Consider the following 72,089-nt stretch of genomic DNA (forward strand, 5'->3'; position numbering starts at 1 on the left):
TGAGGTAAATCGCGGGTCTCTATCACTAACTATGCTCACTGGAATCCCATGTAATCGCACTATCTCCTGGATGTATAAACGTGTCATGCGATCATAAGAATACTCCCGGTTATAAGGAATAAAGTGTGCTGATTTCGTCAAACGGCCAACAACGACCCAGATAGCATCACACTGACGTGACGTCATAGGTAAGTGGGTGACAAAATCCATAGTTACATGCTCCCACTTCCATTTGAGAATCTCAAGATTCTGCAGTAATCCACCTGGTCGTCGATGTTCAGCCTTGACCTGTTGACAAACCAAACATCTCGAAACAAATTGATACACACTCCTCTTCATCTCTTTCAACCAAAATCTAGTTCGCAAGTCCTTATACATTTTCATGCTACCAGGATGAACTGATAATCGACTCTTGTGAGCTTGAGAAAGAATATTATTCCTGAGCTCCGCATCATTAGGTACAACCACTCGATTAGATAAGCACAATAAACCATCTGCCTGAAAATGGAATCCAGATGTATTAACTCCATTGGCTAGACGTGCCAAACGCTGAGTCTTAACATCAGATATCTGAGCATCTCTGATCCGAGAATACAATGCTGGCTCAGATAGAATAGTATACAATCGAATCCCATTTCTCCCTTTCTTGTGCTTGAGCGTAAAACTCAATGAACAGCACTCTTGAATCATATGAGATACTTCACTAGTCTGAAGTGCAGAAAGTCTCACCTGCCGACTCAAGGCATCAGCAGTAAGATTAACAGAACCTGGATGATATTTGATTTCACAATCATAATCCTTCAGAAGATCCATCCAGCGTCTCTGTCACATATTCAACTCCGCCTGAGTGAATAAATATTTCAGACTCTTGTGATCCGTGAATATCTCAAATTTCTCACCAAAAAGATAATGTCTCCAAATCTTGAGCGCAAATACAATGGCGGCTAACTCGAGATCATGTACTGGATAATTACTCTCATGCGTCTTCAACTGTCGAGAAGCATAGGCAATAACATGTCCATGCTATGTCAAAACACATCCTAACCCCTGACCAGAGGCATCAGTATAGACAACATAACCTCTTGATCCAGAAGGTAGAGCTAGCACAGGTGCAGTAGTAAGACGTCTACGCAGCTCGTGAAATGACTCCTTACAATCCGAGGACCATATGAAGGCAACATCTTTCCGTGTAAGCTGTGTCAAAGGCCTTGCCAACTGTGCAAAATTCTCGATGAATCGACGGTAATATCCAGCTAGACCCAAGAAACTATGAATCTCAGCAACCGCTGTCGGACGAGACCAGTTCAGCACTGCCTCTATCTTACTAGAATCAACAGATATCCCTTCATTAGAAATCACATGACCAAGAAACACTACCCGATCAAGCCAGAATTCACACTTGCTCAATTTCGCATACAGCTGCTTATCTCGTAACGTCTGTAAAATAATCCTTAGATGCTGTGCATGCTCATCCTTGTCATGAGAATAAACAAGAATATCATCAATGAAGACGATGACAAATCTATCCAGATACTCTCGAAATATCTGATTCATCAGATTCATGAAGACTGCCGGTGCATTCGTCAAAGCGAATGGCATCACCAAAAATTCATAATGCCCATATCTGGTCCTGAAAGCAGTCGTAGATATATCTGAGTCTCATACCCGCATCTGATGGTAACCAGATCTCAGATCTATCTTGGAGTAAACAGAAGTACCCTGTAGTTGATCGAACAGATCATCAATCCGCGGCAAAGGATACTTATTCTTGATGGTGACACGATTCAACTACCTGTAATCAATACATAATCGCATCGATCCATCATTCTTCTTGACAAACAAAACAGGTGCTCCCCACGGAGAAACACTCGGACGGATATATCCCTTATCAAGCAGATCTTGTAACTGTTGTTTCAATTCCCTCATCTCTGATGGTGCCAGACGATAAGGTGCTCGGGATATAGGCGTAGTTCCTGGTACTAAATCAATACCAAATTCAACCTCTCGCACCGGAGGAAAACCAGGAATCTCATCAGGGAATACATCAGGAAACTCGCTGACAACCGGTAACTGATCAATACCCGTACTTCTCGTGGACATATCAACTGCATAGATGAGGTAGCCCTCCCCACCTCACTCCAAGACATGACATGCCTTCAGAGCCGAAACAAGTGGCATCGGAGGTCGCGCACCCTCACCATAAAAATATCAGCTATCACCCTCATCAGGATGAAACTGTACTAGACGCTGATAACAATCCACAGTAGCGTGATACAAAATCAGCATATCTATTCCCAAGATACAGTCAAATCTGTCATCGCTAATATCATCAAATTAGCTGCTAACATATTACCCTCAAACTCCAGAAGGCAACCCATCACTAGACGCTTAGTTACTATCTCTTGCTCCAACGGAGTAGATACAACTAAATCCATATCTAATGATATATAAGGTAATCTATGTCCCTTAACAAAGCGACTAGAAATAAAGGAATGCGATGCTCCAGTATCAATTAATACAAGTGCAGGAATACCACATAACAGAAAGGTACCTGCCAACATGCGATCGCTTCCCTCTGTAGCCTGCTCCTGAGACAGAGCAAACACCTGCCCTTGAGTCTGGGGATGATAACCAGAAGAACTCTGTGGTGCTGGCTGCTGACGTGGAACAATAGAAGCCTGAGATCCAACCTGTGATCCCGATCCACTAGCAGAACCCATGCGCTGAGGACAATCTCTCCGCAGATGTCCCTGCTGACCGCAAATATAACAAGCACCAGTAGCTCTCCGACATGAAGCTGCAGGATGCTTCCCTCCACAATGGCTACAAAACTCATCCTTCTTCTTCTTCTTCCCAAAACGGAACATACCTCGTGAACCACGAGATCCAGATGAAGTAGTAGGAGTAGAAGAAGACATAGGTCCAGATTGCACAACAGATTGAGCTCGAGGCTCAAAAGATCCACTAGGCTGTCCTAGCATCATCAACTGTGCCCGCCTGTTGCTAGTCTCCACAAGACGGCAACGGTTCACCAAAGTCTCAAAAGATACCGGGTCATCACAAATGACAACCTGAGAGTAGATATCTTGGTTCAAACCTTGTAAAAAGATATCATACTTCGATGCATCACTCTCATTGATATGAGGACTGAAAGGTAGCAGATCAAGAAATTGTTACTGATATTGATCAATAGTCATTGATCCTTGCCTCAAAGTAAGCAACTTCATAGATCGTGCTTGGCAAACAGCCGGAGAAAAATACAGTTTCTGGAACTCCCGACATGTAGTAGCCCGTAACCCAAAATCAGTAATTAAGGAATTAATCATAATTACTTGGATAGAGTTCGGAAGCTCCGAAGGTGAGTTCGGAAGTTCCGAACTGGATCGGAAGCTCCGATGCAGGATCGGAAGCTTCGATCATATTACGTCAGGCATGACGTGTGGCTAGATCAGAAGCTCCGATCAGGATCGGAAGCTCCGATCACCCCTATCCGAAGTCAACAAGTGATATTTTGACATGTGGCAGATCAGGATTTTCGGAAGCTCCGATGGCAGGATCGGACGTTCCGATCGAGGTTCGGACGTTCCGATCGAGGATCGGAAGTTTCGATCATTGTCTATAAATAGAGGGCCGAGGCTTCATTTCCAATTACCAATTCCGAGTATTTCCCTCTCCTTTCTAGTCTATTCGAGTTGTTCTAGCCTTCCTATGCTTGACCCGGCGGTCGGCGAGGCGTTCGGAAGTCGTAGCAGAGTTGTGCCCAAGTTCTGGAGGCATCGACATCAAAGGGCTAACGACGGACGAAGGTATAGCTTTTGCTTTCTAAAAATATTTAGGAGTATGCTTTAGCTTAGTTAAGGCTTTTAGAGCACTTTAATGATAGTAGTATCATTTGGCAGTGTAGAGCAAACTATAGGCATGGACCTAGAGTTGGTAGAGCTTGCACTGATTTGAGGTACGGAAGTACTGTTCGAGATATCCTGACTGAGTATGCATGTATTATGTGACTGCATGATTTATATGTCATTGATTTATGCTGCATTCATTTGCATACTGAGCTATCTCCTTCGAGATGTCTGTTAGTAGGGTTTTTCCCTATCCTGTTAGTGGTTGGACTTCCATCGATTTGGGTCCGGCATATTCACTGGTATTATGGTATGGGATGAAAGAGTGGGTGCCCGGTGAGCCAACTTGTGGCTAAGGGCTTTGATGACTCTTTGTATAAACAATCTTTTGTTTAATATAATTTACACTTTTATTAATGGCAATGACTTTATCTTTCTTCATATTGTTATATTGTGATATACTATTGTTGTTTTGATAAAGACCTTGAATATACTATAGTGTATGTAAGATGTGGTAGAACATGGAGATGTCTATCATGAAACACATCTTATAGTCACTGTATATTCTAAACTGTTCCTAGTCGATTGAGCCGTCCGATAATAAGGATAAGGATCGCTCGAGTTTGAGACTAGCATTTGCGATGCAGAGTACCACGTTTCATTGGTAAGGAACATAGAGATGTTCGAAGCATGCAAATGGATATTCATATGATGAATGATCGAACTACCCTATCCGGACTTTTCAAGTGGTTATCACTTATCGAGTGGATAAAGTCCGCGGTTTTGGTTGTACACCATTAGTCCTTACTACTTGAAACATCATTGAGACTCTATATGCTAGTACTGTACTTTGACTCGTTTACCGACTCTATTGGGGTCATCAGGTGTCGGGATTGGGTACAGTTACAACACATATAGGAGTCGATGCTTTGTTGTCAAGGATTCACCACATACTTGCGAGTGTGGATATCCTATGCGATCTGAGGAGATATTAGTGTGACGAATCTCTGGCCAGAGTACATGATGTGGTTTAAGAAATGGTTTCTTAGTAGCACATGCGATGTCACTATTTGATCTTCAAGATGTATTGCATAGTTATCGAATCTCGAACGACTCTCGATGTACCAATGGTTGTTGATTCGATCGGGATATATGGATGAAGGGACCGTACTGTACGCTAACCAAAATCTATTGGTTCTTGCAGGCACTATCAGTGATACCTAGGGAATCATGGGGCGATGTTTCTAGGCGCTCTTACCATGATTCGATGGGCAAGTCGAAAATTGTTGTTCCGAGTCACAAGGAGTTGTGAGCCCACGGCTAGCTGTATCCCTGAACCATTGAGGGTCACACAGAGTAATGGATATTTAATCACCGTTGAGATAGTTAAATTTAAAGAGTTAAATTTAATGAACAAAGAAGTTGGACTTCTTAATTTAAGAGTAGAGGAGTAAGATTTCCTAAAATGACATAGGGATGGGCATTTTTGGAAATCACTGAATTCGGATTCAGAAAAATTTATCTTGACTTTAAAAGGTGCAGAAATGGTTTCTGTGCACATTGGTGAAATCGGTTTATCAGTCGGAGTCATGATGAATTTTATATTAATTTTTGAACATGCGGGCTTTGCTTATCGGGCTTGAACTTATGACTAATGGGCCCTAAGCTGTTAGCGGCCTACATTATAAATAAGTTATTGCAGTACAGAAATTAGATACAACAGGTCACGAAATTTTCGAAAAACCCTAGTCTTTTTCTCAATAGTGGCCGCCCCCTTTCTCCCCTCTGCTCGGAAAATCCAGTCTGTGAATTTTGATTTACATTCTGGTTTAACGGATCAAATTCGTTAATCTCTTCGTAGAAACTTCTGATAGATTTTCTAGTGCAATCTATCAGAGGGATTAAATATCCGTTCGTGGACCTGATTGAAGAACAGTTCGTCCATCAGTTCCAGGGATATACAACAAGAGCAGAGCAATATGTTGGTGTCCATAATCTCGCTTCGAGATTGGAGGTAAAAATTTATAATCATTATTTAATTTTTACATACACACAATTTAATCGTAAGGTTGATACCCATTATGGAATCGTTCCATATAAAATTTTTAAACTTTCGCTGCACTGGGTATCAATCCTGATTGATCTGATCGCCGCGTTCTCCAACATGGGAGCCACCTCCTGAAGCGACGGCACAGCGTGCTACATACCAGGGCCCGGTCTGTCTCTGGTATCTGATCCTTGACCTCGAGTTTATACGGAGTTCACTTTGCATGCATGTATACTCATACTCTCGTACTGAGCGTTTTATGCTCACGTCTCGTACTCTGTGTTTCTGGACACCCTATTCCATGGGGCAGGTTTGCGATTGGATGAGGCGGGTGGATCCAAGAGGGGCTAGGCAGTGGTTGGCCAGCTGGAGCTTCGTCTAGGTTTTATTTATGTTGTTTTGGGTTGATACAACTATTCGATTTGGTTGTATATTATTTGGATAAATTACAGATCTCTTTCCTTGGGATTGTATTTATTTATGGTTTCCGCAAGTTTATTCTGATATCTGTCTTATTAAGTTAATTGCATCCATAAGTTCTGTTTAGTAGGTGATCCGGGTAAGGGTCACTACATTTATGGTATCAGAGCATGCATAGTATTCCTGGGATTTAGACTCTGCATAAGGTAACCGTGAGGTACTTTTGTAGATGGCAGATCGTGACGACCAGAGTTCTCATGGCAGTATTGGTGGGCATTGGGGTGATGCCGACCGGGAGCCTCGTCAGGAACGCTCCATCATCATCGAGATGAGGACCGTTTCAGTGTACGTCAATTCTTGCAGATGGGGCCTAAGCCCTTAGTTGGTGGTGAGTCTCCGGAGGATGCGGAGAATTGGTTAGACCGCATGGAGACGACTTTTCAGACTTTCCACTGCACCGAGGAGCAGAAGATGGAGACCCTTGGCTATCTTCTGGATGGGCGAGCCCGTAGGTGGTGGAGGTTTACTTCTGCACCTTTGGTTTCGGCTAGAGGAGTGGCCACCTGGGCCGAGTTCCGCACAGCTTTTCAGAAGCTGCATTTTCCTCCTGCACTCCGTCAGTCGAAGGAAGGTGAGCTTCTGAGTCTGCGACAGGGAGACATGTCTATTGATGAGTATCAGCAGAAGTTCTTTGATCTGCTATCCTATTGCCCCGAGATTGTCGACAGCTCTGGGATGAAGTATAATCTGTTCCTTCAGGGCCTTAACCCTGAGATCCATGACCGTGTGGCGGTTGGCGACGACATGTACTATGAGGGTTTGGTGAGCCGTTGTCACCAGGCGGAGGACAGTATTCGGCGGAACAGGTCTTTCCCTCAGTCGAGGCCTGCTAGTTCTTTGGGTCCTCGTGCCCAATCTTTTAAGAAGTCTGGATCTACTTCTTCTTCTTCTGGCTCTGCTGGTGTTGTCCGTTTCGGTAAGAAGGACAAGTGTGATCACTGTGGGAAGAACCATCCATCCGACAAGTGCCGTAGAGCTTCTGGAGCTTGTTTCCGTTGTGGAGAGACTGGTCATATCCGAAGGGATTGTCCACTGTCTGGGGGAGGCGGTTCTGGTTCTGGTTCAGGATCTGGTTCTCAGGCCACCGTTCAGCAGAGGTCACAGGGACAGCCTGCTGGGAGTTCTCATTTGAGGCCACGAGCTTCTGGCCAGGTGTTTGCCTTGAGGCATGATCAGGCAGTGGAGGAGAATGAGAAAGTCATTGCAGGTACATTTCTGCTTTATGGTATACCTGCTCTTGTACTTATTTACACTGGTGCATCTCATTCCTTCATTTCTGCACGTTTTGTTAAGAGACATAAGTTACCATGCATTGCACTAGACGTAGTGATGTCTGTTTCTACTCCGACGGGCCAATCTGCTTTGGCTAAGCGTCTAGTGATGGGTTGCCCTTTAGAGTTCGAAGGGAACATTCTGTTAGCGAATCTCATGGTCCTGGCGATGGAAGACTTTGATTGCATTCTGGGAATAGATATGTTGACTACCTATCGAGCTTCAGTGGACTGCTATCAGAGATTAGTACGCTTTCATCCGGAGGGGAGTGAGAGCTGATTTTTCTATGGTGAGGGAGCGCGACCCCCGGTGCCTTTAGTATCAGCTTTGAGAGCCTGTCGAGCTCTAGAGTCTGGCGGGAAAGGCTACCTTATCTATGCAGTTGATTTGTCCGCTGCGAGCATTGGGTTAGAAAGCATTCCTGTTGTGGATGAATTCCCAGATGTATTTCCTGACGAGATTCCGGGTTTTCCTCCTGCTAGGGAAGTCGAGTTTGGCATAGAATTGATGCCGGATACTTCACCTATTTCTCGAGCACCGTATCATCTGGCTCCGTCAGAGATGCGTGAATTGAAGAATCAGCTACAAGATCTTTTGGACAAGGGGTACATTCATCCTAGTGTATCTCCTTGGGGAGCTCCTGTTCTCTTTGTAAAGAAGAAGGATGGGTCGATGCGGTTGTGGATTGACTATCGGCAGCTGAATCGAGTCACTGTGAAGAACAAGTATCCGTTGCCTCGTATTGATGACTTGTTTGATCAGTTGCAGGGCACTTCAGTTTACTCCAAGATTGACTTGAGATCTGGGTATCATCAGTTGAGAGTCCGTGATCAGGACGTAGCCAAGACTGCATTCCGTACTCGCTATGGGCATTACGAATTCCTAGTGATGCCATTTGGTTTGACTAATGCGCCGGCTATATTCATGGATCTGATGAACCGTGTCTTCAGGGAATATTTGGACAAGTTTGTCGTGGTCTTCATTGACGACATCTTGGTGTATTCGCGTAATATGGAAGAGCATGTTTCTCACTTGCGGTTGGTACTACAGACTCTTCGGGATGAGCAGTTGTACGCCAAGCTGAGCAAGTGTGAGTTCTGGATGGATCGAGTGGTCTTTCTTGGCCATATCATATCCAGGGAAGGGATTTCTGTTGATCCAAGCAAGATTGAAGCGGTACTTAATTGGTCGTGTCCGACGACAGTTGCTGAGATTCGTAGTTTTCTGGGTCTAGCAGGGTATTATCGTCGCTTCATTCTAAACTTCTCTCAACTAGCTCGATCGTTGACGCAGCTTACTCGCAAGGGTGTGGATTTCGAGTGGTCCTCCGAGTGTGAGGAGAATTTCTGTGAGCTTCGACGGCGGTTGACTTCTGCGCCGGTGTTGGCATTACCGTCAGATCGGGAGGGTATGTGGTATACACTGATGCTTCTCTTCAGGGGTTAGGTTGTGTTCTGACTCAGAATGGGCATGTGATCACATACGCTTCTAGACAGCTGAAGCTTCATGAGGACAACTACCCAGTCCATGATTTGGAATTGGCAGCCATTGTGTTCGCTTTGAAGATCTGGCATCATTATCAGTATGGCGAGAAATTTGAGATCTTCACCGACCATAAGAGTCTCAAGTATTTGTTCACTCAGGCGGAGTTGAACATGAGACAGAGACGTTGGATGGACTTGCTTAAGGACTATGATTGCGAGATTAAGTACCATCCGGGAGCTGCTAATCTCACCGTTGATGCTTTGAGTCGCAAGGTGCGACTATCCGCACTTCAGACTTGTTCGATGTCTAGTGCGATCAGTGACTATTGTACTTCAGGTTATACCTTCAAGCATAATAAAGGAATGCATTGTATCCAGATGTTTGCGATATTATCTGAGCCAACTTTGTATTCGCGGATTCGAGATGCTCAGATGTCTGATTCGAAGACCCAGCGTTTAGCTCGTTTAGCTAACGAGGGTAGCTCGTCTGGATTTCATTATCAGTCAGATGGCTTTCTGTGTTTGTCTGGTAGGATTGTGATTCCGCAGGATGAAGAGTTGCGAGAGGAGATTTTGTCTCAGGCACATCGCACTAAGTTGTGTATTCATCCTGGGAGCAACAAGATGTACAAGGATCTACGTACTCGTTTCTGGTGGAAAGGAATGAAACGCAGTGTTTATCAGTTTGTTTTGAGATGTTTGGTGTGTCAACAGGTCAAGGCAGAGCAACGACGACCTGGAGGATTGCTTCACAGTCTGCCTATTCCTGAATGGAAATGGGAGTTTATCACAATGGACTTTGTGACCCATTTGCCGGTATCCCCGAGGAACTGTGATGTTATCTGGGTTGTGGTGGATCGACTCACCAAGTCAGCGCATTTCATTGCCTATAGCCGGGAGTACAATGTGGATCGTATGGCACGGTTGTACATTCAGGAGATCGTTCGACTTCATGGAGTTCCTGTGAGCATTGTCAGCGATCGGGACCCCAGGTTCACTTCTAGATTCTGGGGAAGTGTTCAGCGTGCGATGGGCACTACTCTCAGTTTGAGTACTGCCTATCATCCGGAGAAATATGGTCAGTCAGAGCGCACTATCCATACTTTGGAGGATATGCTTCGAGCGTGCGTTATGGATTTTGGTTCAGCCTGGCAGGATCATTTGCCATTGATCGAGTTCGCGTACAACAACAGCTATCATACTAGCATTTGGATGGCACCTTTTGAGGTGTTTTATGGACGATGTTGTCGTACTCCACTCTTCTGAGAAGAAGTGGGGGAGAGACAGGCTGAGGGTCCGGAGTTTATCCAGCAGGCGATAGACATTGTTGATCAGATCAGGAAACAGATTAAGACTGCACAGGATCGTCAGGCCATCTATGCTAATATCAAGCGTAGGCCTTTGCAGTTCGATGTCATGGAGAAAGTGTTTCTGAGAGTGTAAACTTTCCGCAAGATTCTCAGATTTGGCCTTAAGGGCAAGTTGTCTCCCAGGTTTATCGGTCCGTTTGAGATTTTGGAGAGCATTGGCGATTTGGCTTATCGACTAGCTTTGCCACCGTATCTATCCAGTATTCACGACGTGTTCCACGTATCTCTGTTGCGACGATATGTGGCGGATGAATCTCATATTCTGCAGTGGTCTGAGATTCAGGTGAACAAGGATTTGACCTATGTTGAGAAACCTATTCGTATCCTGGATTATAAGGATAAGGTTTTACGAAACAAAGTCATTCCTTTGGTTTTAGTTCAGTGGCAGCGCCGAGGCACTGAGGAAGCTACTTGGGAGCTTGAGGACAGGATGCGTGAAGACCATCCTGAGTTGTTTTGATTTCATTATTAAGTTGTATTCAGTTGCAAACTCTGTAAACGTTTGATTTGAATAAAGAATATTTCTGATTTTTGTATTACATTCAGTACTTAAGATCTGATTTCGAGGACGAAATATCTTAAGTGGGGGAGAATGTAGTAGCCCGTAACCCAAAATCAGTAATTAAGGAATTAATCATAATTACTTGGATAGAGTTCGGAAGCTCCGAAGGTGAGTTCGGAAGTTCCGAACTGGATCGGAAGCTCCGATGCAGGATTGGAAGCTCCGATCATATTACGTCAGGCATGACATGTGGCTAGATAGGAAGCTCCGATTAGGATCGGAAGCTCCGATCACCCCTATCCGAAGTCAACAAGTGATATTTTGACACGTGGCAGATCAGGATCTTTGGAAGCTCCGATGGCAGGATCAGACGTTCCGATCAAGGTTCGGACGTTCCGATCGTTGTCTATAAATAGAGGGCCGAGGCTTCATTTCCAATTGTCAATTCCGAGTATTTCCCTCTCCTTTCTAGTCTATTCGAGTTGTTCTAGCCTTCCTAGGCTTGACCCGGCGGTCGGCGAGGTGTTCGGAAGTCGTAGCAGAGTTGTGCCCAAGTTCTGGAGGCATCGACATCAAATGGCTAACGACGGACGAAGGTATAGCTTTTGCTTCCTAAAAATATTTAGGAGTATGCTTTAGCTTAGTTAAGGCTTTTAGAGCACTTTAATGATAGTAGTATCATTTGGCAGTGTAGAGCAGACTATAGGCGTGGACCTAGAGTTGGTAGAGCTTGCACTGATTTGAGGTACGGAAGTACTGTTCGAGATATCTTGACTGAGTATGCATGTATTATGTGACTGCATGATTTATATGTCATTGATTTATGCTGCATTCATTTTCATACTGAGCTATCTCCTTCGAGATGTCTGTTAGTAGGGTTTTTCCCTATCTGTTAGTGGTTGGACTTCCATCGATTTGGGTCCGGCATATCCACTGGTATTATGGTATGGGAGCCACCTCCTGAAGCGACGGCACAGCGTGCTACATACCAGGGCCCGGTCTGTTTCTGTTATCTGATCCTTGACCTCGAGTTTATAGGGAGTTCACTTTGCATGCATGTATACTCATACTCTCGTACTGAGCGTTTTATGCTCACGTCTCGTACTCTGTGTTTCTGGACACCCTATTCCATGGGGCAGGTTTGCGATTGGATGAGGCGGGTAAATCCAAGAGGGGCTAGGCAGTGGTTGGCCAGCTGGAGCTTCGTCTAGGTTTTATTTATGTTGTTTTGGGTTGATACAACTATTCGATTTGGTTTTTTTTTTTTTTTTTTTAAAAAAAAAAAGGTGGCATAGCCACTTATTATATAAACACAACAACACAAACACCAAATAGAGAGGGGGACTAGACCAAGACCTCTCCAAATGGTACAAAAGTACATCAGAACATAAGACATAAAAGACTTCAAGAGTTCCTAATACAAAATAAATCATCAGTGGGCAAGGAGAAACTTGCAGTAAACGCCCACCTAAAAAAAGCCAATATCAAAACAGCTACTCAAGGAGGACGCCCTGAGGAAGCACGCTGTCGACGCTGCTGAGTCAAAGATCCATACCGCTTCTGAGAGCGCGTGCGAACTGATAGGAAGGGGGAATGACTCGAAGAGGCAGCAGGAGCTGTCGAAATCTTCGCCTTTTTTCCACTATCCGTAGTAACATCCAACACTGGAGGACATACAGGATCTGTAGGAGCAAATCCCAAGCTCTGAATATCAGTAGGGACAACTGGCAGTGGTGTAACAAAAGGCACCACCTCTATCTGTCCAGACTCATCTTCAATGACCAACTGCGAGTCCGAAGCAGAACTAACACCAATAGCAGGGATGCCACCCGAAGCAACATCCTGACCAACATCCTCTTTGAAGTTCCGGAGGACTTAAAAGGAATTCCTCAAAGACTGAGGTAACACACGACGCGGGGGCTGACGATACCGCTGTCTACCTCTCTGAACAGTCCATCCATCTGTAGTAGCAGGCTGAATAACACTGGAAGGAGGACCCAAATCCTGCTGCACAGTGTGCTCCTGGTCTCCAGGAACTGTACCAGAATCCTGAGGAGCATGTGAAGACTTACCCCGACCACGGGTTCTTCTCCTGCGAACAGGGGGCCCATTCCAAGAACACAACTCAAGGGAATGACCCAGCAAGCGACAATGAGTACAAAAATGGGGAACCTGTTCATAAACAACCTCAACTGTCTGACAGTGATCACCCCATCCAACCCAAATATGCTCCGGACGAGCCAATAGAACATCCATCTCCACACACACGTACACGAGCAAAGGACCCCCTGGAACCATTAGCAGTAATCTCATCAATCTTAATAGGGTTACCTAGGATCTTTGCTATCGGGTACAAACTTTTTTTATCATAAAGGTGCAGGGGTAAATTCAAAAATTTTACCCAAACCGGAACCACTGAAGACTCCTCCTCAAACATAAACTCCGGAGTCCATTTAGAAAATCGGATCGTAACAGACCGAATGGAGACTTCAGGTTTCCCCCAAAACATCAGGTAATCTTCCTCCAAAGAAAAATTAATGAACATAAAACCGCGAGGAAGGAATTTCACCGTATGGAAACCCACCAAACCAATACGGGAAATCGCAGCAGTGATATCACAATTAGGGGTCACACCTCTGTTCCCCGAAATCCTCCCAACCAACGCAAATTTAAAGGGTTTAGAGAGGGAGGAAATAACCTGATCTGGGAAGAGAATCCCAGGAATCTCATCACGTACCGACGAGGCAAGAGACCCAAAGTCTGAATCTGCAACCCCCTCAAAGCTCAAATGTTGCGAATTAGCAGATGGAGGAGCCACCATATCCCTGAACGAGACCTTAGGAGGTGCTGGAAGAACCGAGACAGCAACAGGAACAGACGGAGCCACGGGACTCGAAGGGTTGACTGCCGAGTCAACAAAAACGGGCTGACTCAGTGACTCGGCCGAGTCATCCCGCGAGTCACCACCCGAGCCACTACAGACGACCGGCGATGGCATGGGGAGCAAGGAACCGGAAGCCACACACACAGAATCGGACTGGAGCGGCGTAACTCGGGCCAACTCAGTCGCCGGAAAGCCCAAACTCACCGGAAATTGGGCGTTTTTGAACGGGGAGTCCGATTGCAAAATTGAAGACATCACTGGGTTCGCCTGAATAATGGGAGTGAACTGACCAGAGGAATTTAAAAAATACCCACCGGAGCCGGAGCAAATCGCCTGAGAAGTGGACGGCAGCGGCGAGTTGAAGCACGGAAGTGTAGATCTAAAATTCCCGGCGATCGGACCGTTAAAAACTTGCAAGGGTGGAGGCATCTGAAGCGTTTGGATGTGGGGATTCCAGATCGGGGTCCCAAAAGACGATCGGATATCGGACGGCGACGGAATCGGAGAAAGAAGCTGCGGCGTCGCGATGAACAGTGCAGGCGCAGCTTCCGGCGACGAATTGGACGGGCAAATCACGTCCAAAATTGATGAAATATTAGGGGAAGACTCGCCTTGAAGAGACGCATCCAACGGTGTATCGCTTGACATCACAGGAGGCACGGTGGCGGGTGTAAGAGTGGGTGCCCAGTGAGCCAACTGTGTGGCTATGGGCTTTGATGACTCTAATATTATTTACACTTTTATTAATGGCAATGACTTTATATTACTTCATATTGTTATATTGTGATATACTATTGTTGTTTTGATAAAGACCTTGAATATACTATAGTGTATGTAAGATGTGGTAGAACATGGGGATGTCTATCATGAAATACATCTTATAGTCACTGTATATTCTAAAACCGTTCCTAGTCGATTGAGCCGTCCGATAATAAGGATAAGGATCGCTCGAGTTTGAGACTAGCATTTGCGATGCGGAGTACCACGTTTCATTGGTAGGGAACATGGAGATGTTCGAAGCATGCAAATGGATATTCATAGGATGAATAATCGAACTACCCTATCCGGACTTTCCAAGTGGTTATCACTTATCGAGTGGATAAAGTCCGCGGTTTTGGTTGTACACCATTAGTCCTTACGACTTGAAACATCATGGAGACTCTATATGCTAGTGCTGTGCTTTGACTCGTTTACCGACTCTATGGGGGTCATCAGGTGTCGAGATTGGGTACAGTTACGACACATATAGGAGTCAATGCATTGTTGTCAAGGATTCACCACATACTTGCGAGTGTGGATATCCTATGCGATCTGAGGAGATATTAGTGTGACAAATCTCTGGCCGAGTACTTGATGTGATTTAAGAAATGGTTTCTTAGTAGCACATGCGATGTCACTAATTTGATCTTCAAGATGTATTGCATAGTTATCGAATCTTGAGCGACTCTCGATATACCAATGGTTGTTGATTCGATCGGGATATTTGGATGAAGGGACCGTACTGTACGCTAACCAAAATCTACTGGTTCTTGTAGGCACTATCAGTGATACCTAGGGAATCATGGGGCGATGTTGCTAGGCGCTTTACCTTGATTCGTTGGGCAAGTCGGAAAGTGTTGTTCCGAGTCACAAGGAGTTGTGAGCCCACGGCTAGCTGTATCCCTGAACCATTGAGGGTCACACAGTGTAATGGAGTTTTAATCCCGTTGAGATAGTTAAATTAAAGAGTTAAATTTAATGAACTAAGGAGTTGGACTTCTTAAATAAGAGTAAGGGAGTAGGATTTCCTAAAATGACATAGGGATGGACATTTTTGGAAACCACTGAATTCGGATTCAGGAAAATTTATTTTGACTTTAAAATGTGCAGAAATGGTTTCTGTGCACATTGGTGAAATCGGTTCATCAATCGGAGTCACGATGAATTTTATATTAATTTCTGAACGTGCGGGCTTTGCTTGTCGGGCCCTAGCTTATGACTAATGGGCCCTAAGATGTTAGTGGCCTGCATTATAAATAAGTTATTGCAGTACAGAAATTACACACAACAGCTCATTATTTTTGAGAAGCAAAAATCGAAAACCCTAGCCTCTCAAAGTAATAATCGGCCGACCCCTCCCATACTCTGCCCGAGAAATTCCGGTCTGTGATTTTGAATTGCAGTCAGGAATAACGAATCAGATTCGTTTAATCTCTTCGCAGAAAAACTTCTGATAGATTTTCTAGTGCAATCTGTCAGAGGGATTTAAACCCCATTCGTGGACCTGATTGAAGGAGTTCATCAGTTCCTGGGAGATACAAGAAGCGCAGAGAAATCTGTGTGGTGTCCAATAATCTCGCTTCGAGATTGAAGGTAAAATTTAATTAATTGTTATTTGAATTTTACACACACAATAATTTAATCGTTGAATGGTTGATACCCACACCATGGAATTGTTTCATGATAAAATTTAAACTTCCGCTGCACCGGGTATCAATCGTGATTGATCTGAGAACGCCAGTTTTCCAACAGTGGTATCAGAGCCAGGTTGCTCAGATCAACGATTGAATTAATCAATTGTACAAAATTTTTGAGTCTCGGTTTTTGAAACAAAATAAATATTTTTAAATAAAATTTTTTTTTTCGGGGCAAAACCCGGGCAGCGATTGGATCGCTGCCCGGAGGGGGCGGCGATGGTCGCTGCCCCCGGGGGAGGCGCACGGCGCCGCCCAAAGGGGGCGCACGGCGCCGCCCAGGGCGGCGACCGTCGCCGCCCAAAGGGGGCGCACAGCGCCGCCCAGGGGCGGCACCAGGCGTCGCCAGGGCAGCAATTGTTGCTGCCCTAAGGGGGCAGCCGGGCTGCCCCCGGCCCGCGCCCCGGGTGCGGGCCGGCCCGGGAGTGTCCCGGGCGGCCCGCGGGAAAAATTAAATTTTTATTTAAAATTAATTTTAATGTGATAAAATTTTATTTTTGGTCCGGTCAAAAATTGTTTTTGATTGGTTCATGAGATTTCGGATCAAATTGTTCGAGTCCGTAAATTTTAAAATTGATTTTTGGATAAATTTGAATTTTTGGAAAATTTTAATGTTTTATCCGTAAATTGAATTTTGAAATCAATTATTTTGGTACAATTGATGATAAGATATGATCTTATGATATATTGAGTAAAATATGATTTTATTTGTAAAATTGGATTTTATAGATAAAATATGATTTTATTTGATATAGAGATAAAATATGATTTTATATGTGAAATGAGATTTTATATATAAAATATGATTTTATCTTGTTTAAATTTGAATTGCCACTGCATGTTATCCAATAAATTAATTTTGAATTAAATGTTATTGGATAAGGATGATCGATTGCCATGACCAATTTTGTAGGTGTATGTTAGGAATTTACATTTTGTTTTTATTGTTGTTGGTTTTATTAATGGGCCTGGTTTATGGCCCGATATGAATGTCATATGTAATAAAAGTGGGCTTGGTTTATAGCCCGTTCCCACCCCTAAAAATGTATCCCCTACTTGTCATTGTTATTTATTGTAAATACATTAGATTTAGTGGGAGATCAAGATTTGAAGACGGTGGGCCCAGCAGACAATAAAGACTGAAGAAATGTAAATTGGAAGCACATGTAATAGGATTGCATTGCATACTGCATATTACCTAGGATTGGACTAAGACCCGTGATTGGCAACCACGGGTCAATTAGAAATGGAATCGATCATCCTATATAATATTTGATATTATGATTGTATGCATGTTTAGACATAATTGCGTGAATCCGGCAAGCATGCAATAAATTAAATATGATGAGACAAATATTTTTATAATTAAAAATCCCTCATTTTAAATATGATTTAAAATTTATATCAAGATAAATAAAGGAAATTTAAATTTGTTTAAATGTTCCTACCTTCCATCAACGGTCAATGTATGTGATGCTACCCGCGGATACGGTCCGGCTCATATTATTGGGGGGGCCCGTCCGTCGGAAAGCTGTACATTGGATCGACAAATGTTGTAAGTTGGGTGGAACTCCCATGGGATCGGCTCATATTATTGGGGATCCACATGGCGACCGTCCATCACAACTTAATATTGATGGGTCATCTTGACATGTCACTTTAAACGGCGTCATATTATTGGGCCCTTATTGGACATGAGGTAAACACATGGGGTTGCTTAGGAAGCAATTGGGCTCTACCTTTTGAGAATTATGGTTGGCTGATATTATTCGGGACCATAAGTTTGTCAATTGGACTCCATGTTCTCACTAAGGAAAAAGTTTCCCGTTTTCACTAGAGGGTGGTGAAATCGTTAAAATAGTGGGAGTGAGATTCATAAAATTAAATTCGCCTATTTTATGTGTCTTAGTAAATTGTTAAACAATCATTGATATATGTCTGTTTTTCTTTTCAGTATTTCATACAATGAATTCGCGAAATCCATTATTCTCGATCCTCGAACAAAACAAGTTGACTGGCGCCAACTATACGGAATGGTTCCGAAGTTGAAGATTGTCTTAACTTCGGAGAAAATGCTCTACGTGTTAGAGAAAGCACCTCCGAAGGAAGCACCAGCTGACATAAGTCCGAAGGAATTGGCCAAACTTGATGCATGGTGTGACCATGACATCAAGACCAAATGCTATATGCAAGCCTCGATGTCTGATGAACTCCAGAGGCGATTTGAGGACACGGTGAATGCTGCTGACATTCACGCGCAACTCAAGGAACTTTTTGGGGCTCAGTCGAGGGCTGAAAGATTCGCTACTGTTAAGGAGTTGATGACGTGCCGCATGCGTGAAGGGACTTCGGTCCGTGATCATGGGGTACGAGTGATTTGGCTCATACAGAAGTTGGCGACCCTAGATTTGGTGTTGGAGCATGAACTCAATGTGGATTTATTGCTTCTGTCTCTTCCTTCTTCATTTGATGGATTTGTGATAAATTTTAATATGAACAAGATAGAGGCCACCCTAGAAGAGATGGTCAATATGCTCGTTACATATGAATCCACACTTAAGAAGGATAAGCCAGCTTTCTTGGTGGGCTCCTCATCTTCTGCTAAGAAGGGGCCAAGTATGAAGGGCAAGAAACGTTCTACCCCCACCCAAGAAAGTCGAGCCCGAGAAGAAGCAAAAGACAAAGGCTTCAAACAATGGAAAATCCAAGGATGTTTGCCATTACTGCAAAAAGCCGGGTCATTGGAAGCGCAACTGCAAGGAATATCTTGAGCAGTTGGGAACTGCAAAGGGTATGTTCTATATTGAAATAAACATGTCACTTAATACAACTTCTTGGGTATTGGATACCGGATGTGGATCTCACATTTGCAATGATTTGCAGGTGATGACAAGAAGTCGCAGGCTTAGAATGGGTGAGACCCAGCTGAGGCTCGGAATGGTTCCAGAGTTGAAGCTACGGCCATTGGAGATGTTTGTTTGACTTTGCAGAACGGTTTTAAATTATTGTTAAGAGATGTTTTTATTGTGCCAGATTTAATTAAAAACATTATTTCTATTTCTATGCTTGATAGAGATGGTTATTCTTGCAATTTTGTGAATGGGATTTGCAATATTTACAAGAATGAATGTTTAATTGGAAATGGACAACTTGAAAACGATCTATACAACTTAAAACTAAAAGACGTTCCAGTGAATTATGTTGATAAACCGGCGACAACAAACAAAAGGAAAATCGATAGTCAAAACCCGGCAAACCTTTGGCATGCTAGGCTAGGTCATATTTCCTCAAGGAGGATGAACAAGCTAGTGGGAGAGGGCATGTTTGATATGTCTGATATTAATTCTCTACCTACTTGTGAATCCTGCCTAAAAGGAAAAATGACTAAATCTCCTTTTAAGGGGAAACCTGAGCGTAGTCAGAATCTGTTGGATTTGATCCATACAGATGTTTGTGGTCCATTTAGAGTAGGGACTCAACATGGCCACACCTACTTCATTACCTTTACTGATGATTATTCAAGGTATGGGTATTTATATTTAATGAAATATAAGTCTGAAGCATTTGAAAAGTTCAAAGAATTCGGGCTGAAGTAGAAAACAAGCTAGGTAAAAGTATTAAAGCACTTCGATCGGATCGAGGTGGAGAATACTTGAGTACCGAGTTTTTGGACTATCTGAAAGAGAATGGGATTCTCTCTCAGTGGACTCCTCCTATGACACCACAGCTTAATGGTGTATCGGAGCGTCGTAATCGAACTTTGTTGGACATGGTTCGATCTATGATGAGCTTCACTGAGCTTCCACCTTCGTTTTGGGGCTATGCGCTTGAAACGGCGGTATTGTTGTTGAACAACGTCCACACTAAAGCAGTGGACAAAACACCATACGAGTTATGGAATGGCAAAGCTCCTAAGTATTCGTACTTGAGGATTTGGGGATGTCCTGCTTACGTGAAGCGGACAGTGGGAGATAAGTTGGATAGTCGATCTAGCTTATGTTATTTTGTAGGGTATCCGAAGAATTCAATCGGATATTATTTCTATTATCCTGCTGAAACAAAGGTGTTTGTTTCTAGGAATGCCACCTTCTTGGAGAAGGAGTTCTTATTGGATAAGAAAGGCGAGATGATGGAACTCGAAGAAGTTCGAGAAAAACCCGAAATACAAAATAACGATCCTACACCTAAGGAACCATTGCTGGAAACGCCTGCACCTAGAAGATCCGAAAGGACTTCTAGACCTCCAGTTCGATATGGTCTTCTTCTTGAAGGGGATCAAGATGAACCCGACATTGGATGTGATCCAAGAAACTTCAAGGAAGCAATTTCTGATGCGGATTCGAATTTATGGCTTGAAGCTATGCAGTCAGAATTGGATTCGATGCATACAAACCAAGTTTGGTCTTTAGTAGATCCTCCCGATGGAATTGTTCCAATAGGGTGTAAATGGATCTACAAGAGAAAGCTTGGGCCTGATGGTAAGGTATTGACCTACAAGGCGCGATTGGTGGCGAAAGGTTATACTCAAAGGCAAGGAGTTGACTATGATGAAACTTTTTCACCAGTTGCAATGTTCAAGTCCATAAGAATCCTGATTGCCATAGCTGCATGGTATGACTATGAGATATGGCAAATGGATGTGAAGACTGCTTTTCTTAATGGAGACATTAAGGAAGAAATCTATATGAAGCATCCTGAGGGGTACACATCCATGGGAAGCGAGCATAAGGTATGCAAGCTTCAGAGATCAATTTATGGTCTAAAACAAGCATCAAGAAGTTGGAACCAGAAATTTGATGAAACAATAAAAGATTTTGGTTTCATCAAGAACCCGGAGGAACCTTGCGTGTACAAGAAAGTAGTTAAGGATGCGGTGACATTCTTAGTACTTTATGTTGATGACATCCTACTCATTGGGAATGATGTAGGGATGTTGCAGTCAACAAAGATATGGTTATCAGGTAGATTTTCGATGAAGGATTTGGGAGAGGCATCCTACATTCTTGGGATACAGATCTATAGAGATAGGTCTAAGAGAATGATAGGACTCACTCAATCAACCTACATCGATACCATATTGAAACGGTTTTCAATGGATGGGTCCAAAAGAGGACATCTACCCATGTGTCATGGAGTTTCTCTATCCAAGTCTATGTGTCCCAAAACTGATGCGGAGATAGAGAATATGACACATGTACCATATGCGTCAGCTATAGGTAGTATCATGTATGGGATGATATCTACCAGACCGGATGTAGCATTTGCTCTGAGTATCACGAGCAGATATCAGTCTAATCCTGGTCAAATGCATTGGAAAGCCGTGAAGGACATTCTTAAGTACTTGCGAAGGACTAAGAATATGTTCATGGTGTATGGAGGACGAGATCTCAAATTGGAAGGCTATACCGACTCTAGCTTCCAAAGTGATGTGGATGACTCGAAGTCAACCTCTAGATTTGTGTTCATGCTCAATGGCGGTGCTGTCTCTTGGAAGAGTTCCAAGCAGGACACCACAGCGGATTCCACCACTGAGGCTGAATACATTGCAGCATCAGCTGCTGCTAAAGAGGCCGTTTGGATGAGGAAGTTCGTCCAAGAGTTGGGCGTTATTCCTGAATTTGTTGGTCCAGTCCCGGTGTACTGTGACAACACGGGTGCCGTTGCTCAAGCAAAGGAACCAAGGTCTCATCAAAGATCCAAACACGTACTGAGGAAATACCACATAATCCGGGAGATTGTGGAAAGAGGAGACATCATTGTCGAACGAGTGGCCTCTGCAGACAATATCGCTGATCCGCTTACTAAGCCCTTGCCAGGACCATTGTTTGACAAACATCGCGAAGCAATGGGTCTACGTAGTATGACTAGTTGGCTATAGGGCAAGTGGGAGATTGTAAGAGTGGGTGCCCAGTGAGCCAACTGTGTAGCTATGGGCTTTGATGACTCTTTGTATAAACAATCTTTTGTTTAATATTATTTACACTTTTATTAATGGCAATGACTTTATATTACTTCATATTGTTATATTGTGATATACTATTGTTGTTTTGATAAAGACCTTGAATATACTATAGTGTATGTAAGATGTGGTAGAACATGGGGATGTCTATCATGAAATACATCTTATAGTCACTGTATATTCTAAAACCGTTCCTAGTCGATTGAGCCGTCCGATAATAAGGATAAGGATCGCTCGAGTTTGAGACTAGCATTTGCGATGCGGAGTACCACGTTTCATTGGTAGGGAACATGGAGATGTTCGAAGCATGCAAATGGATATTCATAGGATGAATAATCGAACTACCCTATCCGGACTTTCCAAGTGGTTATCACTTATCGAGTGGATAAAGTCCGCGGTTTTGGTTGTACACCATTAGTCCTTACGACTTGAAACATCATGGAGACTCTATATGCTAGTGCTGTGCTTTGACTCGTTTACCGACTCTATGGGGGTCATCAGGTGTCGAGATTGGGTACAGTTACGACACATATAGGAGTCAATGCATTGTTGTCAAGGATTCACCACATACTTGCGAGTGTGGATATCCTATGCGATCTGAGGAGATATTAGTGTGACAAATCTCTGGCCAGAGTACTTGATGTGATTTAAGAAATGGTTTCTTAGTAGCACATGCGATGTCACTAATTTGATCTTCAAGATGTATTGCATAGTTATCGAATCTTGAGCGACTCTCGATATACCATGGTTGTTGATTCGATCGGGATATTTGGATGAAGGGACCGTACTGTACGCTAACCAAAATCTACTGGTTCTTGTAGGCACTATCAGTGATACCTAGGGAATCATGGGGCGATGTTGCTAGGCGCTTTACCTTGATTCGTTGGGCAAGTCGGAAAGTGTTGTTCCGAGTCACAAGGAGTTGTGAGCCCACGGCTAGCTGTATCCCTGAACCATTGAGGGTCACACAGTGTAATGGAGTTTTAATCCCCGTTGAGATAGTTAAATTTAAAGAGTTAAATTTAATGAACTAAGGAGTTGGACTTCTTAAATAAGAGTAAGGGAGTAGGATTTCCTAAAATGACATAGGGATGGACATTTTTGGAAACCACTGAATTCGGATTCAGGAAAATTTATTTTGACTTTAAAATGTGCAGAAATGGTTTCTGTGCACATTGGTGAAATCGGTTCATCAATCGGAGTCACGATGAATTTATATTAATTTCTGAACGTGCGGCTTTGCTTGTCGGGCCCTAGCTTATGACTAATGGGCCCTAAGGTGTTAGTGGCCTGCATTATAAATAAGTTATTGCAGTACAGAAATTACACACAACAGCTCATTATTTTTGAGAAGCAAAAATCGAAAACCCTAGCCTCTCAAAGTAATAATCGGCCGACCCCTCCCATACTCTGCCCGAGAAATTCCGGTCTGTGATTTTGAATTGCAGTCAGGAATAACGAATCAGATTCGTTTAATCTCTTCGCAGAAAAACTTCTGATAGATTTTCTAGTGCAATCTGTCAGAGGGATTTAAACCCCATTCGTGGACCTGATTGAAGGAGTTCATCAGTTCCTGGGAGATACAAGAAGCGCAGAGAAATCTGTGTGGTGTCCAATAATCTCGCTTCGAGATTGAAGGTAAAATTTAATTAATTGTTATTTGAATTTTACACACACAATAATTTAATCGTTGAATGGTTGATACCCACACCATGGAATTGTTCCATGATAAAATTTTAAACTTCCGCTGCACCGGGTATCAATCGTGATTGATCTGAGAACGCCAGTTTTCCAACAGTGGGCAGCGGCGTGATGGCCGGAAAAACCGAACATTCAGGCGGCGATTTGGAGGTGCAAATGACCTCCAATTGAGCTGATTTTTGGATATGTTGATCACCTCAACGAGGCGAAGAAGATGAACCAATGGGCTTGCCGGAATCCGGCGCCGGCCGGCCGGTCATTGGGCGGCGATTTTGGGGCGATTTTGGGGAGAATTTTTGCAATTTTTCTCTTTCTAAAAACACTTTTTTTCTATCATCACTATATTCGATTTGGTTGTATATTATTTGGATAAATTACAGATCTCTTTCCTTGGGATTGTATTTATTTATGGTTTTCGCAAGTTTATTCTGATATCTGTCTTATTAAGTTAATTGCATGCCTAAGTTCTGTTTAGTAGGTGATCCGGGTAAGGGTCACTACACGACAGAAATCCCCCCAAGTCACCTGTCCTCTCTACATGCCTGAGCAGCTTTGGCATCCCACCAAAAAAGTGTTCGATCCTCTAGAACAAATTCTAGAACTTCCAATTTCTGATCCTCAATACAATCGAAAGCACGAAAAGTACTCTCGAGTTTAGACATCCAACTCCTCGCCTGTTCAGGATTCTTGCCTCCAACCAAAGGATTTGGTCCTACTTGCATGAACTTATTGATAGAATAGCGATGTCTACCCTCATGATGACGATGATGATCATCATAATGATGATGGCGACGATGATGATGACCACCTCCCTGGCCAACACTACCGTGACTGTCGTCAGCCATATCCTGAAAAGAATTGCACATTAAAATCCCAAATGCGCAAGAATTACTCAAGACTAAACTAAATCCCAAGTACTAATCCCAAAATCTAACCTGGCTCTGATACCAAAAATGTAGTGACCCTGCATGGAATCACCTACTAACTGGCAACTAATAGAATGCATTAAACTTAATACAGAAAAATACTTAACAGAGTAAAAACTTGCGGAAACATAATCATAATTTACATATCAGCTTAGTAACATAATCCAGGCTTAAATCTGTAGTGATACAACCAAATCGAAATCTTAAACAGTAAACATTATACAGCTATATCAGATCCTGCTGTATAATAAAATCCTCAAGGCTCCTGCTCCCTAGTCCTGCCTTGAACTACCAGCTCCGTCCATCCTGCGACCTGCCCCATGGAATAGGGTGTCCAAGATAACAACTAGGACGTGAGCGCTAACGCCCAGTACATAGACATGAGTAAACATATGTATATAATGCATGCAACATGATGACTGGTACAGGGTCATCTGAAACGTCATGCTCAGAACCGGCGCCACATGAGTGCTGCCACCGCACGGATCAACCTCTGGGTGCAACCACACTCGTCTAGTACACCAGAGTAGACAGACATAAATGCCCCCGCCGTCGCGGTACTCTCATTGATAGACTATCAAGTATAGAGCTGAGCGGCTCTATAGTCAGGTATAACAAGGTATAGGCTCAACGTGTATATGCACATGACATATGAGTATAGAAAACGGTAAATCATACATGATGCCATATAATAATGCCAAATAAATGCAACATATAAACATGTATACCCGCTGGCAATCTCAGTCAATGTGTACGTACCTTTAGGCTAGTTCAAGTATGATAGGATCCTAGGTTCCAAGCCTATATTCAAAAGTTCACCGTATCACTACATAAATTCTATAAGCCTTAACTAAGCTAATAAGTACTCCCAAAACTTAAATAGATTCCCGGACCATACCTTCGTCCGTAGTTAGCCCTTTGAAGTCGCTAGTCCCGGATGATTATAACCACACCTTGGTTATTCCAGAACCTCTATTATAACCGATAGGGCCCTCAAGTGTATATCTCACACTATATAACTGTAGAAGGAAACTCGGGAATTCGTATTTCAAAATGAAATCGAACGAGCCCTATTTATAGGCAAAATTCCCGGCCAGGATCGGAACTTTCGATTTTGGGATCGGAGCTTCCGATCCAGCTCATTGCGTGCATGCAGGACACGCCAGGATCGGAACTTCCGATCGGGCGATCGAAGCTTCCGATCTGCTCTACGTTCAACACTTGTCAAAACTCGCGGCTGAGTCATCGAACATTGCTGGCAGCTGGAGATCGGAACTTCCGTTCCAGGATCGGAGCTTCTGATCTCTGTGCTTTCGATGAGCTTCCGAAGTGGCTAGGATCGGAACTTCCGATCTGGGTTCGGAGCTTCCGATCCGGCCCAAAGTCAAAAGCCCATATTCTCTTCCGAAGTCCAATAACACTCCGAAATTGATTAATTACCAACCCTTAATCATGTTTAACATATTATTATCTTAAAATGGAATCTGGTTTACTACATTTTTCCAGCAAGTATGACAAATCCTATCCTTCTTCTTCTTTCATCTGAAATTTTGAATGGTGAAAATTTTGCTAAATGGAAAACAACATGAATATCCTCTTAATCTGTAGTAACCCAGATACCATTTTAAGATAATAATATGTTAAACATGATTAAGGGTTGGTATTTAACCAATTTCGGAGTGTTATTGGACTTCAGAAGTAAAATTTGGGCTTTTTCATTTTGGGCCGGATAGTAAGTTCCGATCCCGGATAGTAAGCTCCGATCCCGGATAGTAAGCTCCGATCCCGGATAGTAAGCTCCGATCGGAACGGAAGCTCCGATCCTGGAACGGAAGTTCCGATCCCAGCTGTCAAAAATGATCGATGACTCAGTCGCGAGTTTTGACAAGTGTCGGTCATAGAGCAGATCGGAAGCTCTGATCGTAGATCGGAAGTTCCGATCCTGGCATGGCAGACATGCACGCAATGAGCTGGATCGGAAGCTCCGATCCCGAAATCGGAAGTTCCGATCCTAGCCGAGAAATTTGGCTATAAATAGGGCCGTTAAGAGTTCATTTCTGAATTACGAATTCCCGAGTTTCCTTCTTCAGTTATATAGTGTGAGTTATACACTTGAGGGCCCTATCGGTTATAATAGAGGTTCTGGAATAACCAAGGTGTGGTTATAGTCATCCAGGACTAGCGACTTCAAAGGGCTATCGACGGACGAAGGTATGGTCCGGGAATCTATTTAAGTTTTGGGAGTACTTATTAGCTTAGTTAAGGCTTATAGAATTTATGTAGTGATACGGTGAACTTTTGAATATAGGCTTGAAACCTAGGATCTACTTTACTTGAACTAGCCTAGAGGTACGTACACATTGACTGAGATTGCCAGCGAGTATACATGTTTATATGTTGCATTTATTTGGCATTATTATATGGCATGATATATGATTTACCGTTTTCTATACTCATATGTCATGTGCATATACACATTGAGCCTATTCCCTGTTATACCTGATTATAGAGCCGCTCAGCTCTATACTCGATAGTCTGTCACTGAGAGTACCGCGACGGCGGGGGCATTTATGTCTGTCTACTCTGGTGTACTAGACGAGTGTGGTTGCACCCAGAGGTTGATCCGTGCGGTGGCAGCACTCATATGGCGCCGGTTCTGAGCATGATTTTTCAGATGATCTTTTACCAGTCATCATGCAGCATGCATTATATACATATGTTTACTCATGTCTATGTACTGGGCGTAGCGCTCACGTCCTAGTTGTTATCTTGAACACCCTATTCCATGGGGCAGGTCGCAGGATGGACGGAGCTGGTAGTTCAGGGCAGGACTAGAGAGCAGGAGCCTTGAGGATTTTATTATACAGCAGGATTCGTTATAGCTGTATAATGTTTACTGTTTAAGATTTCGATTTGGTTGTATCACTACAGATTTAAGTCTGGATTATATTACTAAGCTGATATGTAAATTATGGATTATGTTTCCGCACGTTTTTACTCTGTTAAGTATTTTGCTGTATTAAGTTTAATGCATGCTATTAGTTGCTAGTTAGTAGGTGATTCCATGCAGGGTCACTACATAATCAATGAGAGTTACCACTTTGTCCTCAAGGAGGATTGTCCTCCAGCACCTCCAGCCAATGCTTCAAGGACTGTCTCACAAGCTTACAACAATTGGATTGTTGCAAACAATAAGGCACGTTGCTATCTGTTAGCAGCAATGAATGAAGTGCTTAGAGCTAAGCATGAAGCCTTAGAGACTGCTAAAGGGATTATGGAATCTCTACAGTAAATGTTTGGACGTCCATCTGAACAAGCACGCCATGAAGCTATGAAAGCAGTTATGAACTGCAAGATGAAGAATGGTTCTTCAGTCTATGATCATGTGTTGAAATTGATTAATCATTTCAATGATGCTGAAATCAATGGTGCGAACATTGATGAAAAGACTCAAGTTGGCATGATCTTGGAGACACTTTCTCCTGCTTTTCTCCAATTCAGGACGAACTATGTAATGAATCATAGGGTCTATAACATGACACAACTCCTGAATGAGCTACAAAGTTATGAATCTCTGATTGATGACAAAAATGGCAAGGAAAATGTTGTCGAAGCCAATGTGGATGTGGGAAAGGCTTCTTCTTCTAAGAATACAAAGAAGAAAAATGTGGGAAAGTTCAAGGGCAAGAAAAAGATCCAAAAGAAGAAAGGGAAGGGTGTTGAACCTAAACCAAAATGAAAATGTTTCCATTGCAATGTGGATGGCCATTGGAAAAGGAACTGTAAGAAGTACCTTGATGAGCTGAAACGAAATAAGAAACAAGGTAAATTAGATTTACTAGTCATGGAAACATGCTTTGTTGAGAATGATTTCTCAAGCTGGATAATTGTTTCGGGTGCATCTAACTATGTTTGTGTTTCTTTGCAGATGTTGGAGTCGTCCAAGGCTCTTGAGGAGGGAGCTTTCATGATGAGAGTTGGCAGTGGGGAAAGATTGTCAGCGACGGCAGTTGGGACAGTGCGACTGTCATTCAAGAATAATAAATTTTTGCTTTTGAACAATGTTTACTTTATTCCTGGTTTCCAACGCAATTTGATTTCAGTTTCCAAGTTGCATGAACAATTTATTTCTGTTTTTTTTTTAGATTGATTCTGTTTCAATTAATAAGAATGGTATGAATATTTGTTCTGGTTATGTTGAGAATGGTTTATTTTTCATTAAGCCAACTTCACATAATTTACTTCAAACTGAAATGTTCAAAGTCGCTGAACCAACCCCTAAAAGAAGAAAGATTTCTGATGAAAATAATGACACATTTTTGTGGCATTTAAGGCTTGGTCATATTAACGTAGAGAGGATAGAAAGACTAGTAAAGGATGGTCCTTTGAAGGAGCTAAAAGTTGGCTCTCTACCAGTCTGTGAATCCTGTCTTGAAGGAAAAATGACCAAAAGACAATTTTTGGCAAAAGGTGAAAGAGCTAAAGCACCTCTAGAAATTATACATTCTGATGTATGTGGACCTTTGAATGTCAAAGCAAGAGGAGGCTACGAATATTTCATCACTTTCATTGATGATTATTCTAGATATGGTATGCATTTTTAATGCAAAGAAAGTCCGAATCTTTTGAAAAGTTCAAACAATTCCGCGCTGAAGTAGAAAATCAACTAAGCAAATCAATCAAAATTCTTCGATCAGATCGAGGAGGAGAGTATATGGATTATGAATTCAAAGACCACTTGATTGAAAATGAAATATTATCACAGCTCACGGCAACTGGGACACCACAACAAAATGGTGTGGCCGAAAGAAGAAATCGAACATTGCTTGACATGATGAGATCAATGTTGAGTTATTCTTCTTTGCCTTACTCATTTTGGGGTTATGCACTGCAAACAGCTGTATACATTTTGAATATTGTTCCATCTAAGTCAATTCCTAAAACTCCTCTAGAGTTGTGGAATGGTCACAAACCTAGTTTTAGACACATCCGCATATGGGGGTGTCCGGCACATGTGCTTAAAGGAAAGACTGGAAAATTGGATCCTCGTTCAGAAGTGTGTATTTTTTGTGGGCTATCCCAAGGGAACAAGAGGAGGTCTATTTTATAGTGCTGTCGAAAATAAAGTATTTGTATCGACAAATGCTACATTTCTTGAGCATAACTATATAAAAGACTTCAAACCCAGAAGTAAAGTAGTTCTGGAAGAGTTGCTGGCTAATGAGATTAGCCCCATTCCAACAAGAGTTGTTGAACAAGAAAGAGTGGAGACCAATACTCAAGATCCAACACCACCACCTCCACCACGACGTAGTGAAAGGGAAATAAGATTGCCTATTCGCTATCGTGAATAAGGAGAAGCACAAGTTGCAGTCACTGATGGAGGTGATGATGATCCATTGACATATAAGATGGCAATGATTGATCCAGGATTAGATCATTGGGTAGCAGTCAAGCATATACTCAAATATCTGAGAAGAACTAGAAACTATATGCTAGTATATTCTGCTGGGGATTTGATTCCTATTGGATATACAGATTCTGATTTCCAATCAGATAAAGACTCTAGAAAGTCTACTTCCGGTGCGGTGTTTACTTTGGGGAGAGCCATCATATGGAGGAGTGTCAAGCAAACTTGCGTTGCTGATTCAACTATGGAGGCTGAGTATGTGGCAGCTTGTGAAGCGTCAAAAGAGGCTGTTTGGCTTCGTGAGTTCTTGAAAGATCTGGAAGTTGTTCCAAACTTGAACGAACCAATCAAGCTCTATTGTGATAATAGTGGAGCGGTGGCAAATGCCAAAGAACCTAGAAACCACCGCAAAGGAAAACATATAGAGCGAAAGTTCCACTTGATAAGAGAAATTGTCAGTAGAGGAGATGTATCAGTTCAAAAGATCGCTTCGGCGAATAATGTAGCTGATCAATTTACTAAGACATTACCTGCTCGAAGTTTTGAGCAACATCTCGAAGGGATGGGACTGAAAAACATGTCTCATTTGCTTTAAGGGCAAGTGGGAAATTGTTGGGATTTATGCCCATAAACAATTTTTTTGTTTTATGTGAGAAATATTTCAATATTATTTTTGCATGCATATTTCATATATTTTATAAATATAAAAAATTCCAAGATTATTGTTATGTGAATTTAAATATTTGTATATAAGTGTTATATACATGAGAATAATATTTAAATTATAATAATCTAAATATGTCCGCAATTAGAAATTAAAGTTGGGATCTTTAATTTAAAATTGCTAGTGTGGTTCATTATATTCTGAATAAAACAATCTTATCCAGATTGTTGATAATGAGATTATTGGAATGAAAACACTTTATATAATTTGATTATATAGGACTGGAACATGATTAATTTTGAATCTCTATAAATTTCCATATTATGTTGAGAATTCAATATTAATCGATGATGGTCATATATGAGTCAATCTTAATTCTGAGTGATTAATAAACTCCTATTTATAATTTTTTATTTTTTGACATATCAAGTAATGACACAAATTACATGGTGTCAAAATTCTTGATACATTGGAAATACAATAAAATAAATAGCTGGAAATATTAATATTCAAGTCGAAATCCATTCCTTCGTAAAGAAGTCAGATAAGTTGTTCTCTTAATTATTGATCCAGGACTTGAATAATAAGAGTGCTCAAATTTATGATTAGATCATAAATATATTATTCATTAGAGAATCAATGGGACTTAAGAAAAAAAATATAATTAAAGAGGTCAAGTGGAAATTACCTAGCTTTAATTATGAACGATTTATGAAGGATTAATTTATATGTAGTGACTATATCAATGGACTATTCATTTTGTTGAATAATTTTATATTTATTTTTTCAAGAGTGCAATTCCAAGTTTAAAGTGGAATAACTTTGGAATTAATAATATTAATATATAAATTAAAGAGTTTAATCTATTATCAATTTTATTGGAGCTTGAAATTATAAGTCCATAGTTCCCCATGCCATCTCCGGATTTAAGAACACTTATGATATAAGTATTAAATTTGTTAACTTGAAATTATTGAATTTTAAGTTATTGCACACTCTTATTTTGTATGAATAAAATTACAAGAAAAAATATTTTTTTTTAATTTTAATTACAAAATTATATTTTATCTCAGTTATTAATTTTGAATTAATAATGCTTATAATTTTCTCTATTTATTTATTAGATAAATATATATGGGAAATGGATTTTGAAATAAGAAATAGATGATATTTTTTTTCATCTATTTACATTCATGCGTGTGTGTATATATATATATATATATATATATATATATATATATATATTTATGAATATAAGTAAATGATTATATAAAAATTTTATCAAGATTGAGTATAAGATATATAATGCCTATCCACCGTGTATCACTTCTATCGCATTTAAATATTTAAACAAAATTGTTTTGTTTAAAAGATAGTCTAGAGATCAGATTGTTGAGAATATATCTCAACCAATTGTGATAATATATATGAAGTTATATGTATTTTCTTTTGAAAAATTTCGAAAAGAAAATAGTAATATATCTATATATATGTGGTGATAGGAGAAGGAACTGAGTAGAACGTCGTACTCCACAGTGCATTTATAATACTAATATATTAAGAAAAGTTGGTGACGCTCACATGTCAGTGTTCGGTTGATCTGGAGAATAGGCTTGGAAGGACTGCGGTATCAACATTCAAGTTTGAATAAGTTTGGAAGGACTGCAGAATTAGCATTCAAGTTTTATAAATCTCGTTCAACATAGGTATATTTTCTATCCTTAGTTGATTCTATGTTAAATTAATATAGATATTGATCGTTAAACAATTTTAACAAAAAAATTATTTTTATTCGATTCGATCTATACCAAGCTTCCGCTACAAAATTTTTGAAATTTGGTTTACGAAACCAACAATAACTTCTCCAAAATAACACACCAAACTAAACCAACATAATTCATGGGCCTTTGGAATATACTCAAATTCCTTTAGGTGTCGAACCTTCAGCATAAACACATTTATAAATTTATAATAGTGCGATACAAACAACAAAATTCAAAATCATTCAAGCGACCATCTTTTTACTTCTGGGCAGCCTAAACAGTGACCAATAACTAAGCTGGCAACAGGTTGAATCACGCTAAAATGGGTCTAAAACATCAATAAAATATAGAATGAAATAAAAAAATATCAGTATTAATATGGTTATACTCTCTATTTTAGCTTTATCTTCATCCTCAATTTTCTCATACAGAAAAAGTGTTGGCTCTTAATTCCTAGTATTCAGTATTAATATCGTTATGCTATATTTAATCTGCTTGTTAATTTTTGTTATGTTCTTTTATAGCTGACTTACAATATTGCCCCAAGTTGAAGGAAGGGATTTTTGCAATCAGCAAATAATAAATGGCATCAATATAAAGCTCTTCTCACTCAGAAGTTCATTTTCAGCAAGCTAAATAAACCTGATGAGTTGAAAGATCCACCGATTGGTTATGGTATTTCACAAGATGATTGGAGTTTTTTTGTAATCACTCGCATGTCTGACGACTTCTGGGTAAGATTGAAAATTTGATTTTACAAATAAGTTGACTACAAGTCACAATTTAAATTGGAAGCTGATAAATCTGTGAAATTTTATTTTTTAACTAGAGAGTAAGTGTTGAACAAAATAATAGAAGAAGCCAGAATGTATACCCCTATCGGTTGTCCCGTAAAGGATATGCACGTTTCGCTGACGAAATTGTAAGTATGTTGAAGTTGGTGGTTTGGTAGTTGCATATGATTTGTAGGTATTGGACATGATTCATTTTTTTAGTAGGCATCTGATTTATGTGATGATGATGAGATAAATTGAGCTACTATGTGGAAGAGAGGACGGGTCAATAAGGAGGGTGAGTATGAAGGCGATGATCTAAAAATAACAGTTAAAAAGATTGTATGAAATACATGAGAAGATAGTTATTTTTTATCTATTAATTTTAGTTTTAGTAACTATTTACTTTGGTCATGTTAGGATGATTATTTTCAACAAAAAAAGGAGGGAAAGCTGAAGTTGGAAGGGGCAAGGAAAGATATTCTCGCAAATGCACTAGATTCTGAAGAACATGTTGGGCGTGTGAGGAGTGTTGGAGGTTATATCACTCCAAAAATCTATTTTAATGTCGGCAGAATCTGGAATAGTTCTCTTGAAGATGGTGACATAATCCTTCGTCATCAAAATGAGTTGTTGGAGGCAAAGAAGCTAATCTCAGAACAAAATGTGCGCATCGTAGATCAAGATGCACGCATAGTAGAACAAGATGCACGCATACAGAAACTTGAAGAAATGTTCAAAAAGGGTGCATGCGACTTTGAATTAGATGAGAAAGGTAGTTGCTCGGTGAAGTTACCTGCCATGAGTGAAGAAAAGATCAAAACAGAGAAGAGTATCCCATATTATGAAATTTTGAATGATGATGACATGCAAGTTTTAAGCAAGGCTGAGTATTTGCAGGTATATTATTATGTTATTCAATTTTCTTCCTATATTAGTTTTTTGACATTAAATTCTGATATCATTGCTTTTATCTTTGTTTCTATCATTTTGTAATTCTTGAACATTGCAAAGCTTCTGCCCACTGATTGTTTGTCTTCTAGGGTATGCCGGTTGCATTATCACTGGAATCAAAGTCCAACGTTGTGGCCTATGGTACGGTCGTTCATGTTAATGGTGATGGAAAATTACTTCATGGTGTCCCGTTACCCATGAATTGCATGCGCGTCTCAATTGATGAAGCTGTGGAAAATGTAGCAAAGTTGCCCTTTCCAATTCCAAATGAATGTGATACTGTTGGCGATGCTATAGGAACCCATGTTGCTTGGCCTGCACGCTGGGTCCTCATGAAAGATGAGGTAAATTTTCTACTCATTTTTGTTATCACACCACACAATCAAGTGGTGCCTATGAGTATATGAAATCATAAGTAGGAAGCATAGAGTTCAAGTATCACAGTCTTACCAATGACAACTGGAGCCAGTGACAACCACAAAGCTAAAGGTATTTCCTGTCCAAGAATGAATTGTGAGGCCGCAACATTGAAGAACGTCTCGAGTGCTGATCCAAAATAAATTCCTTTATTACCAATCAATTGCATCTTTAAAACGAGAAGCCACTGAATTTGAGACTCATTTCAATAATCATGACTTTGTTATAATGCACAATTATGTATAGGCTAATTTTTATATCTTCACAACCTAAACACTCAATGAAACATACACGTTTATGCCTTGCATATTATTTAGGTGCCTTTATCACATACTTCACAGGTTGATATTCTTCATCATATATTTTAATTGACTTCATCAGATATTTTAGAACTTTCTACTAACATGTTTAAATTTGCGATTTGTAGAAGCCTCAAAGGAATAAAAGTCTTGAGAAAAGAAGTAATCTTGTCTTGCCATCGAATTTGCCATGATCATTACATTTATTGTACTGTTACGCCACGCGTGTTTTGGACAATCCAGAAAATAATATATCGATTATTTTTTATGATGATATCTTTGACACTGAGTGTGAGCAGCTTTTGAACATTGAAGACATCACACCTCTTTATGAGTTGGAGCCAATATCTGCCAATTGTGTGGTTGTTTACATATTGTAAGTTTTTGATTAATTCAAACTTTTTCCTTTGATTTGTTTCTAGTAACATTATTTTTTCTTGAATGGAAGGTTTCTCTTCAAAAAGATGAAAAAAGAAAACAAGGTCGATAAATTCAGATTTGTGAATCCACAAACCCTCCCAGTAATGCCATATGTATTCAAACTTGACAAAAATGAAAAAAAACTGAATACTTGAATGGCTGGGCAAGTTTTTTGGCTGATAGGGGTGAGTGGTGCAGCAAGAAATCAACTAGTTTTGGCACCACACTATGTTGGGTAAATAAGTACAACAATATCATTTTTATTAGATTTGTTTTTGACAATTTTGCGAAATTTATGCATTGAATATTTGTTTTGTGCGCAGTTGTCATTGGATTCTGACTGTCATTGACCCTTATGTGAAGGTGGTTTATTTGTTGGATTCACTTAATCATCGCAACCATCATGAGGACTGGAAATATGTAGTGGATATGTGAGTACATATTTTTTTTAATTAAGCATTTAATTTATTACTCATATGTCGAACTTGTTGTACAAAGGAGTTTGAAATTGTTCAATTCGACCAAGGAAAAGAAAGGGAAAAAGAAGCCTACATGGGAAGTGATAAAGGTATATAATATATAATGTATTACACATATATGCCTACTTGTGATTTCATTGACAATTTTTTGTTAAACATAGGGTCCTCGACAACCTGATGCGAAACAATGTGGGTTTTATGTGATGAAATTTATGAGAGAAATTGTTGAAGGAAATGCTACCAGCGAGAAGGATTCACATTTGTCAATGGTAATATTTAACATATTCTAAATTTTCTCAAATAAATTTCTTTATTTCATTTGCTTCTTCATTACTGGTTTTTACTACCTAATATAATTTGGGTTTGTTAACAGTTCAACAAAACAATTTACTATAAAGAAGAAATTGATGAAGTGCGATCCAAATGGGCAGAATGCGTACTAGACTACATTCATGACTAGGTATTTGTCTCTCCTTCATCGACTTCATAACACGAGTCAATACTCAGGTGCAATTTTCATTGAACTCAATCACCTCTATTTCTAGGAAAAGATTACAAGATACAAATCTTTACAAATATTATCTTGGCATATTTATCTTGATCACATATCTTTAAGAAGATAATCATCTGTAATAATAATATATTTATAACACATTTATAATATTTCAAAGGAGAGTTTGGTATAAATTAGTCTTCAATTTGCCTTTTTTAATTACCATAATTACTAAAATATTTATTAAATAATGGATAAATAAGAAACTTCCTTGTGAAACTCAAACTTTCTTGGTCTGAATGAAAACAGACACACACCTAAATAGATAACATATATATAAGACAGAGGGAGTTTAAAAACAGAGGGAGTTTAAAAATGCGAAAATATAGTATATATAACTTTTTTTTTTAGAGTGATATAGTATATATAACATTATTAGAGTAGATAATAACTCCACTCAAAGAATGTTGGGTAAAATACTGGTCTTGGGATATATTGAGTATATGTGGGTCAACAAAAATGACAATGGAAAAATAGTCGAGGCAAGAGTTTGACTTTTTTTCCTTAAAACGTTATTGCCCCACCCTGGTGCTTACGGCTATTGGTAACACGCTTTCCAAGATACAACGACTATCGACTTTAAAATAGTAGCACTACAAATTTTAAAGTCACACGAACTTTGAAATGTTTAGAACGCTATGAACTCGATTTTTAATCGTTCAACTTAAAAATCCAAATCCAAGATTTTATGTCTGGCAAAATTTGGATCTAAGTGTATTGACTAAAATTCGAAACAACTCTCGAATTTAATTTTAAAAATCCAATCTAAGCACAAAAAGCTTAGAAAACCCGAACCAAGATTTTATGTCTTGTAATTCAGATTTTAAGCGCTAAAAACTTAAAAATTTGCAGAAGAATTAAACAAGAAAGAAGAGGGAAGAGGAGAGAAAATGGTGTGTCTAAAATGCAAATGAGGGGTCCTATTTATAATTATAATTATAAATATTAAAAAGCCTTGATGAAAAGAGATGACCTTTCACAAAATGAATCAAGCACCACTTCACACGAAGTGGTGCAACTTTTCTCAAACACACACGGCCATTCAATTGGCCGTGTGATTTTATATTATAATATAATATAATATAATATAATATAATATATAACATATTATGATTGTGTTTACTTAATAAGATGATATTACATGTGATAAATCATACACTAGAGGACTATTAAAATGATTTTGAAGGATGTATAATAATGATGAATAAACAAAATATGTTTACTTTAAATTATTAATTTTGAAATTGAAACAATGATTGATGGACAAATTACAATTTTACCCTCTATCTTATGTTTAATTTTGTATTCGTATATAATCTAGATTTGATTATTTTTTTAATATTGTAAATCATTATTGATTCACAATTGAGTCATTTTTACGTTTCAAAATTATTGGATATAAAAATATGTATTGTTTTAAAATAGTTAAATTGATAAACTGAGTTATAAAAAAGAAAGAGAGAAATTGGGAAGGAAAAAAAAGAATTAAAGGAGGGTAGATTAGGATTTCTGTATATTTTTTTCAACAAATATTGTTCAGAATATGTTATACCTTATGTAATTAAGAATAAGATATATCATGAAATAAGGGTTGAACGACGGGCCTTTAAATTTGAAGAGAATTGATTTTTTTAAAGTAAACAATGAGTGAGATTGGATTAACAAGCTCATCTTATGATTATCAAGCCAAGTAAACACACCCTATATATCTCGCTTTCCATCACATATTTCAACCAATAACATTCGAACTAATAAATTAATTTCTCATTCACTCTATTTAGTGATCGAGAAATAATTTCTTACGAATTCTTATCGCGATATAGAATTGTTCATTACGCAACTTGTTCGAAATATTTATCGACTATAAATGATTACTCAACTCATTTTTCCAACAAACAATAGCCTAGACACATCAAATTTTGGTTTCGGCTTGAACGATAGATTAGAACTTTCATACCATTAGCCAGACTACACTAATCTATTTCGATTTGAAACCAACATGATGTTTCGGCATAGCGCCACATAACTAGTTACTACAGTAACATGCAAGGCGATATGTACCTTAAAATAGAGAAATTAAATTGATTTGCTCAACAAAATCAAATAAAGAAAACGGAAAGATCATACATGAACACGTGGTTTTCTAAAACCAAAGTGTATCAACTCCTTTCGCTTTCTGCCTCATGTCAAAGTCATCATCTCAAAGAAATGCCAACACACCGAAAATTGAACTTCTAAAAACAAGAAAATAATCAGAGAAGGAAAGGCTAATGAAGAATTTTCACCAAGATTTGATTATTGAGACAAAACCCTCGGTTCTTCGTGATATACGCATGCACGGCTAACGTCTGAGACGGGAAGCGCACAAGTACTGTTTTAACAGGGCCTCGTTGTGTTGATCTGCAGCAATAACCAGAAAATTATATCCAAGAAAAGTTTTACAAGGAGAGTGCAGCCCTTAAAGTAACAAATTTATGTGGTTTTCTCCTCGTGAAACAAGATTGAGATTCCAGTATTAACCTGGGAGGCATTGAAATGGAAGATGAATCATACTGGCAACCAGAAAGGAAGCGTTCGACGTCATCAGGCAGTGCAGTGCTAGGGATTCCTTCAAGCAAAATCTGTTTATTTTATGAATATTAATCATCATTTGTATCTTGTCATAGTAACAATAATTTAGTTATATATTTAGTCATAGAATTTGGTTGATCTTTTTGCAATGTATCATACCGCTTTTCCATCATAAGGAGCAATAGCATCCCATTGAGCTCTATCGACCTGGAACCCGGGTTCACAAAGGAATAAAAAAATTCTGAAGAAATACAGAATGCAATTGATGAAGTTGCAGAAATCTGAAAGCATTTACCCTTCTCAGATTAAACAATCGACCCTTCTGATTAATTGCCTTTAGAGCAGAGTCATAAGCTGACGGAGAGGAGAACTCAACCATCCTACAACAAGACGATAGTGTAGCGATAATTAATTATTTCAATCCCTTCGTCCATAAAATGCTTTCTATGTAAACTTGTGTTTCCTAAGAGAACAATATATTAAATTTTACATAGTAATTAGACCAAGAAACCATGTTTGCGAAAAAAATTATCAGCCCTTCGTTGGGAATGGGGGTGAGAAAATAATGTAAACTATTCAAGAGCCCATCAAAAAGTCTAAATGGAACAAGATATTTATTTTTCAGACAAAATCAAAAGACAAGAACAAGGATAATGCATTGTACACTAAACACGCATAAAAGCATATAAGAAACATTACTGCCGTTCTTCATTTCAAAGTTCAAATCTTTTCTCACACAATAATGCATTGTAAGGAGGATATTTACATTGACAATGGAAGATAACTGCGATTGTATTCAACTTTGAGCTTGTCGGGACCCAAGTCACTTTCATCGAGTATACTGATGATATCATTCTTGGTCGTATACTTTGTGATACCAGTTATTCTCCCATAAAACAAACCTGAAAAAAAGCAGCTACTATGTCAACCCAAAGAAATAAACTCAGGTGATAATTTAGCATAACCAAATATGTATCAAAGAAATTGTTGGTAATTTTGTTTGTACAATGAAGTCAATTTTTAGCTTCACATTAATCAGACGCAGCTTAACATAAATTTATAGCTCAACTAAAGTTTCTTTAACCTCTTCTTACCACCAATCACTTCAAATTTCTATCCCTTTCCTTTTACATTAATTTTTCACCCAATCAGCATAAATGGACTAATGAATCTTAAACAAAAACATTCAACATTGAGCAATCGTAAAACCCTAAACCCCAAATGCAGAAAGAGTACAAAAACATCACAAAATATGAACTATTGGTAGGTGACATAAAATTAAAACGAAAAAAATTGGACCTCGCGGTGGATTTAGAAACTGATCAATGGAGGGACCAGAGGTCGGCTCGGCGGAATCGGTGGAGAAAAGCTTCGGCGAGATGGAAAAAATCGGCGGCACAGCTTCGATTTGACGAGCCGCGTTGATCAGCCGGATCGATTTCGCGGCTGCTTGGCTCAGTGAACACATTTTTGTTCGATTTTTGGAGTGATTAGCACTAAAAATACACGAAGAAAGCTGGGGGGTTTTGCAGACGGGGTGGGAAAATTTGATCTAACCTACCGACGGGGTGTCCTGCCTTCCAAATTTGTGCGTTGTTTTGGAAAAAAATTAATTACAGTTGGATATGCATTGTTTGGTTTAATGCATTGTTTAATTATTTATAATTTATTTTATTTAATTTTGCGTTATTTTTGTCATATTATTTGTTTATTTATTAATTATTAATTTTAGATCAATTAAATCAAATAAATTATAATTTATCCATCAAATCAAATAATATATTAACTATTTTTTTTTTATTTTTAATTTACATCATATTATTTATCCATGTATTACTTATCTTATCACTCAAACCAAACGGTTTAAAGCATTGGTAATTTCACTATCAAGTTTAATTAATTCGACTTCGGGTTGTTGACTCGGATTAGGTTAATTTGATTTGAAATATGGCTAAATTAGCCTAAAATCTCTCTCTCAACTTTCACTTTACAAATCAATCTTCCTGTCAGAATATTTTATTAAGAGCTCCCCACTGTCAATTAAGTAAGAATTCTATTTGTTTTCTTCCTCCACCTTCACTATCAAAGTTCTTCTCAGACGACGGTGATTGACCTCACCGGCGCAATCATTGAGAGATTTTGCAAATTTGTCTTGTGATTTTATCCTACTTTCACCGCTCTTACCTGCAGGAATACAATAGCAAAAAAAAAGTTTTCAAGCTTTTGTTTCTCTCTGCCTCAAGATCTGTTAATCTATGGACTACTTTATTTCAAGAAGAAGTGTTTTCAGAAAATGTAGCTCAATTCTTTGATTTTCCAATGAGTTTTATCATTTTTAGAAAGAAAACTGATTCTATTGTGTTCGAATGAATAGTGGGGGATTTGAAAACAAAAAATGAAATGAAAATGGAATGAGAATTTTTTAAATTTATTTATAGAAATGATATGAAAACGAGGAGGAGATGAAGTCAAGCCGAATATCCGTAACCCGTACGAGTCACCGAATCATTTCTCTACTGCAAGTCTACTATGTTTCGTAGTGTGATGGAAGAAATTTTGCTTATAATCGGTGAAAGACAATTCAGTGAATCAAAGATTCTTTTTTTTTCGAAATGGTTAAACATGCCAAAATTAACTTCAATTGAATGAATGTTGAGACCGTGCTCAAAGGGTTTGATTTTCCTCCTGTGTCTTTTAATTTTGGAGACAATATATTGGTTTGTTTTATGTCGTCAGAGTTCTCCATTGTGATGGGGCTAGAGTATGTAAAAAAACTAGTGATTATTTATTTAAAAATGAAATATGATTTTGTAAACGCCAAGGATTTCTAAAATACAGATACTGTGAGGCTGTTTTGGATTGTTGCATGTTTGCATGTCATTGGGTGAAATGCTATTATCGTGACAACTGTTGTGAAAAATGCTCGCAAGCGTACGAGTGTCAAGTTTTAATATAGTGAATGAATCAAGTGTCGATCCCACAGGGAGTAAATTAAAAATAATCAGTGCTTGTAATTAAAATAGTCCAAACTTTATCTAAAAAATCAAACTTTCAGAATTTTGCAGAAAAATAAAATAATCAATGAGTTTTAGATAGCACGCACACAACTTTTCAGAAAAAACAATCAGAAAAAATGGTCTAGAGGTATAGATTTCACCTGGTTTCAACAACAGTCAATCCTAATTAATTAATCCTCATGAATTCCAGTCAATTAATAGCCAAGAACACTTAAGTTTATTATATTCCTCTCCCGAGCAACAAATAATTTTTATCAACTACAATTCAATTCCAATATCCCTATTAAGAATCTAATTGCAGTGATCAATTTAAAACAATGTTCTTTTTAAAAGCTCTGTTAAAATTATATACTACTCTCCCGAGCTATATAAATAATTAACAGTGTATTTTCTATTGGTCCTATTCAAAATCTCCTCTCCCGAGTGCCAGATTTCAAATAAATATAACAAATCAATTATTGATCAGATAATTGAAAGGACAATCAATTCTAGAAAAAATAATTAATATAGAAGAAATTCAATTCAATAAAATCAAAAATTCATGAAAGCGTCTACACTAGGTTCCATCCGACCTCTAGACTCTAAAAAATTAGCTCATAATCAAAAATAGATAAACACGATTCATGTTTATGAAACTAAACATCAATTCCAATTAAGAAAGATAAAAATAGAAGAACAAATCCGTAGTCGCTCTTTCGTGTCCGGTTGATCGATCTTCGTGTTTTTCCTTTGATGTAGTGCAGATTTCTCCTCCAATCTTTTCTCTCAAATCTCAAGTTTAAGCTCTAAGAATTCTTTGATGTGTTTTGGCGGCTCTCCCCTTTTGATTGTGTCCTTGAAGTCCCTTTTATATGTTCTCGAAGCCCGCCGAATAAAGCCCGAAAAAGTCTCCAAATTTCCTTCCCGAAAAATTACAAAATCTGACTTTCGGAGGGCGTGGGCGCGCAGTAGAGTGGCGAGGGCGCTCCTGAGCCTCGTCTTTGGCTTCCATTTTTCACGTCCAGGAGGCGCGGGCGCGCCCTCCTCTCGCATGTGCTGTTCTGCAGCGCGCGATAATTTTCAAAAAATCATATCTCCCAAATAATTAACAGTGTATTTTCTATTGGTCCTATTCAAAATCTCCTTTCCCGAGATCCAGATTTCAAATAAATATAGCAAATCAATTATTGATCAGATAATTGAAAGGACAATCAATTCTAAAAAAAACAATTAATCTAGAAGAAATTCAATTCAATAAAATCAAAAATTCATGAAAGCGTCTACACCAGGTTCCATCTGACCTCTAGACTCTAAAAAATTAGCTCATAATCAAAAATAGATAAACACAATTCATGTTTATGAAACTAAACATCAATTCCAATTAAGAAAGATAAAAATAGAAGAACAAATCCGTAGTCGCTCTTCCGTGTCCGGTTGATCGATCTTCGTGTTTTTCCTTTGATGTAGTGCAGATTTCTCCTCCAATATTTTCTCTCAAATCTCAAGTTTAAGCTCTAAGAATTCTTTGATGTATTGTGGCGGCTCTCCCCTTTTGATTGTGTCCTTGAAGTCCCTTTTATATGTCCTCGAAGCCCGCCGAAAAAAGCCCGAAAAAGTCTCAAAATTTCCTTCCCGAAAAATTACAAAATCTGTCTTTCGGACGGCGCGGGCGCACAGTAGAGTGGCGAGGGCGCGCCTGAGCCTCGTCTTTGGCTTCCATTTTTCACGTCCAGGAGGCGCGGGCACGCCTAAAAGCGGCGCGGGCGCGCCCTCCTCTCGCATGTGCTGTTCTGCAGCGCGCGACAATTTTCAAAAAATCATATCTCCCAAATAATTAACAGTGTATTTTCTATTGGTCCTATTCAAAATCTCCTCTCCCAAGTGCCAAATTTCAAATAAATATAACAAATCAATTATTGATCAGATAATTGAAAGGAAAATCAATTCTAGAAAAAACAATTAATCTAGAAGAAATTCAATTCAATAAAATCAAAAATTCATGAAAGCGTCTACACCAGGTTCCATCCGACCTCTAGACTCTAAAAAATTAGCTCATAATCAAAAATAGATAAACACAATTCATGTTTATGAAACTAAACATCAATTCCATTTAAGAAAGATAAAAATAGAAGAACAAATCCATAGTCGCTCTTCCGTGTCCGGTTGATCGATCTTCGTGTTTTTCCTTTGATGTAGTGCAGATTTCTCCTCCAATATTTTCTCTCAAATCTCAAGTTTAAGCTCTAAGAATTCTTTGATGTACTATGGCGGCTCTCCCCTTTTGATTGTGTCTTTGAAGTCCCTTTTATATGTCCTCGAAGACCGCCGAATAAAGCCCGAAAAAGTCTCAAAATTTCCTTCCCAAAAAATTACAAAATCTGACTTTCGGACGGCGCGGGCGCGCAGTAGAGTGGCGAGGGCGCACCTGAGCCTCGTCTTTGGCTTCCATTTTTCACGTCCAGGAGGCGCGGGCACGCCTAAAAGCGGCGCGGGCGCGCCTTCCTCTCGCATGTGCTGTTTTGCAGCGCGCGATAATTTGTAAAAAATCATATCTCGCAAACCAACCGTTGGATTGAGCTGAAATTTTTACATCAACTTCAAAACATCCTAAAATTTATTATGAATGGTCGAGATCGGATTTTTTTGTTTCAATAATTCCCAGTAATTTTCTGAAATTGCTTCTCCATAATTCATTCATCCGCTTCTTCTCGCTACTTTTGCACCAATCCTTGCAATTCCCAAAAACAACAACAAATATTCATAATACCCACTCAATACATCACAAAAGCCAAGTCAAATCATATATAAATTAAGTGCATAAATTGCACTTATCAACAACCTCTTTGCATGAATCCATCAGAATAATGAAACACAGAGAATATGAGTTGTTGAAAATGGATTTAAAAGAATATGTGGAATTGCTACTGTATTTTTTTTGAATTGATATTTTATATTGGTGGGATTTATAGTATATTTTTGTTAAATTGATAATATATCTTTGTTGAATTGAAGCGATATTTTGGTTGAATTGGTATATATTTTAGTTTAATCAATGTTATATTTTGGTTGATTACATGTTTATGTGTATATTAACTATATATGTATGCGTACCATATTTTAACTATATTGGCAATGCAACTAATATTGTTTGTGATGCATTTTACCACATTAATACTACATAATAATGCAGCCGGTACTGAACATACGTAAAAGAACCAAGACCATGACAATACACACACACACACTCACACACACACACACACATATATATATATATATGATGTCATATTTTAAAATTTTTAGTAGTGTAAGAAGTCTTAATTGTACCACAATTTTTCAAATTAGTACTACGTAACAATACAGTTGGTACCGAACATACGTAAACAAACCAAGATCATGATATCACAAACACACACACACATATATATATGTAACGTCCCATATTTTTAAACATTCACAAGAATTAAGATGCGGAAAAATGTGGGATAATTTTTTAAATATAACAATGCAGGGGATGCATCACGTTTTCAAGTTCAATAAATCTCTTGAAATCAAAATCTATAAATAACACTAAAAATTCCCATGACTCTAACGTGCATAAAATGTTTGAAACAAAGATACAACCCTACAGAAATCGACCGGTTCTTATACGGGCACACTAAAAACCACTACGTACATTGAAAACCTGAACCATCATTTAAAATTTTAAGAAGGAAGACAAAACGTGAGTGTCAATAAAATAAACTAAGTGCTGAAAGATACTTTATAAAATATTCGTGAAACCTAACATAAACTATCTTAATGAAATAAACAACATAAAAGATAAAAAATTAAAATCATTAAAACTCCTCGTCGCGAGACCATCATTGAAAATACTAAATCTAAACTTTTCTTGAATACTGACTTTTAACGGTCATGTATCAAAATAATGTAATAACAAAATAACAATAAACATATGCAAAACTTTTCGCTTTAAAACATCAAAGCTTCGAAGTTGTCGTGACATTCAATGCCTTCGTTTATTGGACTCTTCAACCTTTCCATCAAAGCTTTTAATTCATTTACATCTAAAATCTAACTGCACTAATCAAGCATAGTGAGTCTAAAGACTCAGCAAGAAACATATATTACATATATAATACATATTAAAAATCATCATGCCTTGGACGTGCAACATTTGAACATAAACATCATGCATAATTATAACATAAAAGTAAACTTCTTCATTTTGGGGTGATGAAATACGTGCAATTGTGGTAAACATATCTGATGCGTTCAAAAATTTCCGCATCAAATAAATTACCTTGAACCGGTAATCACGAACTAATTTTTTCAATGGACCGAACCGAATGCTCTCATAATATTTCTGTATATCAAAGAAAACATGTGAGATGACGTTGCCCGAAGGAAAAGCCATTCCGATGCTCAAGTCAGTATAGGATTCAAAGGAGAAGGCAGAAAAAATTGTAAGGATAAAAATATGTAAAAGACGTGTAAAAGACATATGTGAGAGGTTTAAGAAAAGGGTTATCGTAATGAGGGTTAGAGAGCTCTATTTATAGGAAGAGAGTCTCAGTCCATGTAGAATTATAATGTATAATACAACTAGATTTATTCATATCCATGCAATATTATGATATATCTCTAAAATATAAATAAAGATATGATAGAATTTTTATCATATCATCAATACTAACTCCTGCAGTTAAGTGACGACGAGTGAAACGAGGAAGAAATTTGAAGTGGTTGAATTTATATTTTAGAGAATAAAGACAACATTTTAATTGTTTGCAATTTCCTTTGAGCATTCGTGATAGAGTGAACTTATATGGTACGAGATGGTCGGGCTTTTGAGACAACCACGAATTGTGGAATTACGTTGTGATGAGTTGGTCGGGCTTTGATGGAGGCCACGAGTGGCATGGGCTTACAAGTTGCCGAGCTTAGTCGGACTTTAGAGAACACCACTGACGTGGATTTATGATGCCGGACCTGCCCGGACTTTTGATACCACTGATGTGGATTTTTTATGCCACTGATGTGGACTTTTGATGCCACTGATGAGGGCTTTTGATGCCAGATCTGCCTGGAATTTTGATACCACTTATGTGTACTTTTGATGCCACTGATGTGGGCTTTTGATGCGAGACATGCCTTGACTTTTGATACCACCGATGTGGATTTTTTGATGCCACTGATGTAGACTTTTGATGCCACTGATGTGATATTTTTATGCCACTGATGTGAGCTTTTGATGTCAGACCTGCTTGGACTTTTGATACCACTGATTTGGATTTTTTAATGCCACTGATGTGGGATTTTGATTCCACTGATGTGAGCTTTTGATGCCAGACTTGTCTGGACTTTTGATACCACTTATGTGAATTTGGGTTTAGCACCCCGGAGAGGATTTTGATTTAACACCCTCGGTGAGGAGTGACGATGAGGAGAAACTTTTAAGTAATTGAGTCATGGATTGGGCCTTATTGAGAGATTTCATGCCGATTTCTATAAAAAAAAAAAAAAAAAGCCAAAAAAAAAAAATACAAGGCAATAGACACGCAATATAATATTGGGTTAATTAAACACATGAATTCACATAAAAATTTATTATGAGATATCTCAAAATTTGTCACAACAAGAATAATTTGCTAAAAATAATTAGAAAACTTATATTTATTTCTCGAGTTGCTGAATAGGCATAACTAGGTTATCACATTTTGTCAAGATAAGGTGCTTAATAATAAAAGTGTCATGAATTGAGTCCGACCATGTCCATGTAGCCAAATAACATGTTTTAAGTTCTACACAAAATAAATCATGGCAGAAGGAATAATAATAATTTGTATGACATATCAAGGAAAAAAATTATTATAAGATATCCAAATTCGTGAAATGGTGAAATCTCAAGCGGTTGAAACTTGTCACATAAGATATGAAAATAAAATATCCTGGTAATGGTAAACCAAGGACTGATAAAATCGAAAATTATAAGTCATTTATCAAAGATTTAAGAATTGAGCTTGTGTAGCTCGAGAAAATATTAACTACCATAAATAATAAAAAAAATAATTAACATGAATACTTATAGTGGTCATGATTCTAACAAATATGTAACCCTCACGAAAGGGGGGGAAAAAAAAGCAACCTAGGTACACCCCTACGTGATGTTCACTAAGAAAGTAAATAAATTTTTGATTTATCCTAATGTAAATCTACACAGTAAGTTCATGGTAGTGATGAGTTGATTTTTATCATTTCTCTTTTGCTAAAATTAGTGGAGATGGAATGAGACAATTTTTACTTGTTGAGATGAATTTTGTTAATTCTGTAATATGGTAACTAATTAAAGATATATGAGGGAGCCAAAAATTGAGCTTGTGTCATTCTTCTTGTAAAATGACATAAGAAACATTGGTACAGAGCTTGTGATTCAAGCTTAAAATACTAAGCCGCTCAGATATTAAAACAAGATGACAAAAAGCTTAGGAATAGCTCAGCCATAACTCATGACATGAATTTAGTTTGCAACTAAACTACCAAAAGAAATATTAATACAGAGATGAGTGAAGAGTTTGGCATGAAATACACAGCTGGTACAAAAACTTTATCACTTAATATTGGGACAACTAGACATCTTGAGAATATAATGTGCAGTACCTAACCTAGCACTCATGTTTTCGGCCCATAGATGACAAAGATGTCATAGTTATGCAAGAGAGAAGTTGGGGATCTCCTCTATTATAAGGATTGTCGTATTTCATCTTCTTAAAATATCATTTCCAGCAATATGTTACATTTGAAAGTTTGTCCATTTTTGTCAAAAGAAAAAATATTCCTCGATTAACAACACACACAAAATAATAGTATAAAATAATAAGATTCGATATAATTAGGTAAAATAAAAGTAAACTTAATTATCCTCCAAAGTATCGAGCAAATAATTCGAGGTCACAACATTAGAAAACAATGCATGCACTGGACATGAATTGCAGTCTATTCTTTGATAGATCAGCCGACGTGGAGTGCAATTGTTGTATCATGGGCTTTTTCGAGGTGGTTGAAAACGGAAGCAAAGGGATGCACAACAACTTTAAATAACATAATCTGATTGACTAGCTAGCTCCGGTAATTCATTGATCATGTGGTGTGTTGTTATATAAGAGTGGGTTGACATGCAAAACAGGGAGATGAACCAGCCCAACCAAAAAGGATAAAATCAACCCAAAAAACAATAAGATACTAGCACCAAAAGTCAATGTAGCAAGAAATCCCCTACTCAATGATAATAATAAAATTGTGATTTAGAGGAAAATATATTGCAATAAATAGGAATAACGACACTTATCTCGTAACGAAAAGGCGAGAGCCATCTAATATTGTAAGCGAAGAGTGTTAATGGCAAGGGGTGAGTAGACAGTAGTGACCATGTCTGCATCGTTGTTTGAAGGCCAACTTAATTCACCCATCCATGTGATAAGATCGATTTGTTTGGCATAGTAGCCATGGAGCAACCCAGCAAGGTTATGAATATATATGTCGAGGAGATAGCGGCTTCGTTGGGGGTTCGTCCTTGGGACGCATGACAGACGTGAGTTGTAAATCAAAGGCGCACAAGGTAGAGATCATGGTGGTGGTCGATAATTCATCGATTTTGAAGGTTGGGAATACTCAAAATTGATCTCAATTTTACAGGGTGTTTGACAGAGCTTAAAAACTCTTTCAAACATCTTATAAGCTGTTTTAGAGCTTTTAAACTCTAAATTTTTGTTTGATAATTTTTTAAAAAACAGCTTATAAGCTGTCAAAATAAGCTGTTTGACAGCTTATAAGCTGTTTTTAAAAAAGTAAGGGGAGGTACTTTTTTCCAAAAAGATCTTATTTTAACATTTTATCTCTCTAAAATATCCTTAAATATTTTAATAAATCTCCATCATATCCTTCACCCATTAAATATTAAATATTATTTTTTAAAAAAAATCCAAATCACATAAATTTTTCTAAAATAAAATATTATAACAATTTTATTTTTTAATATATGTTTATTCTAAATCTATTTTCATATATGTATAACTCGAAACATTATTTTCATATAATTATACCCTTTTTGGTAATTTCGACGATAAAAAAATCTTATAATACCAAACACATCAACATCTTTAAGTTATTTAAAATAATTTTATCCAAACACTTTAACAACTTATTTTTAAAATAATTTCTAACAGCTTATAAGCTCGTAAAACAGTTTTTAAGATCTAGGAGCTTATAAGCTCTTTTTAATAAGCTTAGCCAAACACCCTCTTAATCGTAAAGTTGGGCTTAATATTTTGTAATTGGTATTTTGTTTCGGGTTCCGCCAAGGTGATTGGTAAGGCGATTTTGGCTTAAGAGATTTGGCTGATTGCATGATTACAACCACGCAACCGAGATCGCTAAGTATGGAGCAAGGACGGTGCTCGATCAGGAGGATTGAGTTTTTTTTCTTCTTTCAATGGTTGGGATCATAGAGAATCTACTCATGGGAATAGATGTTGTTCCCACAGATGGCATCAATTGATGCGTTCAAAAATTTTCACATCAAATAAATTACCTAGAACCGGTAATCACAAACTAATTTCTTTAATGGATCGAACCGAATACTCCCAAAATATTTTTGTATATCAAAGAAAACATGTGAGATGACGTCGCCTGAAGGCAAAGCCACTCCGACGCTCAAGTTAGTATAGGATTCAAAGGAGAAGGCAGGGAAAATTGTAAGGAGAAAAATATGTAAAAAACGTGTAAAAGACATATGTGAGAGGTGTAAGAAAAGGGTTACCGTAATGAGGGTTAGAGACCCCTATTTATAGGAAGAGTGTAGCGACCCTATCCGGATCCGCTACCTAATCAGAGTTAAGAGCATAATTAAACATGCATTAAATAAATCGCTGCGGAAAACTTAAATAAAAACAGACCGGCAGAATACAACCGGTTAAATAAATTCGATTATACAACCCAATCGAATAAATAAACCCTAAAGGCAAAACCTACAGCTAATCCTGCTGTCTTCACTGGTCACTGGCTACTCCAAGCTCCTGGTGCTCAATCCTGCACCTACACCTGCCCCGTCGAATGGGGTGTCCAGATACACAGAAAAGACTGGAAGTGAGCTCTAAGCTCAATACAAAAGCACTGAGTAAAACATACAAATATGATGCATGCAAATGATAGGGTATCCATATCTGGGATAACTGTATATAACTGCTCAGTAATGGCGCCTAGGACATGAGTGGTACAACCCGGGGAGCAAACCCTGTCGACACTGCTCATTCCTATAGGACGTGGACTGTGTCCCCAGATGCTAATCACCCATGACCCGTGTAAGGCCCATAAATATTAAGTTCTTAATGATGGGATTTAAGATTTAAATTCCGGATATGAGAAAATATTTATTTGAAGAAGTTAAGAAATGTGGAATTGCAATTTCGGGTCAGAAATATTTAATTTGAGAATTTTCGGATTTTAAGAAGTTTATTATCCGGAATTCTTAAATTAAAAGATTAAAAATATTTGCAATTGATATTTATGGAAGTTAAGATGTGAATTCCAAGATGATAAATATCAAGAATGAATTTTGAGGATAAAATTCGAGAAAGGGCCAATTTGCAAATATTGAGCAATTCAGGGACTAAAGTGCAATAATGTCCGAAATGATTTAATTTTAATCTAAGAATATTTAATTTGAGAATATTTAGAGTTTAGACTTGAATTCTAATATTCTTAAATTATTTAGGATTGAAATTGAATTAAATCGCTTGTTCAGGGACTGAATTGCAATTAGGCCAAAGTTCAGGGATCAAAGTGCAATTTTCTTGCAACTTGCTATGTATATACGTGTAATTTGTGGAATTCATCAGAATTATTCAGCCCATATCAGAAACAAACGAGAGAATGGGGAAATAAGTGTTCCAAGCCATTTTTGTCCCTTTAAAGCTCCGGTAAAAATTGATCCGCCCGGTAGAATTTTCGATTGATCGTATATTTGCGATCACGGCTCCGAGTGCTACGTTTTGACGTAAGTTTTATGAAGTTCTATCATGTTTGAATTTTATGTTGTTGTTAGAATTAAGATTTGATTGTATAAACATGTTCTAGCATATACGACGATAGTATATCTAAGACGGATCGAGAAAAGATCGTCGTTTGGACATGTTTTAGAATATCGAAAGAATTATAGCAATTCTGATTTTTAGGGGATGATGTTCACGTTATTTGCTGCTAGAAGTGGTGATGATATGTGATTGATAAGATTGTCTAATTGATGTTTAAGCTTTTAGAATTTCCGGTTTTAATCCGTTACGCCGCCGGTTCAAGATTTTGAATTGTTATTCATTCTATATGTCTAGAGCTCATATTCAAGTGTTTAGTGGATGAATTGAATATGTGGTTATATTTAGAATGAAGGTATAATGATATTTGAATCGAAAGATTTATCGAATTCGAATAGTTGTGACGTCGGTTTGAATTCCGATTGTGTTAGTCAGATTTGAAATGTATCAGCTTTAAAGAAACATCGATTCAGATTGGAAATTGATTTTTAGATATGTTATACATTATTTCAGATTTGACTTGAAGATTATCGAAGTTGAATTGACGAGTTCAAGTTCGAATGACTTGAAGTGTTTGAAGTTGAATCAAGAATACCTTCAAGTAGCACTGATTGAAATAAGCAGAATTTGATGTCAGATTTGGACAGCTTGTAGTTGATCAAGAATTGACAGAGGGTCAGCTAGTTGAATCAGAAATGCAGGTATGAATAGACATTAATAAGATGGGCAGAATAACTCGAGATTGCTGTTGATTATCGAGTTGCCTAAAATCACATACATGCATATTTTCATATATGTTATGGTTTATGTTTACATAAATAGGATAGATTATTCAAGATAGATATCTTCTTGAATTTTCCAGAATATTTATGTAAATGTTTACTTGTATTCTTTGATTTATATTATGTTCTGTATTGAACATGTTTTACGTATTCCATGTGATGCTTACAGATTTGTCGGTATGTTTGAGTGATTATATGATCATATGATTATATGATTGATGTGTTCAAGATGTTGTTTTAGCTTATGTATGATTTGATGCATTCAAATTATGTTGCATTCATCTTGAACTCCAGCCTGAAAAGCACAGAGGGTTGAAAGGCCTAGAATGCAGATGACGTTTGGAGAACTGTAGTTGAGTGGCACGGAATGTAGAATTATTTCCAGAGTCAGATGACTCATAGCACGGAATATAGATTTATTTCCAGAGCTAGATAACTCACTATAGTTGAACCAACGTCAGGGGATTGAGAGATTTGACGCCACCTCAATTGGGAGAGTCGGTGGTTAGTTAAAGATTTTATTTCCCCGGGATCCCAGTATTACGATTTATTGATATCAGATTCGATAGCCTATTCCTTGGCACATGCATTGCATTTATGCATTAACCTAGAGATTTCTAAGGATTAGAATATGCGTTTATAAATGCTAGCATGTTATGTTATGACATTCAAGATTTGAATGAGTTTATATACTTGGTATTAAAGATGAACATACTATCATGTTTTACCTCCTATTACATGACTGAAGATTTATGATTCATTTGGCATATAGATATCATATGTTTAACTGATGTATATGCATGTTGTTCATACTGAGATTTATTCTCACCGGAGTTATCCGGCTGTTGCTTTGTTTGTATGTGTGCATTGCATCAGGTCTGGGGTATGAGCGAGTCAGATGTGGCTTGGATAGCTCAAGATTGAGAAAGATTAGCATGTGGTGACTTCGGGCTAAGAATAGATTGCTGTCAAATGCATGTTAGAAGGTGTTGATTTAGTTTGAGCTTAGAAAACTTAGAATTGAGTTTATTGTATTGCACCTTAGAAACATGTATGCGATTATTGTTATGTCTAGATATGCATGTGTTTATGCTTCGGACATATTGAGATTATGTATTCAATTTTTTAGATTTGAAATAGCCCTAGCAACTTTGATCTTTGTTGTAGTCTTTGATAATTTTTGTAAATTTCTGCACCGACCCTTCTTGGTAGAATGAGCATAACTTTTTACTGAAAACTCCGATTAGGGTGCGGTTGGCGGCATTGGAAAGCTAAGACAAAGATCTACAACTGTTATGTTTATCATTTTACCAGATTCTGTCCGAAACCTATGCACGGGCGCGCCTGAAGTGGGGCGCGGGCGCGCATGGGGTTCTGAAAAAAAAAAAAAAAATTGGTTTGAATATTCTTTTATTATATGATTAATTGTTGATTAATCGTTTATTGCCCTAAGATGAGATTAGCAACCCGAGGTCCCCACAACAGGTGGTATCAGAGCATAAAGTCTTGGACTAAGATAAAAGTTGAGTGGGGTAGATTGAGTCGCATGCATTTATAGTATGGCATGAGTATGCTTTACTTACTTTACAGAATTGTATGCGACTATGATTGCTTGATTGAACACTACTTGCTTTATTGAGATAAGAATTACATGCTTATATGTTGTTATGTATGCCTGATTTCTTGAATTCATTAGAATAAGTGAATTCGTTTTAAGCATGTAATATGTGAAAAAGCATGAGAAATTGCAAGTACGTGTTCTATTAAGAAGCATGAGATTATATGTACGATATACTGACATTGTATGTTATAATATCTGCCATATATATTGCTTCTGTTATTGCATAAGACAGATTGTACAGATAGAATGAGAACCTTATACAGAACAGAACCGCAGACAGAACAGAACAGAGTTGAGGTAAGTTTTTGAGCCGATCGATATGATGATTGCCCTGAGGAGTATGTTAGTTGAACAACTCCAAAGCTAGTACTCGCCAACTCAGAAAGATACAGAATATGCTATGTCTAGAAAGGGGTTGAATTGAAAAGCTGAATCAGTTGTTCAAGTGAAGAATATTCAGATGAACATAGAATCGGCTTGATTGATATCAACTCCAGGACTTAGCAAGAAGTTGATGAAGTTGCCAGAAGAAGTACTTAAATTGTTTGGCAGGTAAGTAAACAGAATTGTTCCTTTCCGTATATGTTAAAGAAGATAGAACAGTAAACTTTGCAGAATAGATGCATAAGTTGATTTCAAGCCAGTAATAGAAGAAAGAAATCATGAAACGGTAATACGAGGCAGAGTTGAAGTTTTATTCACGCCTCAGTCATTGTGAAAACCTATGATCATCACTTTCACTAAAATTTCATAGCAGTATAGCTATGAAGCAAGCGATAGTGACAATAACAGCAAAGATCGAGTCAGTCTAAACGCCAGCAGATGAAGATATATAAGCATAGCTCCCCTAACTGAAAGGTTCAAGTTGTATCAGATAAGAATATTACAGGTAAGTGAGTTAATTCTAGTTAACCACTTGTATATTGCTTATATAGCATACATTCATAGATCAGTGATTTGTTATGCTATAATCCGTATCTGATGAGCCTTTATTCAATGTATTTGCTGAGATTTTTGCCTTTGAGTAGAAGAAATACATTTGAATGATTAGACAGAGAAGATGAAATGAAGACTTGAGGAAATAAGATTGAATATGCATTATAGATATTAATGCAATAACTGAGTATCAGATAAGAATTGATTGATTCTGTGCAGTGATTAAGTTAGATCAGCAATAGCAATGAGTAGAGATCTATTTGATATGAGTTACAGAAATAAATTTCTATTATGTCGGTACTGTTTATATCACGATGATCGTGGAAGAATGTCAGTAGAAGTCTAATCGATATATTGAACTAGTACAGAATTAACCTAAAATTGATAGCTATGTCAGTGGTTAGAATATACAGAAATAGTTCAATGACATATTTTGACCTTTCTATGACATGAATTCAGTTCTATATAGAGTGGTGTCTAGTACAAAAGTATTATGACAACTCGTATAGAAGAGCATTACGTGAACTGAAGAACTTCAGAAACAGCTAGCAGATTGAGTAGAAAAGAGTTATGTAGTACCGAAATGATGATTAATTCTATGACAATAAGTTACGTCGAAAAGATTATATTCGACTATTGTCAGCTAAGAATTAATAACTGAACTCATGTCAATAGAGAATAAGAAAAATCAGTTACAGTTGAACTTTTTCTTCAAATTTTGCTGAAGCTATTCCATCATAGAAATCATGATTCTTGAATTTCTTGCTATCGATTCTGAGGTTTTTGTATTCGACCTCGATCGATTTTGATTGACTCTTATTCTTTTGCTAGAGTCTGATTTAATTTACTCGCTTTAAGTTTTGATATGCAAGTGAGTTGTTTTCACTGTGCAGATTTTGTTATTCAGAATGTTTGATTTTGGGTGACCTTGACTTGAGCGAGTTCCTTTGATTTGAAATTTGAGAATTCTTGATTATTTGATGTGAATATTCCGTTTATCTTGAAGAATTTGGCTTGTAACTGATAGAAATTCAGATTCAGACTATTAGCAAGATTTCTGGGTTTTAGCTAATTGCTGGATTTATTGGGTACAGATCTGTACTTGTTGAATATTTATGCTTGGCAGATACTTAAACAATCAGAATTGTTGTGATCCAAGCTAAACTCGAATTAGTTTGGACGGATAAAAGCAACAGATTGATTGAGAACGCTAGATTAAGATAAGAGATAAGACAGCAGAGCAGAACAGATGAATGTTTGTGGTGATTAATCGTTTAATTATGCCAGATATTCTAGATATGGAATATCAGATTTTGAAAGAGGCATATGACAACAGATTTAATATCCATTTAGTTGTCTAAACATGTATGACTTACATGTAGTCATTACTTGGGAATCAGTATTGGTGAAAGAATTGAAAGCAGATACGACATAATTAACAGTACCAATACGAAAATTCCAGTAAAAGAAGCAGAAAAGAAGAACTCAAGTGGTTTATGTAACAAATTAGTTACATAAGAGTTGAAATCAGATCAACTTTGTGAACGACTTTAGTTTGAATCTACACGAATCGTCATGATTTTGCGGTTTAGAGTGTAGTAAAGTTGGACAGATTCATGAATATGTTGTATTAGATATGATACAAACATAAAAAGATACTGGTTATGCATTTAGCAAGATGATCAGATTACAGGAATTATTGAAATCTATTGTCAAGATAGAAACTTTAGATCTGTTTTCTAGATTGTGGCATTGATTGTCAGATGTTCTGAGTGTTTGGTTGTATGAGATTTCAGTATACCATCCTCTGATTAGTGGACTATCAGATGTGATTATCCAGATTTCCGAGGATATGCTCAGAACTATAGTACTAGATTCGGTACTAGTTTCTTGATTATTTGCCACGTGATTACTATAATTCATGTGACAGCTATTTGATAGATATAAAGACAATATTTTGATGATTGATTGATCAGAAACACAGAATTGTCTTTATATTGAAACAATCTTATAGAAATATCAGCTATTAGACCAGATATGAGTCAAAAAACGATAGAGAATGTGAAGATTGTTTCGAACAGAATAAGAATAGAGCAGCATGAACAGAGCTAGCAAATGAGCAACAGATATAGATTTTGAAGTATGAACAGAATGATCAGAAAAGAAGTTCTTTCTCAAGCATCAATAGGTTTAGAAAGAGATGTAAGAATTGCTCCCTGTGAGTATTTGATCTAGCTAATTGATTAATACTCAATTTCGAATTGTCCGATAGATGAATTGTTATCTATATGCATTGGCTAAAGAATATCAGCTAGAACATGTATGTGTATTCAATTCAGATGCAACAGAAGTTGATAAGATTGCAAGCAAGACAAAGTAATTGATGCAAAGTTAGATCACAAGAAAGAGCAACTTAGATATAAGTTGACTCAGCGATTATATGTGAATGCGAATAGATATGATTGCAGCAACAATCAGAAAGAAGATTAAGCTATGATAGAAGAGAAGATATCAAAATAGATATCGATAGCTCAGAGAATTGAAGTTAGTATTACTTCAGTCAGCTACACAGCCTACAAGAATCAGCAGTAAGATCGATGCGATTTCGAGGACGAAATTATTCCTTAGAGGGGAGGAAATGTCAGGCCCATAAATATTAAGTTCTTAATGATGGGATTTAAGATTTAAATTCCGGATATGAGAAAATATTTATTTGAAGAAGTTAAGAAATGTGGAATTGCAATTTCGGGTCAGAAATATTTAATTTGAGGATTTTCGGATTTTAAGAAGTTTATTATCCGAAATTCTTAAATTAAAAGATTAAAAATATTTGCAATTGATATTTATGGAAGTTAAGATGTGAATTCCAAGATGATAAATATCAAGAATGAATTTTGAGGATAAAATTCGAGAAAGGGCCAATTTGCAAATATTGAGCAATTCAGGGATTAAAGTGCAATAATGTTCGAAATGATTTAATTTTAATCTAAGAATATTTAATTTGAGAATATTTAGAGTTTAGACTTGAATTCTAATATTCTTAAATTATTTAGGATTGAAATTGAATTAAATCGCTTGTTCAGGGACTGAATTGCAATTAGGCCAAAGTTCAGGGACCAAAGTGCAATTTCCTTGCAACTTGCTATGTATATACGTGTAATTTGTGGAATTCATCAGAATTATTCAGCCCATATCAGAAACAAACGAGAGAATGGGGAAATAAGTGTTCCAAGCCATTTTTGTCCCTTTAAAGCTCCGGTAAAAATTGATCCGCCCGGTAGAATTTCCGATTGATCGTATATTTGCGATCACGGCTCCGAGTGCTACGTTTTGACGTAAGTTTTATGAAGTTCTATCATGTTTGAATTTTATGTTGTTGTTAGAATTAAGATTTGATTGTATAAACATGTTCTAGCATATACGACGATAGTATATCTAAGACGGATCGAGAAAAGATCGTCGTTTGGACATGTTTTAGAATATCGAAAGAATTATAGCAATTCTGATTTTTAGGGGATGATGTTCACGTTATTTGCTGCTAGAAGTGGTGATGATATGTGATTGATAAGATTGTCTAATTGATGTTTAAGCTTTTAGAATTTCCGGTTTTAATCCGTTACGCCGCCGGTTCAAGATTTTGAATTGTTATTCATTCTATATGTCTAGAGCTCATATTCAAGTGTTTAGTGGATGAATTGAATATGTGGTTATATTTAGAATGAAGGTATAATGATATTTGAATCGAAAGATTTATCGAATTCGAATAGTTGTGACGTCGGTTTGAATTCCGATTGTGTTAGTCAGATTTGAAATGTATCAGCTTTAAAGAAACATCGATTCAGATTGGAAATTGATGTTTAGATATGTTATACATTATTTCAGATTTGACTTGAAGATTATAGAAGTTGAATTGACGAGTTCAAGTTCGAATGACTTGAAGTGTTTGAAGTTGAATCAAGAATACCTTCAAGTAGCACTGATTGAAATAAGCAGAATTTGATGTCAAATTTGGACAGCTTGTAGTTGATCAAGAATTGACAGAGGGTCAGCTAGTTGAATCAGAAATGCAGGTATGAATAGACATTAATAAGATGGGCAGAATAACTCGAGATTGCTGTTGATTATCGAGTTGCCTAAAATCACATACATGCATGTTTTCATATATGTTATGGTTTATGTTTACATAAATGGGATAGATTATTCAAGATAGATATCTTCTTGAATTTTCCAGAATATTTATGTAAATGTTTACTTGTATTCTTTGATTTATATTATGTTCTGTATTGAACATGTTTTACGTATTCCATGTGATGCTTACAGATTTGTCGGTATGTTTGAGTGATTATATGATCATATGATTATATGATTGATGTGTTCAAGATGTTGTTTTAGCTTATGTATGATTTGATGCATTCAGATTATGTTGCATTCATCTTGAACTCCAGCCTGAAAAGCACAGAGGGTTGAAAGGCCTAGAATGCAGATGACGTTTGGAGAACTGTAGTTGAGTGGCACGGAATGTAGAATTATTTCCAGAGTCAGATGACTCATAGCACGGAATATAGATTTATTTCCAGAGCTAGATAACTCACTATAGTTGAACCAACGTCAGGGGATTGAGAGATTTGACGCCACCTCAATTGGGAGAGTCGGTGGTTAGTTAAAGATTTTATTTCCCCGGGATCCCAGTATTACGATTTATTGATATAAGATTCGATAGCCTATTCCTTGGCACATGCATTGCATTTATGCATTAACCTAGAGATTTCTAGGGATTAGAATATGCGTTTATAAATGCTAGCATGTTATGTTATGACATTCAAGATTTGAATGAGTTTATATACTTGGTATTAAAGATGAACATACTATCATGTTTTACCTCCTATTACATGACTGAAGATTTATGATTCATTTGGCATATAGATATCATATGTTTAACTGATGTATATGCATGTTGTTCATACTGAGATTTATTCTCACCGGAGTTATCCGGCTGTTGCTTTGTTTGTATGTGTGCATTGCATCAGGTCTGGGGTATGAGCGAGTCAGATGTGGCTTGGATAGCTCAAGATTGAGAAAGATTAGCATGTGGTGACTTCGGGCTAAGAATAGATTGCTGTCAAATGCATGTTAGAAGGTGTTGATTTAGTTTGAGCTTAGAAAACTTAGAATTGAGTTTATTGTATTGCACCTTAGAAACATGTATGCGATTATTGTTATGTCTAGATATGCATGTGTTTATGCTTCGGACATATTGAGATTATGTATTCAATTTTTTAGATTTGAAATAGCCCTAGCAACTTTGATCTTTGTTGTAGTCTTTGATAATTTTTGTAAATTTCTGCACCGACCCTTCTTGGTAGAATGAGCATAACTTTTTACTGAAAACTCCGATTAGGGTGCGGTTGGCGGCATTGGAAAGGTAAGACAAAGATCTACAACTGTTATGTTTATCATTTTACTAGATTCTGTACGAAACCTATGCGCGGGCGCGCGTGGGGTTCTGAAAAAAAAAAAAAATTTGGTTTGAATATTCTTTTATTATATGATTAATTGTTGATTAATCGTTTATTGCCCTAAGATGAGATTAGCAACCCGAGGTTCCCACAACCCGTCAGTCACTGGGCCCTAGACGTCAACCGTCCAGACAGGGCTGAGCGGCCCTACATGGCTCATCTCACAAGATGGACAGGCACAATATGATATGCACATGCTGCATAATAATATGACAAACAAATGCAACATATAAGCATGCAAAACCCGCTGGCTATCTCAGTCTGTACTTACGTACCTTTCTACAGGCAGTTCCTAGCAGTCCCACTCTAGGTTCCAAGCCTATATCAGCTATACAATGCAAATACCCATGCATCAATAATTAAGCTCTAAAAGCCTTAATTAAGCTATTGCATACTCCTAAATAATTTAAGGAGACCATAGCTATACCTGCGTTCGTCGTCAGCCCGCTGATGACAATTTCCTCAAAACTTAGGCATATCTTTGCCTCGACGTCAGGATCGCTATGCCACTTCCGGATTCCCAATAGGATGCCTAGAACTCCCTAGATCTGAGTTAGAAGGCTTAGGAATTGAGAGAGAAAAAGGAGAGGTGCGAGTTGAAAATGAAATTTCGGACCTCTATTTATAGGCAACTTCAGGCCGTCCGAACTCGACTTCGGATCCTCCGAACTGGTTCGGATCCCCCGTTCCTGACTTCGGAGCCTCCGTTCCTGTTCGGAGCCTCCGATCCTGACTTCGGATCCTCCGAAGTCCCATCAATGATGTCATCCATGACGCATTATCTTCGGAGCCTCCGATCCAAGCTCGGATCCTCCGAACCCGTTCGGATCCTCCGATCTTTGGTTCGGATCCTCCGATCCAGTTCCTGTTCGGAGCCTCCTAACCTGGTTTGGAGCCTCCGAACCATCCGAACCTTCAGAACCTTCCCGACCATTTTCGAGTGTCCTGAATCCATTTTTGGACTCCGTTAACCCATTTGGAATTTTTTTAATCATGTTTTAATTAATATAAACATGATTACACGATTAATATACTCATTAATCGCTAATTCTGGATACGGGTCACTACATTCTCCCCCCCTTAAAAGATTTTGTCCTCAAAATCTAAGGTAATACCTCGAGAACGTAAGATAGACCATTACTTGAGTGTCTAGTCGAAATAGCTTCCGACACACTCAGACTCTCGTCGAATTCCCTATAAGCTCCATTAATGCTGAACCGCATTAACATTTTCCCAGCTGAAAATTACTGTGCTACTTGTCGACAATCGAACTCCTCTAGCACTCGCATATCACAACATTGATACGTCTTCCAAACTGACCCCGATCTCTCTGGTCATGAAAGATACAATATCCGCTTGATCAAGATTATCGTCTCAAGGAAATCTTATACTGACGAGGACCAAGTCATAACTTGACTGGCTTATGACAATCGTCGAATTACTAATCAAAATTAACCATCTAATGGTTCCAAAATTTCTTGGTGCTCAACACCTCTAGTCAGGAAAACACTAATCCCAACATTGTGCTGGCACATTCTAACATGAATCTCGCTTTAAGATAATCCAGTTGACTCAAGTATATACTCCAACGTAACTGCTCACAATGTTCCCTAGACTGGTTATCCTCCCCACTCTCCTTGAAGTACAACCGGCTTCCCACGGAATACTGGGAACTTAAACCATCATGTCTAGTACATTCTGCTGTCCACGTTTCTTAGTATAACCTCAACACTGTGCCCTGATGATAACTATCATCACTTGCAATTTATGACGCTACGTTATCTCCTAGCCATTGGCCTGCGAAGCCATGCATACATTGCAATGGAAGTCATCACGCCTCTGATGATCTACATCATCTCGATCATAGGTTATTCACCTCATGAATTTCAATCGATAGACATCCTCTGGTTAGTTATACATACTTGCAATCACTGCACACACATCAAAACTAAGGCAAGCTCCCACCAATATGCTCGACTGGGACTTTCCACAGTGCACAGACATATGGAAATGCTTCCTATTCCGTCTCGAAACTCTACAGTCATTGCACCTGATATAACTCAAATCAGAGTCTCTGATAATACCATCAGCTCATACCAAACTCCCAAGGTCGAATCATAAAGATCCTGGAACTAAATCCCAATGGATTCTCAATAGTCAAATCGCTCCCTTGCCGAACGCATCAGTCTCAGCACTGAACGATCTAATTCGTCGATTCCCTAGTCAATCCTGGGAAATACTTGTGCTCGAAGTAACTTGCCACACAATGTGTCTCTGATTGTCGTTTATTGCTACAACGCAATATCTTTGACAAACAGTCTGCATAGATGTGACTCACTGACTCGAAAGAACAAACTCGATCCGTCACGATCTTGCGAAATCTTCGACCCCACAACAATCTTGTTGGTTACTAAGTTGAAATTCTACTATCTCTGTCATTTCAGAGACATCGTTCATCACACGCTAGAAGACTAGTGACACATCCTGCTAGATCTTGAGGATCAGATCCTAGCTAATGTCACACTGATCAGACAACTGATGTTTCCTTGCTAATGTCCATTAGCATTTCCAACTATTCGTCGGATCCAACCACAATGGTACACATAGATGCCCTCACTTAACCGAAATGTCCGGTCAACAATCTTCACTATTGTTGTTCAATGGAAAACTCTCACATGAAACAACAACATGATCCTTTCCTGACCTATTGCTATCACTAAGCAATTGATTGGATCAATATCAGCTTTCTTCTTAACAAGAATGCACTATACTGGAAACTACCAACTCCCTTTCTTGTCTCCACTGTCAAGTTAGCACCTAACTTGATCATACAAGTCAATTGCAATCTTTTGGTATATTCGTCTCTGGCAACCCTAGAGATTCTAAATCATCCAAATTGCTGAATGCTCTGAGACTATACCAAGTACTCATCTGCTAAGCACTAAGCAATAAAATACTATCCCAAGTATTTCTCGATTGCTATATCCAAACCATCACTGATTGGATTACTCTATCGATCTCGTCGAACTACTGATGCTCGCACACATCTGGTCAGACGACCACTGATCATTCAACCTACATGGCTCGGTCAATAACCATGACTCAGCTGCCACAAGGAACCATTTCCAAACAGTGTTAGATCACGACACATAAGTAGTTTACTTGGCACAAGTTCTACGCCTTTTCAGCACTACTAACCGCTGTTTCGTATTCTGAACTTAATCATCCTAACTCTGACAGAGTTAGCCAATAACCACTAGTAGTCACTAGCACAGATCCCGTGCCACCTTAGCACTACTAATTGCTGTCTTGTTCGCCCAAGGCAGACATCAAGATGAACTAAGCCCGTTTTCATCCCATAGAAAATCCTACGCTCAACCTCTGAAAATATCAGACAGTACTTAGTGCAACCACTGGACTCACTATCCTTACCTCATTCATTCAAAATGAACACTACAGCTCGTCAAGTCCAAGAAGAATAACTAAAGAATCCCAAGGATTTCCACAATCTTCGAACACTCTCCTGATCATATCCCTTGTTAAGATTGTGCAACAGTTCAAGACTAAGGTAGCAGTGGGGACCTCGGGTGCTAATCTCATCTTATAGGGCGATTAATAACAAGAAATATTCAATCAGAATATTAATCTGCTTAAAAATAATAATAAATAATACAGGACATTTGGCGACGCAAAACCATACATTTGGCGACGCAAAAACACGTCGCAAAAGATCAGCAAATTTTTTTTTTTTTTTTTTTTTAGTAGACCTTAACGCGCGGGCGCGCCTCATGTGGCGCGGGCGCGCATAGGGCTCGGTCCAAGGCACCCAAGGTGCCTTGGTTAGGCGCGGCCGCGCCTCTGGGCTGGGCGGGCGCGCCTGGCCCTCTGATTTGCCTTCCAAACAGCTGAAAAATGATGTCTTTGTCCCTGTTTTGATTCTCAAACATTGACAAACACATACAACATGAATTTAACATCAAAATCTAGATGAAAACATGCAAATCCATGAACTAATCAAGTAACTAAACATGGAACTTGACATACAACCATAAGATCTTACATACTCTTGTTCTTTACAACATACATATCTATATGCTCAAATGTTCTTATTCTTGCCATTCATACAAGTCTTTATATGCAAAACAAAGACAAGATCTAAATACAAAGGTTGACATCAACTCTACTGCATAAACCCGAGTTCACCACATGCTACTCTTGCTCTCGTCCTTCTTACAATCTTCTTTGTCCTGTGCTCGCCCCATCTATTCCCATGCACACATACAAACATAGAAATAGCCGGATATCTCCGGTGAGAATTGAATCCCAGTATAAAACAACTATATCATGCATATCTTAAAGTTTAAGGAAATACTCATATAAACATCTCAACAAGCATTAAACCAATCTATAGCAATGCATGACTTAAAAATCTGCTATCAAATTCTATATCGGTTCTTGGGATCCCGGGGAATAAGAACACAACAAATCTCCCACCTACTCTCCCTTTCGGGGTGGCGTTGAGCTCTTTTCCCGGACTTTGGCATACTATATCAAGTTTCTAACCATAGGAGTTGATCTATCTCCTAGGTTCCTTTATATATATCCAAACATCCGTATTCTTTTGGCGAATCTGCCATTTCAAATCTCAAAGGGTTGTTGGCTCAAGATGAATGCATCAGAATCTAGAAGCATAAGAGTAAAAGCCAACTAATAACAAGCTAAGTCAAACAAGCAAGTAAATGTGCAAATACAACACATATAAGCACATAGTATGTGGTTTTGGAAAGGGCATTCAAGCAAAATCTCTTGAATGTACAAGCCCTTATTCAAAGGTTGTCTTATACCTTTCAAACTTGGTTTCAAAGCTCTTCCAATCTGATATAGCTGCACAACAAGAACACAATCAAAATCTGCTCATTCTCTTCTCAATCTTCAAGGCTAACAAGTCACAAACCTTGTTCTTCCGTCGATTGGTTTCGAAGTCGTGATTCTTAACTTGAAGTCCCCTGTTTTCAATCTGAAAATACATCAAACATGTCTAAGAACATCAGCAAGAACTCACATCATACTCAGCTCAAACAATCTAGACTCAAACTTGATCATTTTTCAAACCGACGGCGTAACGGTATGGAATCGGTAACCGAAACTGAAATCCAACCAATATATCATTCATATCTACTTCAAATACATGATACACCAGCCAAAATACATCAATATACCAGCATATCAGCAGCTACCATTTCGAAATACATGCTGAAAAATTCATAAGAAATAGAAACGGCATCCAATCTTTGACCCGATTGCGATAATACAACACATAGAATCTCAAGAACATATATCCATACTCAAATTCTGAGTTCTTCACACACATAATTTCGAAATATACTGAATCTCATCAATACTTACATCAATTCATAGCTCTTGACGAGAGGATCGTAGAACCATGCCCGGAATTGAAATCGACCGGACGGATCTTGAGATATCTTGGTTTGAAGATGAAATCTCAACAAAACAAATGAAGTCTCGGTTTTCTCAATTGAAGAAGATGAAAATCTGATGATTTCATACACAATACACGTGAATATGCATATGTAGACAAGTGTCCCACTCAAAATGTCAAAATTGCACTTTAGCCCCTCATCTCTTCACTATTTGCAAATTGACCCTTGAAACTTCTTTTTAATTCAATTTCAATCCTAAATAATTTAAGAATATTAGAATTTAAATCTAAACTCCAAAAATTCTCAAATTAAATATTCTCGGATTAAAATTAAATAATCTCGGGCCTTACAATTCTCCCCCTCTAAGATATGATTTCGTCCTCGAAATCTCATGCAATCTGTACGCATATAAGAGAAAGAAATAACAGAAATACTGAAGAAAACTCACATCAGTGAAATAGCTCTGAAAAGCGTTGTCTCATATCTAATTCGACTTCCCAAGTTGCTTCTTCAACTCCATGTCTACTCCACTGAACTTTCACGAGAGGAATAGTCTTGTTTCTGAGTTGTTTCTCTTTCTGATCAAGTATTCGTATCGGCTTCTCAAAGTAACTCAGAGTCTCATCTAATTCTGCTTCATCTGGCTGGAGAACATGAGAAATATCAGGCTGATACTTCCGCAGCATAGAAACATGAAAGACATCATGTATTCCAGAAAGAGCTGAAGGAAGAGCAAGTCTATAGGTTGCCTATCTTCTCAAGAATTTCGTAAGGACCGATAAATCGTGGAGATAACTTCCCTCTCTTGCCGAATCTGACAGTGCCTCTGAAAGGTGAAATCTTCAGGAATACTCTGTCCCCCTGTTCAAAACACAAAGGCCTGAGTCTGACATTTGCATATTTGGCTTGTCGATCTTGTGCTGTTTTCATTCTTTTCTGAATCAGTCTTACTTTCTCGGTCATCTCTCGGATCATATCTGGCCCAATATCAGGTGTCTCTGAAATATCATCCCAATAAAGAGGAGATCTGCATTTCTTTCCGTACAATGCTTCAAATGGAGCCATCTCAATACTAGTCTGGTAGCTGTTATTGTATGAGAACTCCACAAGTGGTAATGAATCTTGCCAACTAGTGCCAAAATCTAGCACTACAGCTCTAAGCATATCCTCGAGTGTCTGGATAGTCCGCTCTGACTGTCCGTCAGTCTGAGGATGATATGCAGTACTCAAATGCAATCGAGTACCAAGAGCTTGTTGCAAGCTGTGCCAAAAGTGCGATGTAAATCTAGGGTCTCGATCTGAAACGATAGATTTAGGCACACCATGTAATCTTACCACTTCTCTGACATAAATCTCTGCCATTTGATTGTGTCTGTATGTCATTCTGTACGGAATAAAACATGCTGATTTCGTCAATCTGTCGATAACTACCCAAACAGCATCACAACCTCTGGATGAACGTGGTAGCTTCGTAACGAAATCCATAGAAATATGATCCCACTTCCATTCTGGAATAGGTAAGCTATGCAATAAACCACCTAGTTTCTTTCTTTCAGCCTTTACCTGCTGGCAATTCAGACAATGAGATACAAACTCTGTAACATCAGATTTCATCTGTTTCCACCAATACTGAGTTTTCAAATCATTGTACATTTTTCTGCCACCAGGATGAACACTGTATCTGCTACAATGAGCTTCTTTCAAAATTTGCTGTCTCAAATCTGAAATATCTGGAACAACAAGCCTGTTATTCACATATAAAACGCCATCTACACTAACCTTGTATTTAGACTGATGCCCTGATCTGACCATGTCAACAGACTTCTGAATACTCTGATCATTCTTTTGTGCTTCTTTGATTCTGACTAAAAATTCTGGCTCAGCTTGAAGTGCACAAATTCTGATAGACTTCATATCTGTTTCAAATATCAATCCAGAAACACAGCAATCTTCTACCAATTTAGTGATACCTATCGTAGATAAGGATAAGGCACATACCTTTCTACTCAAGGCATCTGCAGCTGCATTGGACTTTCCCGGATAATATTTAATCTCACAATCAAAATCTTTCAGTAAATCTAGCCATCTTCGCTGCCTCATATTCAGCTCAGACTGTGAAAATAAATATTTCAAACTTTTATGGTCAGAATAAATCTCAAATTTCTCACCGTATAGATAATGTCGCCATATCTTCAATGCAAATACGATGGCTGCAAGTTCCAGGTCATGGATAGGATATCTGGTCTCGTGTGGTTTCAGCTGTCTCGAGGCATAAGCAATAACATGTCCTCGCTGCATAAGCACACAACCTAATCCCCTATGAGAAGCATTACAATATACAGTAAAATCACCAGTACCTGAAGGAATAGTCAAGACTGGTGCACTCGTCAATCTCTTCTTCAACTCAAGGAAACTGGCTTCACATGCTTCAGTCCAGACATACGGTGCATTTTTCTGAGTCAACTGAGTAATAGGCTTGGCAATACTGGAGAAATCTTTAATAAATCTGCGATAATAACCTGCTAAGCCCATAAAACTCCGTATCTCTGGTACAGATGTCGGTCTAGGCCAACTGATCACCGCTTCAACTTTGCTAGGATCAACAGAAATCCCATCTCCGGATATAATATGCCCAAGGAAGACCACTTTCTTCAACCAGAATTCACACTTTGACAGTTTGGCATACAACTTTTCTGTTCTCAAAGTCTTTAAAATAATTCTGAGATGCTCGGCATGATCACACAGATTCTTAGAATAAATCAGAATATCGTCAATAAAAATAATAACAAAGTCATCAAGATATTTCTGAAATACTCTATTCATAAGACCCATAAATACTGCTGGAGCATTCGTCAGCCCAAACGGCATAACGATAAACTCAAAATGACCATACCTCGTTCTAAATGCGGTCTTTGGTATATCTTCATCCTGAACTCTCAACTGATGATATCCAGATCGTAAATCAATCTTGGAATACACTGAGGAACCCTGCAACTGGTCAAACAAATCATCTATTCTAGGCAATGGATATTTATTCTTTACCGTCGCCTTGTTCAATTGCCGGTAGTCAATGCAAAGTCTCATTGAACCGTCTTTCTTTCATACAAATAGAACCGGAGCGCCCCAGGGTGAAACACTTGGTCTAATGTACCCTTTTGCTAAAAGATCTTCAAGCTGTTCTTTTAATTCTTTCAACTCTATTGGTGCCATTCTGTAAGGTGCTTTAGAAATCGGTAATGTACCTGGCATCAATTCAATACTGAAGTCTATCTCCCGAGCTGGAGGTAATCCTGGAATTTCATCTGGAAAGACATCAGCAAATTCACTAACCACTGGCAGATCTGCCAATTCTGGGCTAGTTTTCAACACATCTACTGCATAAACAAGGAATCCCTCTGCCCCTTTCTGCAATAAACGAGTCATAGATAGAACTGATATCAAAGGTATTCGAGATCTCGAACCTTTACCGTAAAATTTCCATTCCCCTGCCATTTCTGGTCTGACTCTCACAACCTTCTGAAAACAGTCTACGGTAGCCCTGTACTTGGTTAACATATCGATTCCGATAATGCAATCAAAGTCTGACAACCCAAGCACAATACAGTCTATCTCTATCACATTATCTTCAAACTGTAGTATACAATTTCTGACAGATTTCACTGATACTATACCGCTCCCCAAAGGTGAAGATATAGATACTACAGCAGATAATGACTCAACAGGAAATGCATGTAATATAGCAAATTGTTCAGATATAAATGTATGGGATGCACCTGTATCTATGAGCACATAAGCAGGATAACCATAGAGAGTACAGTTACCTGCTATAACGTCATCAGGTGCTGCCTGAGCCTGCTCTTCAGTCAAGGCAAAGACTCGAGCTTGTTGTCTTGGAGGTTGATTCGTTGCTTGACTACCTCCTGCTCTATTCTGTTGCTGAGGCTGTGGCTGGAAGGAGTGTACAGTAGATGCTTGCCTTTCAGGCTGAGCCACTGATCGTGATGACCCCGCACCTTGAGACCTCACAAGACCACGCTGTGGACACACCTTGGCAAAATGTCCTGGCTGATGGCATATGTTGCAATTCCCAGTCACACCTCTGCACTGATCACTAGGATGTCTTCCTCCACATTTGTTGCAATACATTCCTGTGTAGCCTGAACCTTGTCCAGCACTGCTCTGTCTTGGCCCACTAGAGCTGGATGAACCACTGCCTGACTTCTTAAACTGCTTTCCTTTTGCTTTCAGATAATCTTTCTTACCACCGCTGCTACTACCTCCCTCGAATCTAGGAAATGATTGTTGAAACTGAGCTTGGGGTTGTGATTGTCGTTGAGACTGTGCAACATACGATGCTCCTCGTTGTTTAATCAAACCAGCCTCCGCTCCCTTTGCTCTATCAAGTGCATCAGCAAAGTTATTCGGCCTCCCAGAGTTCACAAGGGTAAAGGCATCTGGATTCAGTCCATTGATGAACTGATCAGCTTTGGCTTCTTCACTTCCAGCTACATGTGGAGCAAACTTTAGTAATGTAGAGAACTTGGCAACGTACTCTTCTATATTCAGATTCCCCTGTCTCAGATTTGCAAACTCTGCACCCTTGTCCTTTCTGTACGACACTGGAAAGAAACGTTGATAAAATTCTTTTGTAAATACTTTCCAAGTGATAATTGTACCTCGATTTTCAAGAGCTCTCTTGGTTGTTATCCACCAACTCTTGGCAACCTCGTGTAGTTGGTGCCCAATCAGTCTGACTCTTCTGTCATCTGCATAATCTAGGGAATCAAACAACATTTCCATATCCTCTAACCATCCTTCACATTCAACTGAGTTCTCGGTTCCTTTCAAAGTAGGCGGCTTGAAGGATTGAAATCTTTTCAATAAAGTCTCCATAGGTGTTGCTGTAACATCCATTGGATCATTGGATGTACTACCCTGTTCTGGTCTAGGAGCTTCTGCGGCCTGTGGTACATCTGCCTGTTCTGGCGGAGGAACGACCAATGTCTGTCTAGTAACCGGCGATTGACGAGGAGGCATATCTGATATTCAAAAGGATTAGCACACAAAAGTATCAATATATCAGACTCACCCATTCTGTTTCAGCCCCCCTCTGATTAGCATTTTCATGCCTTCTCTAGAGATCAAGTTCTGATCCAAAACTGGTTCAAATTCATTCTCAAATAATACATATTTTATAAAGCAATAAATCATGCTTATAAAATCAATACACATAATCATGTGATCAATTTAATCTAAAACATTAAATCATGCAAGCAAAATCAATCAATCAAGAGGACTCGATCTACCCCGCTCGCTTATCTCTAATCAGTCCAGAACTTACGCTCTGATACCACCTGTTGTGGGGACCTCGGGTGCTAATCTCATCTTATAAGGCGATTAATAACAAGAAATATTCAATCAGAATATTAATCTGCTTAAAAATAATAATAAATAATACAGGACATTTGGCGACGCAAAACCAT

The 72,089-nt window shown here is 38.4% G+C and overlaps 2 protein-coding genes across 2 annotated transcripts; one reads left to right on the forward strand and one right to left on the reverse strand.

Moving 5' to 3' along the window:
* Positions 1-34,304: 34,304 nt before the first annotated feature.
* On the forward strand, positions 34,305-35,756 carry LOC140886850 (uncharacterized). Its single transcript, XM_073293732.1, has 3 exons — positions 34,305-34,433; positions 34,577-34,831; positions 35,652-35,756. The coding sequence occupies exons 1-3, from the start codon at positions 34,335-34,337 to the stop codon at positions 35,691-35,693; spliced, it is 396 nt and encodes a 131-aa protein (XP_073149833.1). The 5' UTR covers positions 34,305-34,334; the 3' UTR covers positions 35,694-35,756.
* Positions 35,757-38,736: 2,980 nt separating this feature from the next.
* On the reverse strand, positions 38,737-40,809 carry LOC140892844 (uncharacterized). The gene is made up of 6 exons (XM_073301860.1): positions 40,526-40,809; positions 39,993-40,128; positions 39,522-39,606; positions 39,386-39,433; positions 39,176-39,276; positions 38,737-39,055 (listed from the first exon to the last, which is right to left on the reverse strand). The coding sequence occupies exons 1-6, from the start codon at positions 40,692-40,694 to the stop codon at positions 38,923-38,925; spliced, it is 672 nt and encodes a 223-aa protein (XP_073157961.1). The 5' UTR covers positions 40,695-40,809; the 3' UTR covers positions 38,737-38,922.
* Positions 40,810-72,089: the final 31,280 nt, after the last annotated feature.

This window comes from Henckelia pumila, chromosome 3 (assembly GCF_033568475.1).
Source record: "Henckelia pumila isolate YLH828 chromosome 3, ASM3356847v2, whole genome shotgun sequence".
Classification (NCBI taxonomy): Eukaryota; Viridiplantae; Streptophyta; class Magnoliopsida; order Lamiales; family Gesneriaceae; genus Henckelia; species Henckelia pumila.

Bases quoted from the DNA above. Each gene is read 5' to 3' on its own strand.
- LOC140886850 (XM_073293732.1), top strand. From the start codon at position 34,335: ATGAGTGAAGAAAAGATCAAAACAGAGAAGAGTATCCCATATTATGAA. The intron at 34,434-34,576 runs GTATATTATTAT...TTTGTCTTCTAG, and splicing joins GCAAGGCTGAGTATTTGCAG to GGTATGCCGGTTGCATTATC. The intron at 34,832-35,651 runs GTAAATTTTCTA...CTTGAATGGAAG, and splicing joins GGGTCCTCATGAAAGATGAG to GTTTCTCTTCAAAAAGATGA.
- LOC140892844 (XM_073301860.1), bottom strand. From the start codon at position 40,694: ATGTGTTCACTGAGCCAAGCAGCCGCGAAATCGATCCGGCTGATCAAC. The intron at 39,434-39,521 runs GTAAATGCTTTC...CCCGGGTTCCAG, and splicing joins GATTGTTTAATCTGAGAAGG to GTCGATAGAGCTCAATGGGA. The intron at 39,277-39,385 runs GTATGATACATT...TAAAATAAACAG, and splicing joins CTCCTTATGATGGAAAAGCG to ATTTTGCTTGAAGGAATCCC.